The 72,089-nt window shown below is 40.5% G+C and overlaps 2 protein-coding genes across 2 annotated transcripts; one reads left to right on the top strand and one right to left on the bottom strand.

Annotated features, from left to right (window-relative positions):
* Positions 1 to 23,950: 23,950 nt before the first annotated feature.
* On the bottom strand, positions 23,951 to 24,400 carry LOC140354296 (histone H2A, embryonic-like). Its single transcript, XM_072439251.1, has one exon. It carries the CDS (start codon positions 24,398 to 24,400, stop codon positions 23,951 to 23,953), a length of 450 nt encoding a protein of 149 aa, XP_072295352.1.
* Positions 24,401 to 31,141: 6,741 nt separating this feature from the next.
* rgs5a (regulator of G protein signaling 5a) lies at positions 31,142 to 58,102 on the top strand. The gene is made up of 5 exons (XM_072438319.1): positions 31,142 to 31,288; positions 34,103 to 34,216; positions 41,631 to 41,692; positions 56,026 to 56,192; positions 57,885 to 58,102. The coding sequence occupies exons 1-5, from the start codon at positions 31,245 to 31,247 to the stop codon at positions 58,047 to 58,049; spliced, it is 552 nt and encodes a 183-aa protein (XP_072294420.1). The 5' UTR covers positions 31,142 to 31,244; the 3' UTR covers positions 58,050 to 58,102.
* Positions 58,103 to 72,089: the final 13,987 nt, after the last annotated feature.

The following is a 72,089-nucleotide window of genomic DNA, read 5'->3' as shown; positions in this document are numbered from 1 at the left end:
AGCTGGAATAGAAAAGAAAGGCAGGCATTATGTCTCTGCACAGAGGGAGGAAGTAGGAGAGGACCCACAGTTCCACAGGGAGGAAATCACAGGCAAAACAAACAGTCCAACCAACGTGTCTAGTTTCTTCCTTGTGCTGTGGACTCCTTGAGGAAATACATCAGCTAGGATCAAAGCATGTCATGATAACACATTTTAAAGCACTATATATAGCAACAGAAAATATCACAATAAATGATCAAATTGACACTGCTTTTTGCCATGGACACAATAACCTAAAGCAGGATAATGCAAGTAAATTATTTTTGAATAACCATATTGTAAAGAAAACATTAACTGCATAAAACAAATGACAAGATAAACCACACAAGTGGTACTCTGTAATAAGTCATTAAAGTTACTTATTTACAATGGAGTCTTGGCCAGCATTGTCAGATATGGCATGGCTTGGTTCGCTCACAGCCCAGTGTAAAACCAGACGGCTAAAAATGCTCTAAAGCTTGCAGGAAAAACCTGTACAAAAGCAGCGCTTACAATAATTACACAAGGAAGGTCTGGACTCGGTTAAATTGCACCATTGACTCTCTCTGAGCTGAACCGGATCACATTCACAACACACTTTTATCAATCGAACCAAATCCAGAAAAACATATCTCCACCTCGCCTGTAGAGGCGCTGTGTACAATATCAGGCAAAGGAAAGACAGGGAAACAGACCCGGAGACCTTGAGGTCTGCCTAATCTGTGTCACTTAAAGTGGGACTTGAGCCCAGTTCATTTTTGTTTTTTGCGAAACCCAGAACCTGACCCACGTGTCCCCAACCCGCCCCAGATGAGCACAACCTGCCCTACATGTGAACAAACTGCCCCAGTGTGAGCGTGGACATGTGTTTTTATGTCAGGGGGAGGTGAGTGACAAGTGAGTGACAGGTAAGTGACAGGTGAGAGACAGGTGAGTGCGTGGCGGGCTGAATGCCCTGGATCCCTCAGAATGCCCAGGTAAAAGAAAATGTGATTCAAATCTCAGCTGATTTATAAACACAGACCTTGAAAGGTATGACATCATCACATTTACCTGTACTATTTTCCACATTAAAGCCAGCTAAAGCGTTGCTTTCTATGTTTTGTTATAGGTAGCTTTATAAGAATGTTATTTCTGTGATTAATTATTGGAAAAGGTGATACATTTGCTGTGTGATCATAATAGGTTATAATTAAACCAGACTTTGACTTACTCCTGTGACTTTCAAGTCTTTCTATGTGTCATTGAGTGTCTGCGTGATGACGTCACGACACTATATGTTCTCGTATTATTTCCATGATTTTCCATTTAGCCAGTTTCAAATCCTTAACGCTTCAACAAGTTATACCTCATTACGATCGCTTTCACAGTATTACGTGTGCTATTACTTTTGACATTTGAACAACTTGTACTTCGTGCAGAATTGTCAAAATTATTAGTACTTTTTCCCCATTTAAATGAATTTGGGCATTATGAGTGTCTGCGGAATTCTTTAGGCTTTATTCTTTAGACTTTTGTGACGGAGCCAGTCGAGCGAGAAAGAGAGACAGAGGGAGAGAGATAGAGGGAGAGAGAGAGGGGGGAGGAGGGAGAGGGAGAGAAGCAGACACTAGCAATGGCTTCAGCCATTGCAAATTTGGCGGCTGATGGTGCAAAATATAGGGGGGGCTATTTGACATGACATGTTTTTTGCTTAGAGGCGCATACCATTTGTGAGAAAATACGTTTGACACAAAATGTACGCTTTATAAAATATCAGATTGTAAAGAGCAAAACTAATATCTCAGTGATACTGTAACTTATAGTGCATATTAGCAATTACCACATTAAGAGGAAATAAAAACACAAACAATTGTTAACACTTAATGCTTGGATTTAGCCCTATCCAGGTAATAAAACAAAAAAAAAACAATCCTCTTTGGTGTGTGTGTAGTCAAGGTAACGGAGCTTGACACATCAGATGTTTTGGATTGATACGAAATCAGCCACTTTCACTTCAACACGAATATAGTTTTTATTCACAGTCAGCAAACAGTCGAGGAGCTCATTCTGACCTTTTAGATGTACCTTTTGTACAAAGACGTCTGTAGATGCAGTTTTAAGCTGTAAACACTGAAAACAAGCGTGTGGTCTATATATATATATATATATATATAATGAATATATATATATATATATATATATATATATATATATATATATATAATGAATATATATATATATATATATATATAATGAATATATATATATATATATATATATATATATATATATATATATATATATATAATGAATATATAATACAAAAACCAGCCGCCCGCTGCACATGAGTTTGTTTTGAGCCTGAGCCTCTCGTGTGTCTCAGCGTGGCTCACGTCATAGTCACTTCCTGGTTTTGTTCCGCTCTCTGGTACGTTCGCTTTCACAATTCAGACAAACCGCGTCAGAGTTCCATTCAATCGGACCGAGACCGACTTTTCCAACCAGAAATGTTCAGATCAAAGTTTTTACAGCGTGAATCCTGGACGCGTTTGAGCGTCGGACACTTTGTAGCCGATCGGGGCTTGGCAAAAAAAAAAAAAAAAAGTGCGACACATTACGACTTTGATTAGATTTGGAGTAACTTTTAATAATCAACAACATTCAATTCAATGTGCACATTTGAATCATCTCTCATATGTTTGTAGAGGCCTAAACTACAGAGTTAGCTTTAAGACCCAATAAAGGAAGGTTATGTTTTGTTTTTTTTGCTGTAATTATTTAGGTAATTTTATGTGCTAAATGCAAATTGGCCATTCTATTGGAATCATGATCTTGGATTTCATTAGTACATACAATACTGGTCTGCTTTTGTAAAACAACAATGCTAGTTTAGTTTAGTTTAGTCTTTATTTGTCAGGGACCATGTACAAAATCATTAATCTTCAAGAGAAAAGATGATCTGCACCAGATTTAGCTACTGCTACTTTCCATCTGCCGTCCCTGGGCAGGTGAATACATCACAATAATAAAAATACACATTTCAGAGCAAACTTGGACATATTTTTTCAAGGGAAGTGTAGCAGCATTATTAAGGATTTTGAATAGAGTTCTTAGATTTGTATATAAAATAAAATGGTCAAAACTAAGCATTTTGTATTTGCTAAGGATGTTGCAATGGTGATAAGGCTGAGCAAAATAATATGTCTGTTTGCCGTAACCCGACCGACCCGTTTTGAAACTAGCCGACTGAAAAACAAATATCAGCATTTAGTTGAAAAAACGTCTAAATCTTTTATTTTTCTATTATTTCGCCGACTCACCGACCGGTCTGTCCTGAACCGCCGTGGTTAATATTTTTATCACGCTGATAAACGTGACTTTCATCTCGAAGGACTGAGAACGCACCGCGCAACACATGTGCGTCTTCGTATTCAGTCCTCCACATGCATCTGAAACAAAACAGATCGCGCGGAGGAATCATCATATTGTCTTTAACAAGTTGGTTTCCCTGTTGTTGTTGTTGTTGTTGTTGTTGTTGTTGTTGTTGTTGTTGTTGTTGTTGTTGTTGTTGTTGTTGTTGTTGTTGTTGTTGTTGTTGTTGTTGTTGTTGTTGTTGTTGTTGTTGTTGTTGTTGTTGTTGTTGTTTTATGGCAGTTGGCATCCAATTGTTGCATTACCGCCAGACTTTATTCCTCAGACTTTTCGTAGTCCTCAGACTGTCGTAGTCCGTACAAGAACTCCTTCCATTGCCTCTGTCGGCGCCAATGAAGTGTGCATAGGACATGTGTTTCTCTGTCAGGGTGTGAAATTTGATTTACGCAGATGCATTCTGGGATTGAAACACGGCCAGCAGCGTCATCACAACAAACATGGCGGCGCCCGTGTCCCCCGCATGTTCCCCCCGCTCGTCTTAGCTACCAAAATAAAGGATAGCGGCGTACAAAAGGTCGATTGAAATATCTTTAAATCATGAGCTTTAGTCTCTCAATCGGGTTGAGAGAGACGTTTTCCATCATTGACTGTTGAAGCCTGACCCCTGGTGGTCACTCCGACTCAAAAAATGACAAAATCTTGATCTTTTTTTTTGCCTTCAAAGTAAAAAAAATAAGAATTTGCCTACCGACCGACCCAGATGAAAAATGTTGACTCGGGTTACAGCAAACAGAAGTGTTTTTTTTGTCAATTGCCTTTCATGCTTGGTTATAGAGGGATCTGAGAGATTTAAGACAGGATACGAACAGGATAAACAATTAGTCATGTGTGGGATAATCATAGCATTGAAATAAACTGTTTCTCATGTGTCTTAAAGATGAGATATTATATTTGATTGAGTTTCTTAAAAGTTTCTTAAAAGACAAAGTCTGATCCAAATAAACCCCCAGGTATTTTGTCTCTGTGACAATGTTAATCTTTGTTCCATTGACATAGATGTTCGGTATATCTTTAATTTTGCTTGATTTGGTAAAAAACATACAAACTGTCTTATTAATATTGAGCGTTAGGCATGAGCATTAAAGCCAATTACTGATTCTATCCATAGCAGCAGTCAATCTGATGGCCACTTGCTGCATATCCCCTCCATGTGCATAGATGACAGCATCTCTGCGTACATGAGGATATCTACATCTCTGCACACATCCGGGAGGTCATTGATGTAAATACTGAACAGCAAGGGTCCCAAAATTGACCCCTGTGGGACACCTGTTGTGCATGGCTTCAGAGAGGACGTTGAATTATTGGTTCTCACACACTAAACCTCAAGGATACATGGAAATTGGTAAGACAATAAGGTAAATGTCCTGTATAATTGTCCTTAATCTATTGTCTCATGTTTTGTTCTTTTATATTTCTTGCCTGTATTAAATTCAAACGTTGGTGTTGTGGATGGCAGTGGTGAGTGATACACCTGAGCCTCAGAGCCCCATCTTAAGCCGACTGCACAACATCCTGCAGCAGAAGATTGGCGTTGAGAAAGTCAACAAGTCAATAAGTTAAAAGGTTCATGTCATTCTCACTAACTTTAATTTAATGTAACTGGACACCTGAAACCAGCTTGTTCTTTCTTACTGAAAGCAGGAATCTTCTTGATCTGGACTCCAGTTTGGTCCTGAGCATTTTTGGACCAGAACATCAGAACCTTTATATCAGCACCCGACACCTGGTATTGTCCGACTGGGCGTTCCAAGAAGGTGAGACTTGAAATGAAGCTTTCGAACGTATAAATTAGTCATGTGTAATGTGCAGGCCTATTTGAACACACAATGATCAGCCGGAACCCAAATGTATCCCATATTATGACAACCAGCTAGTGCTTTTGGTTTGTTCATCTGTTTCTCAAACCAAGTCTGTTCAACTGTGTCTTTCCCACACAATACAGCAGTGTCAGAGCTGGAAGCGTTTAATCTGTTCATAAACAATGACACTTTTGTCTCCATACGACTGCAGACAGAATTATCATTGGTCATTTGTCTTTCCAACAAAGCCGTGCAAATTTGCCTTACAAATTGAAAACGAGAAAGGCAAACTGATCAGGAATGGGTTAGTCCGTCTTCGTCCTTTACCTTTGGAAGCAGAATGAGTCTTACTATGTGTCAAAGATCGATCTTAACCTCTGCTGTTTGGATGAGGCCGTCTGGTCCAGGCACAACTTTGACCACTTGTCCAATTTTCCACTGACCACGGGGAATTTGCGGATCCGCAAGTAGAACAAAAGCACCTTCCTTGACGTCGTCCACAGGGAATCTCCATTTACTTCTGGTCTGGAGGTTAGGGAGGTAGTTCCAGATGAATGCAGACCAGAAATGGTTGGTATAGTGCAAAGCTAAACTAGTAGGTCATGTATTCTCCTTATGTTTGTGTAAATACCTGTTGAATGAGATGTGTGGTTGTGAGTGTATTTGGGTCAGAATGTGGACTCTGTGAAATGATCTTATTGTTGAATGTGTTTTGTTTGCACAGTATCCTTTTTTCTGTAAATCAGGGACTGCAGATGGAAATGAGCTTCTTAGCTACACTCTACACACATCTTTGTCTTTTAAGAGCTTAATGTTCCTTGTACATTGTCCCTTCAAATAAAGATTAAACTAAACTAAACCTCTGTCTTCGGACCACACCTCTAATACCCATACCCGGACCTCCCTCTCCTTGTGATATACTTTCTTTAGCATTCAGTCTTCTAAGAGGGGGTCCTAAAACCGGCTGGGCAAATTGCCGAGACGGGGCCCCCAGTCTCTCGTCACAGCCATCGGTCTGCAGTTCGAGTCGACATAGATCACCAGCGTCCATCTCACATCAATAAGTGTTTTTAATTTCTTTGTGCTTGCGTGGTCCTTGCTAATTAATTCATTTCACCGTGTAATTTAAATTTTAAAATGTGATTTTGTGTTATAATAAGTAAAAAAAGAAGAAACAGTAAATGGTTAAATTGTCTTGCTTCATTTGGAAATAATAGATGCAAGATCTTATTTAGTGTAACATTTTTTTTTTCTTTCAAATTACTATATTTTTGGGATAATTAATAACAATACTAATACTACTAATACCAATCCTACAGCTGAACTTTACTGAACAACAAAATGAGACAATTTACAACAGGAAAGCAGTGTGGGTCGGCTGAGGCCAGAAGTTCATTCTCTGTTTGAAGCTTTTCAATGATTCTGTCTGGACAAAGGGCCTGTTTCATAAAAGCCACATTCCAGTTTGTTTATTTGATCAAAAGTACTTTACTTTTGTTTCTGTGCACTTTTTGAAGGCTGTTTGAAAGCTCAAACTGTTGTCTCTTCCCGATTGCACTCCCGCATCACAGCAGCAATATTCAAATGAAAGATATCCATTGGAAACTTTTTGTGTATTTTTTTTTGTGGATAAATGTAGGGAGAAAAAAATGTTTTTCGTCAAGTTTTCATATAAAAAAAGAAGAAAAAATTAAAAATTGCAAACATTTCACATATTTGGGACTGGATATAGCCAGGTTTAGATGTACTGCTTCAATTTGTGGACATATTAGATTTATTAAAGATTGACTTGACAGAAGAAATCTTCACATGCTAAATTGCGTGAATCAAAACATCACAAAAAGATAAAACATTCACGCTAGCATTATAAATGGACACAAAAACATGAAAGGGGACACTAAGAATAATACAATTTAAAGAGCTCAATTAAGTACAAAACAACAAACAGTGGACATTTTGTACATCTTATTTAGATCTGGCTGTAAAACGTCATACAATTTCAAACTTTGCCTCATTTTTTGGAGTTAAAACTTTAATAAATCAGGCTTATAATTAGATATCGGCAAATCCTTTAATACAATTCGTCAAAATCTTGTTACGTCAAAGATTGTAGAGTTTGTTGCGTGTAGGTGATACTTTAAGGGCTGATCTTTATGTCTTTGTGGGAGAAATATGCATTTCAGGAAAATCTTTCTATAATATAATATCCACACACAGGCTTGTTTATATAAATGTACAGTGTTTGGATACACGCCCGAAAGTTCTCTTTCCGAGCAGTGTGGGACTTGTCTTTGTGGAGTTTATATGTTCTTCTTATGTTTGGGTGGGTTTCCTCAAAGAACTATACATCCCACAATCAACTCAAATGAGGCACATGCATTCCAAAACCTTCCAGCTAGGAAATCCTGTCCAAGATCCGGAGTCCAGATCAAGAGATTAGTCCCCTGGCACTGCGCTCCCCCACTTCGCCACCAACTGAATGGTTTAATGATGCGTCAAATGCAGATGACAGATAGCTTTATGAATGACAGAATGAATACATGGAATAATGAAAGCCTTTATTGCTCCAAGGGAAATTTGTCTAAAACTCAAAGAAAGAGGAAAGAGGAGCAGCACAGAAACATAACTAAACTGTACAACTGTACAATCTTATCTTGTTTGTTTTGAAGTTTTAGAATTCTCTGTAAAATACTTTCAATTCGACCTTTGTCAACATTAAAAAGACACAATTGTCTCATTTGCAAACGTTGACTTGAACTCTGGCACAATTTCCATGGTTTTCTTGTCCAGCTTCACAGGTCATTGTGTTTTTTTTCTGAAATAAAAACACACTTGGGTTTAAAATCAACAAATTTACTTCTCAGCAGTTATAGCAACAGTCAATTACTTAGTCCTCTGCAGTGCTGTAAAAGACTCACAATAGCAACGTTATCAGCATGTTTATTTTGTGTAACTTTTCTGGTAGAGAGTACCTCACTTGCCTGCTTGTCAAATGAATACTTTTTGGGCTTGTGCTCCTGAATAAAATGTGCGTGTTGTAACATGAGATATTTACACATAAATATAGTACACAATAGTGACACGCCAGTTGTATACATTTTTACTGGCAAACAGCCACCAGGGGGCAATCTAGCAGGAAGTGCAAGTGTTTGACACGCTGTAGAAGAAGTCAGTGGCGGCACTGTTTTCTATAGTTTGTAAATTCTTTACAATAAAAACTCACTTGTGGCAACCAAACCAGCCTGAGATGTTTAAATGATTTTTTTGTAAGTATTTCATAAACATTAGAATAAGTTGAAGACAAATACTGAACTGTCCAAAACAATAGTCACCACAGAAATAAAAGGGTCACACGCTTTCCCACATCCCACGTTCCACACCTGCAGCCCCTCCCAGTACTTAAAGACACCTGTCGCAGCTGTTCAGGGAAGCTGCCATTCGTTTGTGCCTTTAGAGTCTCAGGGCTGTGGTGACAGTGCCTGACCTTGTGTGTTTGAAGCGCTAGTTTGTTGTGCGTCTTCTTTGTTGTCACTTCAATTGGGTTTGAGGGACTAGTTCTTGGTAGGCCTGTGTGACTCGTGCGCTTTTTAGAGACACTTTAATTTGCCATTTTGTGTTCTTAGTTATGTACACTGTAAGAAAAACAGTAAAGAACTGGCAGTATATTTGCCATTATTTAACTGTTAACTTAACAGGGCATTACTGTAGCAAATTTGAAAGCTTTTCTCTGTTCATGAAATCTCATCAGAGATAATGCTCCCCTCAAGGCTCACTTTCCAGAGCCTGATGTAGTTGTCACCTGTGTCACCTGAAACTTCAACGATTTTAGTGTGTGGAATAAAGTGACACCCTGAACATTTTAAAGTTTAAGTGTAGTCAGTATTTATTCTGATGTCTCAAATGACAATGTATAAATCCTTCAAAATACAACTCAAGAAGATTGAGAACTATGATAACATGAATAAAACTTCAGGTGCCATACCACAGAGTATGAGAGGTGGCTGCCCACGAGTCCGAAGGTTCGCTGGTCCGAAAATGTGAGTCTGCGGGGCGAGCTCTCCTCGCCTCCCTTTTGCCCTACTCACTTTAAGACTTTTCTAGTGTTAATGCACTTTTTATTATTAAACTCACGTATTTTCTATAACCGACTTGTTTATGTACATAGCCTGAACTCCTTATCAGAATTATTAATGAATTCATTAACTCCGGGATTAAACTGTTTTCCAGTAGGCATTCTTCAAAAGCTGATTTTCCTTTTTTACTACCAATCCTACGCTAATAGGATCACGCTTATTTCTATACTTATGATCAAATGAGGGCATAAAGAGGAGGATTCGAGATGTTCCCTTGTTATTTTCACATACACAGTACAACTTGCGGTGCCTCCTGTGAGCAGCTGGTACATTAAACGTGACGAGCCCCAGTGCGTGTCTTCATGCTTCGTGCACATTTTACAGACTGACTACATCCTGATGCCGTCTGCACCTTCACTTTAGCCTATGAGGAACTTTCAGACTAGTGAACATTTAAAACCTTCGGACTAGTGAACCTTCAGACTCGTGGGGGTAACTGTATGAGATGAGGGGTGGTTGGAAGGAAATGGTTCCATAGACGTCATGCGTTCCATTCACTATATGATATTGTAGTATTTTGTGTTTATTTTGTGTTTTTTAAATGATTCTGTAAATCATTAAATTTATTAAACCTTGTTTCTTTTTGGCCAAGGCGACAGCAATTACCCTGACCCTCAAAACTGCCTTAGCTGCAGGAAGAAAACTATTAATTTGACTTTGAAAAATTAAAAATGAATTAATTTAAAAACAACAGTAGATAAATGAACAACATATCAATTTGTTAAAAAATATATAACCTTAACAATCTTTCAATTCAAATCAGCCAATGCATACTTAACCGCGCGTAAAGGAAAAATACTTTTGGCATTTTAAACAGAGTTTAAAACTAGTTATCTGCCCATTACACATCAAAGTAAATAGTGCGAGGTTGCATGAAGGGAGGTAACGTGGTGGTTCGAGTAGGCACGTTTATCGTGAGTATCCCGTACACTATGAAAAATGAGAAGAGGCGTTGCTTCATCGGTCTTCCCCGGTGTTTCCCGCATCTCATCCCTGACTTCTAAGTTCAGAGCGCTGCATCTGTTCTACTGTAGAAAAGTGCTGTTCTTACCGGACGACAAGTCCAAAAAGCCTCGTGTTTTCAGTCACAACTCACAGGTCCAAATTCAACAAGTAGCAGTCTAGGTGCCGGGACGAGCGCGCACAAGCGTTTCGGTGTGCGTTAATGGAAAATATTTTCTTTCCACTGTACTGCTATTGAACTACACATACTATGGTGCAATCAGTAGGGTAGATAATGACCAAGTGGGTGCCGAGCAAAGCAACTGGGACAGAAGTGCGCGCTGCAGACGGTGACAGGTGCATTGAGTCTTGGTTCAAAGTTAGTGGAAGGTTTACATTTCTTCTTTTATTTCCTGTGAGGTCAGGACACTGATCTCACCCCTTGTCTTTTTTAATTTCCTGTAGTATTTGGGGATCCTTGTCTTCAGGATGTATAACTTCAAACACGTTTAATATTGAAATGTTACATACCAATTATACAGATGAACAATGGCCATCAGGCATATGGAGTTTGTCTTTGCATGCTAGTGTAGTGGCCAAGTCGTGGATGAATCGGTTAAGTTTTTGTATTTGTTGCAACAACGCTACTCCAGGTTACCTGGAGAAAGTAAAACACTTTCACACACTTCTCACTTACTCAATTCCCTAAAAACTACCACTGGCCTTATTGCCTGCCAGGCTTAAATCGGGGCAAAAGTACTTTGCGCCGTGCACGCAGAGTCCCACAGTCCAGCCGCAACCCGACACCACGAGGGTGCTAAGACACCGTGGACCACCACAGAAAACAAAACAACAGGGGAGGAACAAAACATAAGACGCAACACAGGACAAAACAAAACAAAAAAACGCAGTGTCAAACAAAACAGAGGTGCAAAACAGACAAAACGGCAGAGGAGAAAACGGAAAACACAAAAAGACAAAACAGCAGAGGCGGCGTGCCCAAGCTGCTGCAGACCACTGCTGGACACCTGCAACATTTGGCTTAATTACTGCGTTAAACCAAAACTATAAAATCTGCATTAAGACGCTGCACGTACCATAGATGTTTGAGAGGGTAGCGCACAATCCCCAGCTTAAATGATCATAGAGATGACTTTACGCAACATGCTGCTTTAATGTACCTGTCGTTTGTTACACTAGGACACTTTTTACTATTTGCACTTTAAATTACTTTTCACATTTATTGCACACAGTACTTTAAACATCTATTTGCACTTTAAAAAGACAATTGGATAAAATTGATTTTTAAATATTTATTGAAGTAATGTCTTTTTTTTTATCCCATTTTTAGATCTAGTGCACTGGGACCTTGAATTGAAGTCATCTGTCCTAGAGGGGAAAGAGTTAAGAAAATTAAATTGTTGGGTCAATTGGTCATGTGCAAGATATAGTGCAATATTTGTTAAGGATGTATAGGTGTTTGCGAGTTTGTGGTATTTTTATTGAATTGTGTATGTTTACTCACTTCCTCTGTTATTGTGTCCAGGAGTCAAAGGGTTACTACTAGATCATATAGGGAATTGGGACGGAAGCATGGACGGAAGTTACGAAGCTGTTACAGCTAAGGGAATAATTTTCTCTCTTGGGTCTGGGTTTAACCCTAAACCCTAACCTTAACCCTCACCCTAAGTTTTTGTAGTAATTAGGAGACGATGGGGAAAAATGTCAATGTTTGCTCACCTGTTCATCAGATCTAGCCATTATTTTTACAAGTTGAATAATGACAATGAATGGAAAGGAAAGTTAGGTTTACTTCGTCTGGTTAAAACTAGTTTATGCCATGGCTTTGTATTAGCAAAAGTGTAGCTAACTCATCCCCAAAACAAACTAGACTGTGCAATATATAAGTTTAAAAATGTTAATCTTAAGATTAATTTAACTCCGTGCTGGAGTCGAACCCATGAACTTCTATGCCCCAAGCTTTGTCTTCAACCGCCAGGCCAACACACCTGAGACATTTCTGCTGCGAGTCAGTAAATGTACCTCCCTCACCACCAGGTGTAGCAAAATGGTGAACCGCAAGTGATTTGGGCCGCCATTTTGGACTCTGTAACCTCCGGACCAATAACTTCCGTGTTGCCCGCGCGTCGGTCGCTCGGTGCTGCCCGGCTGCAGAGGGAAAGTGAATCTGTAGAAGACAGAGGGAGAGAGGGAAGAAATTAGATTAAGACATGTGACATTTGATTAAGACATTTATGTCTATTCATACAGTAAGGGTCTATAATTGCTATTCTGCATTTGCACTTTATTGTAAATGTAATAAAGTGAAGTTAAGGAAATGATGTGTAATAAATAGTACCAGCTTTTCAAAGTCGAAGCTGTAATGCAATGGACTTCTGCATAGTTTTTTTTTATAAAATCCAGATGTGAGCGCCTCTCTTCTCAACTGGAGAAGGCGGAGCCAGCTCTGAGCCAGACGCGTAGTGGGCAGTCTTACGCGGCTTCTTTTCATTTCTATTATAACACGCTAATATACACAGGCGAACCATCGGAGCAGTATCGTCGCATTCTATACCTTTGCCTGGCTTTGATTTGTAAAGTAATCCAAATGTGTCCCGTTCATGTTGCTTTTTTCAGCGCATGCTCAGAACAGAAGTAAAGTGTGCGCTGATCTGAATGAGTTGATCTGGCCGCTGTGGCTGACGCTGTCACTTTTACGTCCTGGGATGTGAATAAACGGTGTTTTCATTAGCGCTCTGTAACTTCTATAGCCCAATCCTGTCAATAAAGCATATGTGAGATGACGGACCATTGTTATCATTTTTATTGCTGTCACGGATGTATCGTCTGTATGTAGATTACAGATCAAAGTGGATGGGTAGCCTAGTGTTTCACACTGTGTGCTACTGTAATGTGGATTGACACAGGAACATCGCGGAATCAATTAACCAGGGTCAACTGACAGAAATTTTAATTAAATGTGGTGCACACAATGCAGAATATTCCTGGTCTGTGGTTTTGCACACAGGTCGTGTGGTACCACCTGTCACAGCTATCACATTGGATCTGTAAAGGTTTAGAAAAGATTAAAGGCATTCAGTTTTGCTCCAAACAGAACAAAACATTTCTTATCCATCTTACCCAATCAACTTTGTCCTCATTGGTCTCCTGTCTTGGAGGAATGCCACAAGAATCGCAGAGATCTGTCAAATCATCTGGAAATGCATAGAAACGTATCAAGTCTGATGTTAAGTTGTGGCTTGGAGGGTCATAAAAATGGCCCCACGTAGTTTTATGATTCCCCGCCGGTAAATTAGTGCCTCCTCACATAGGAGTCTTTCTGCAATCTGAAAAGTGAATGCATGTATACTTAAATCTATAAACATATGTATTTTTAATGTAGAGGATTATTCACCTTGCAGATGATGATCCCGCACGAGCTGCCATTCCTTTGCTTTGGGTGAGGCAGGAGTTTGCAGGACCACCTGCCTAGAGCCAGATGACATCTGGGAATTAGACAAGTCCCTGGGTTCCAAACCATTTACTTCTGTATTGCATGCCTTCACAATTCTTTTATGGAGGTGTGCTGACCAAGTGACATCTTGGCATTGTGTCAATTGAGGCTGTGTGGCTCCAAATGGATCGAAAAAGAGGACCCGACGCTCATTTATATACATGACCTGAAAACGAGGATAAAAAGTGACTATACAATTGTGCAAATACAAAGGCTTACAATCAGTGTCCAATGGCTATTGTGACACACAGCCCCCAAGACCACATCATATTGGAGTAGATCGAGTTACAAAATTAAATTACAATGTAAGACTCCTACAACTGTGAATTACCGTATTTTGCGCACGAAAAGGCGCACCGGATTATTAAGCGCACCATCAGCTATCTGTGTACCATGTGTACTGGTCCATACATAAAGAGCACCGGACGATGAAGCGCATAAGGTAACTCATTCAGATCAACAATGTTCAACATCAAAACACACTCTGAAACAAAACAGACACGTTAGCGTATTCACAACAACTCTCAGCCTCGTTAAGTTGCAACACGTAAAATACAACACAATTCACTCACTTTTTCAGTTCATTCCTCGTCATCAAATCCTTCAAATGCGCCGAAGTACATCCCGCACAGCTATGACCAGACGTCCTAATTTACCTGGGACAGCCACGATTGTTTACGTCCCGTGTCCCGGTTTATTGTCTGCTGGGGCGCATAATGGTAAAAGCAGCCAAAGCGCCGATAGTGTTCCGTGCTAAAATCTCTTTGGTCATGTGATCCCGCATCTTGGATCCACGCGGCAGTTCAGTGATGATTCCGGCCTTTTGATTCCCACAGTTGACTGATAATTTATCCCGTACGCGCGTTTCTAATAATATAACAGATCCAATGGTCTCTTGGCAGCAGCCATCTTGGGACAAGTTTCTTTGGGTCCTTCATTTACCTGTAGGTGTCTGCGTTGTGCCTGACTGAAAATGTTGTTTACGTTTTGACAAAGTGTTGCGTGTGCCGCATGCAGGTAGACTACTGTTCCCAGAATGCTTTGCACACATGTTGTCGGGACAACGCGCATTGGCGTCTCGTGTCCCAAATCTTCTTTATACACCGTGTACCACACACAATATCTTCGCGGTCAGTAAGCACAACCAGAAATAAACCATATATTAAGCGCACCGTACTATTTAGCGCACAGACGGCTTTTGAGGACGTTAAAGACTTATGTGCGCTTTATAGTGCGGAAAATATGGTACATACCTTTTTCAATGGCCTGGCAGTTCCCTCCCACACACCTATGAGGTACAGGCTGTCCAGAACCAGTATTTGTGTGTCCCGTTTCCTCACCAGCACAGATAGGTATGCATTTATTATCTGGAAAGGAAACTCTGCTCAGATCAATTGTGAGGACACACTTATAATTCAAAATTGGTGGGTGCCAGGGTCAAGATCCTGTATTTGTCAATCGATGACCACAGACACCTCCCTGGGTTCCTCCCAGCCCATTACTCTTTCATCACTGTCAACGACAACATGTAATTCTCGGGCCCAAATAAAAAGATGCCATGATACTTACATTTTTGGATGACTGCGAGTGCTTGGCTTTGGTACGCCCCCACTGGCCGACGCTGAGGCTGCAACTGGGGCTGAGGCTGCAAATGAGGCTGGGGTGGAGGCTGAGGCTGGGGCAGAGGCTGAGGCTGATTCGATGGAATCCTTCTCCTTGGAATTAAAAAGCGCGTTAGGTGGTCAATGTTGGCCAGACTTTTCCGTTTGCCATCCTGGCTGACCAGATGCACATTTTTACCTTCCACATCTATGATTAGAAAAGCCAAGAGTCACAATAAATCAGAGCAGTTACAGATTTTAAATCCCATCCAAATGATGTGTGCAGTAAGGGACTACTTTAATTACCAGCTATTATAAATGGTCCAAAGAGGTCACACTCCAATTTCCCTCCTTTCCCGCATATTCTTTTGGAGGACCAGATCCCCTTTAAAAAAAAAAAATCCTCTACCCCAGTTTTCTCTCATTTAGCAGAAATTTTCTGCTGGCTTTTTTAATGTTGCATTCCACCTCTGTGTACACCTGGGGTTGTAGCTCCTCCTTCAATATTGCCTCAGTAATATTCTCCTCCGTAATCTGGAAATTAAAGCCTGAATGTAGGCAATGCAATTGATACAGTGACTATGTAATCGGCATCAATTCACAAACCTCATTTGATTCTGGTATTTCGGAGGGGTACCTTGCCTCTCATCCAAACATCAGGTAGAATGGGCTGTGTTTGGTGGTTAGTTGTTTTTTGTCCTGAGGTCAAACATCGTGGGCTGCAGGTACTCGTCCCAAGGGTTCGGATTATCTTGGATGTGGATGGGTAGCCTAGTGTTTCACACTGTGTGCTACTGTAATGTGGATTGACACAGGAACATCGCGTAATCAATTATCCAGGGTCAACAGACAGAAAACACACAACAATCAAGACAGATCAACTGGTTACAGATGTGGGGGCGTGTCCACACGGGAGATGTAGAGGGGGCGTGTCCACACTGCCGCTGGACAGATGTGGAGTGTGTATATGTGTGTATATGCAAGACACAATAAGAAAATTCATTAAATAGATAGATATATTTATATAGAATATAGAGAACAAACATCTACCATTGCAGATAGGGGTAGAAATGCACATTGCACATCATTCCAAAATTATAGAAATTGAAATATACTGTTATGAGAAGAAAAACTACTCATCCACTACTACAACTAAAAAAAAAAATACACAGGTGTATGTGATTCAATTAAGTGATAGCCTATAAAAGGCTGTTATATTAGTTAGTGGGTCTTTCAGGAGCGAGTGTGCAGCTGAAGTGAATATAGAGAAAGATAGTTAAGAAGAGTTAAGAAGAGTTTAGAGATTTTAAGTTGAAAAGAGGACAGTGAATTTCAGTTTGATATAAAGATAAAGATAAAGATAAAGATATTCCTTTATTGTCCCACATGGGGAAATTTTATTGGTGCAACGCAGGTAGATACAGAGGTAGATACAGAAGAACAGATCACTTTTAGGAAGTCTGAAAAACACTTTCAGTAGAAGATCTCCTATAAACAAATAAAAAACTCCCATAGACAAATAAATAAATAAATAAATAAATACCATTGCATGTGATCCCGACAGTAATTGCACATGAATATGTGTCACGACAGCACATAGATTGCACATGAATTTCACAGTAATTGCACATGAATTGCACATGAATTCCAACAGCAATTGCACATATGACAGAATTGCACATCAGTATTAGGTTAGGTCAGTATTGCGACGGGATAACGTGACGATCTCCGGGTAAGACGACTGTTCTCCGCAGTTTCATGTTGTTGTTGTTGTTGTTGTTTTATGGCGGTTGACATCCGAGTGTTGCATTACCGCCAGACTTTATTCCTCAGACTTTGTCGTAGTTGTTGTTGTTGTTGTTGTTGTTTTATGGCGGTTGACATCCGAGTGTTGCATTACCGCCAGACTTTATTCCTTAGACTTTGTCGTAGTCCTAAAAGTTCTTCTTCCAGTGCTTTGGTGTTACAAAGCCCATGAGGTCATGATATGTCTTTGTGACTAGAATAGTTGTTGTTGTTTCAGAGACCGACCGGCTTTATTCCAGGGAGACTCTTCTTCATCTTCCTCTCCCTCTTTGACGTTCGGCGCTTCCACCGTACAGCTTTATTCTTTAGGCTTCATTCTATAGGCTTTAATATTTCCACTGACGTCGCTGCTTGGTAGCCGTGCGTCTACGAGACTGGACGAGGACAGGAGACCACCCCCACCCCCATCTCGTCACTCTGATCACTCTGACTCCCCACAAGCAGACCCCCATCACTCCGACTCCCATTTAGCGCCTTTAGCCTGTTTTCTATATCTGCCCAATCAAGCTCCTTTGTTCCAAGGAATCTCCCTGCAGCTTTAGCAATGATCCTGATCCTTTCAGTTCTGCTTTGAGTCTGAGCAGCACAGTTTACAACATCCACCATAAAGAGTACAAAATCCTCTCTATCCACAACCAGGGTATTCTCATTAATTCTGGAACCTGCACACTTGGGACCTCCACTCTTGAAACCTTCACACTTCTTGGGAGCCACGCTGGCCTCTCTCATTTCGCCCTGGCTGGGAGCAGCGCTGGCTCCTCTCTCTGTATTTACTCTAAACTCGTTACTTGAAACTTTCTTGACTGCATCTGCATAGGATATACCTTGAGAGACCTTTATTTTCTGCACCTCAGCAGCTCTTTTGCTAAACCTGCATCCCCCATAGGCAGAGCTATGTTCTTCCCCACAGTTACAGCACTTCAGTTTTGCTCCCACGTCACACTTCCCATACTCGTGATCTCCTGCACATTTACCACATCTTTGCCTCCCTCTACAGACCGCTGCAATATGCCCAAAGCGCTGGCACTTAAAGCAACGCAGGGGCGGTGGAACATATGGCCTAACGTCATGGCACATGAACCCAATGAACACCTTACTAGGCAGGCACCTCCCTTCAAGTGTTACCATTACCGACAAGCTGTCACATCTTACCCCAGACCGGGTCACCTTCAACCGCCTAGCGTCCACCACCGTAGCTCCAGTCAAATTCTCCTTAACTTCATCCACAGACGTCGCCGTAGGGACACCTACGATAACTCCTCTGACCGTGTTTCTTTCAGCATCAGACACAAGAATGTCCTTTCCACCCAGACGTTTAGTTCCAATCGCCTTCCGTTGCTGAGCCGCGTCCTTGCACACGACCAGCAGCGAGCCATCTCTAAGGACACTCGCACTCTTGATCACTCCCACAGCTACAGTTAGGCTCTTTGACAATGCCACTGAATTCCACTCCTTAAAGGATGCACTATCCTGTGCAAGCTTTATGATCACCTTACAGTCTCTGCTCTCACTCCGGATATCAATTGCTTCAGCCTCATCCTGCTGCTCATTCCCAGAACCCTCGGACGAGCTAAGGGACTTTTTACGTTTCCGGGCACGTGCAGCCAGAAAAGGCTGCTCCTCCACGCCGTCCAGAACGTCTTCGACCACCGATCCACTCTCCTCCGCCATCTCCCGTCTCTCCAGACCGGAGACTCCATGAGTTCCTCCTTTGTGTAAACGCGGTACGGCGCCGGGCGGGGGGCGGGGCCGGAGCCGGGGGGCGGGGCCGGAGCCGGGGGACTCAGAGCCAAGACAAATCGCAACGACACGACGAAAACACTCAATCCAGCCGAATAAAGTCAAAACAAGTTAATTTAAAGCGATTCCAGTGCGTGTCCCGATCGTTCGTGAAGTTCCTCTTTCATATAAACGTGTATATAAACGTTTACCGACGACACGCCGTACTTTAGCGCGGCCGGAGGGCGCGGGGGGGGGGCTGGTGGGCTCGCTCGGAGCTAGCTCACGTCACAACAACACAACGAACGCAACGAAAAACGCTCAAATCCAGCCGAAAAAAGTCAAAAACAGTTGAATTAAAAAACTATTCCAGCGCGTGTCCCTATCGTACAGTAAAATAGAAAAAATATACTAACTATATTTACAAAATATAGGAGATAAAGCACAATAAGTGTGAGAAAGAAGAGAGAGCGTTTACACCGGGCTGCCAGCTGTACCAGCGCCTTATGACGTTTAGATAGATATAGAGTAGTATAGAGTTTAGGTTTAACCGTGAATCAAAAAAATTCAGATGTCATCATATGGGCTACAGTGCGGTGTATTATTTAGCTTTTTGGTTAATGTGCCGACTTGTTATTTGTATATTTCAGGACCCTCAACAAAATGGTGGGCCATGTCATGCTGACCCTTTAAGGGGCGGAGCCTAGAGCACCGGGTAGCGCAGCGAGGGAGAGACAGAAGTGTTTGGTGCGTCGGAGTTCACCATCAAAAAGTTTACAGTTTGAATTAGCAGTTAATTTGCCCCCCCAATCTAGCAGTGTGTGCATTATATAAGACCACACACACCTGCATAATACACCCTCTGGCAAACAAGATGTAAAGAAAGGCCATCTTTAAACTCCCCTCAATAAAACAGCGACTCTTCATTGAGTTCTACACATAAGATAAGATAAGATATTCCTTTATTGTCCACACATGGGGCAATTTCAATGTTTCAACGCAGGTAGATACAGAGGGAAAAAAACAGCGATCCCATTTGTGCAGGAGAAGGTGGCAGCTTTGCCTGCAAAGGGGAGTTTACGCCGGGCTGTGTCGGTTTGAGGGACTTTCTCAAACATCTGCGGATGATGCCGCGAGAGGTGGCTGTGCATGTTGGTCGTGAGTCCATACTTTGGACTTACATGTTGTTGGTGCTTCTCACTTTTGTTTTCCTCATCTGACGTTGCCGTGTCCGTGTACGACTTCTTCTTCCGCCCACAGTCAATCTCGCCCTGTGCGCCCCCTGTCTAACTCCAAAGAAGTGTCTCAACAAAGGAACGGTGAAAAGAGCCAGTTCACTGCTGACGACATCAGAAGAAGCCTCGTTAACCTGAGCCTCTCGTGCTTGAGTCGTGTGAAAAAACCTCTTTTTATAGTATATATATATATTTTTTTTTTACAAATTACAACTACAATTGTGGTAAAGTTTTTTAGGAGTCGCTTTTACACACGTTCTGTGAGTATGTTCCTTCACTACTTTAGTAGATGTTCCCAATTCCACTCATTCCTCCAAAGTAAATACAGACTGTGCCAAGTTTTAGATGAATGTCATACAATTCAAAGTACTCAGAAGTACTTGTTTGGACATTTGTAATATTTTATTTCCTCTTCTGCATTTCAGGACTAAAAAGGAGGGTAAAAAGCCTCAGCGTTTATTAAAAATGAAAACACTATTTTTTTGCAGTCTAAACATTCTACCTTATTTTAGAGTCATATAAGGTCACGTTAACAGCATGATGGCAAGGTCAATTTATTTGTCGAGCACAATTCATAGACATTTGCAATTCAAACGACAAGAACAGTGCATTAAAATCATGAAACAGATAAAGACGTAAAAGAGGAGAATGCAAATAAAACCCTTTTACTTATATGTACAGAGAAAAAAATAGTTTTTAGCTTAAACATTGTCGGAGTAGAAGCCTGTCTCACATCTTCCGGAAGACTGTTCGAGATTTTAGCTGCATAAAACTGAAACGCAGATTCCCCATGTTTAGTCCTGACTCTGGCACCAGCAGGAGGCCGGTCCATGTTTAGTCCTGACTCTGGCACCAGCAGGAGGCCGGTCCATGTTTAGTCCTGACTCTGGCACCAGCAGGAGGCCGGTCCATGTTTAGTCCTGACTCTGGCACCAGCAGGAGGCCGGTCCATGTTTAGTCCTGACTCTGGCACCAGCAGGAGGCCGGTCCATGTTTAGTCCTGATTCTGTCACCAGCAGGAGGCCGGTCCATGTTTAGTCCTGACTCTGGCACCAGCAGGAGGCCGGTCCATGTTTAGTCCTGACTCTGGCACCAGCAGGAGGCCGGTCCATGTTTAGTCCTGACTCTGGCACCAGCAGGAGGCCGGTCCATGTTTAGTCCTGACTCTGGCACCAGCAGGAGGCCGGTCCATGTTTAGTCCTGACTCTGGCACCAGCAGGAGGCCGGTCCATGTTTAGTCCTGACTCTGGGCACCAGCAGGAGGTTCTCAGAGTCCGAGATGGTTCATATGGCACTAACATGACCAAGATGTACTTTGGTGCTAGGCCATGGAGAGACTTGTACACAAGCAGAGCTGCTTTAAAGTCTCTTCTCTGAGCCACAGGAGCCAGTGCAGAGACCTGAGAACAGGACTAATGTGATGGTACTTTCTGGTTCTAGTCAGGACCCGAGCAACGTTCTGGATGAACTGCAGCTGTTTTACAGCTTGTTTGGAGAGGCCAGTGAGGTAAATGGTGTGCTCTCCTTCCGAAACATTCGCCTACCAATTTACTTGGCCGTGATCTACCTCTTTTTTAAACCGGCAACAGGTGCTACCTGCCTCCATCGTCTCACGCACATGCATCATTGTTATGTAAAGGTTTTACACTAGCCTGAACCCTGCTCGTCCCTTCTCTAATCTTCTCAAACGCTGAATGCATACGCTCAGGTTACATTTCTCCTACGCTAACCTAACAATCAAGCACATGTTCCCGCTTGCCGCCTTCGGGTTCCTCCAGTGTCATTTGCTTCTTCAAGCTAATTTCGACCCATCCATTCATTCTACGTTTGGACCTTGTTGAGTGCCTGCGTGATGTCACGCAGGCACTATATGTTCTTGTATTGTGAGTGTTTTTATTATATTTTCCATGATTTTCCATTTAGCCAGTTTCAACTCCTAACGCTTCAACCGATTTCAACATGTTATACCTCATTGTGATCGCTTTCGCAGTAGTCCATCCATCCAGCCATCCATTTTCTACCGCTTGTTCCCTTTCGGGGTCGCGGGTGACTGGAGCCTATCCCAGTGACTTCGGGCCTTTGGCGGGGTACATCCTGGACAGTGGCCAACTTGTCGCAGGGCCTCGCTTTCGCAGTAGTACGTGTGCTATTACTTTTGACATTTGAACAACTTGTACGTTTTGCAGAATCTTCAAAAGTATTAGTACTTTTTCCCCATTTAAATGAATTTGGGCATTATGAGTGTCTGCGGAATTCTTTAGACTTTATTCTTTAGAATTTTGTGACGGAGCCAGTCGAGCGAGAAAGAGAGAGAGAGAGAGAGGGGGAGAGGGAGAAATGGAGGGAGAGGGAGAGAGGAGGGAGGGAGGAATGGAAAATATAATAATAAAAAAATTGTGACATCACTCACAATACAAGAACATATAGTGCCTGCGTGACATCACGCGCAGACACTATATGTTCTTGTATTGGGAGAGAGGGAGGGAGAGAGAGAGAGAGAGAGGGGGGAGATGGGAGAGGGAGAGACGCAGACACTCCAGCCATTGCAGATTTTCTAGTTCCAAACACTCCTTTATTAATTCCGCTTGGACTTCCTTTCCCTTTTTGAACCCGACTGAATCTATTGCCTCACGCCGGGCCTTCAATTCAATGCCGACGATTCCATCTTCCTGATTGAGTTGTTTAATGCTCACTTTCGCCAGACCCTTCTCTGGCATATCATCAGGACACTATTCCATTCAATCTTTTTCATTGGTGCTGCTTCCTCCGCAGCCAAGAGTGGCATTTTATACAGTCCCCGTTTGGCGGCCCTATTACTACTTATGTCACAACAACAGTAGCGCTCTCAACCTTTCTTTACTCATTCCTTTGGGGGTCCCTAACGGGCTGGGTAGATTGCCAAGATGGATCTCCCACCCTGATGGCCATCAGGGATTACCAGCATCCATCTCACATCAATAAATAAGAGTTTTTCACATATCTTGTGGTTGCGTGGTCCTTGCTTATCGCCACCTACTGTAATTGTACGTCTTAAACTTAAGAATTAAGTCTAAAGAAAAAAGTCTCAAGACTTTATTCTTTAGACTTTAAACTAAGTAGATGGAGGTAAATGCACCTTTGCAGTTGTTGTTGTTGTTGTTTTATGGCGGTTGGCATCCAAGTGTTGCATTACCGCCAGACTTTATTCCTCAGACTTTGTCGTAGTCCTCAGACTGTAGTCCTCAGACTCTGTCGTAGTCCGTAAAAGTACTCCTTCCATTGCTTGTCAGCCCCCATTAAAAGCAACTAAAACGACTTTATTCTTTAGAAAGGGCTAAAAAAAATACAATTGTTGCATAGGGTGCTTTATGATGTAATGCATTCCATTCCGCTTGTGCTCTGAACAGAATGGAATGCATGTGACATCATAAAGCACCCATGAACTGAAATAACAGCAAACAAGCACAGAATGGTCGGCGCTAGTTCATATAGGGAATCGGGACATAAGTGATTGAATCAAACATGGCAGCGACCGAGGCTGGTCCCGCTGATAAAGCTCAGGCAATAATTTTCTCTCTTGGGTCCAAATCCGATCTCTTGGGTCCAAATCCGAAGTGTACCCTAACCCTAATCCAGTGTCTGAAGCGTATCTAGGGCCGCCATATAATTATTGTCGTTTAAGATAGTGATTTGGGCCGCCATATTGGATTCTGTAACTTCCATCCCAATAACTTCCGTCCCGATTCCCTATATGAACTAGTGCCATCCAACACAGAACACAGTTCTACAGAGAGTCTTTTGTAGAACTGCCTTTTGTAGAACTGAGTTTGGCTCTGGCTTTGGTCTTAGCAGTTTTCTTGGGCAGGATCATGGCCTGGATGTTGGGAATCACTCCTCCCTGGGCGATTGTCACTCCTCCCAGCAGCTTATTGAGCTCCTCGTCACTGCGGATGACCAGTTGCAGGTGGCGGGGGCTGATCCTGGTCTTCTTGTTGTCCCTGGCGGCGTTGCCAGCCAACTCCAGGATCTCGACGGTCAGGTACTCGAGCACTGCGGCCAGATACACGGGGGCTCCTGTTCCAATGCGATTGGCGTAGTTGCCCTTCTTCAGCAGCCTGTGCACACGACCCACAGGGAAATTCAGCCCGGCTCTGGAGGAGCGGCTCGTGGTCCTAGATCTGGCCTTAACTTTGGCCTTAGCTCTCCTAGAACTTCTTTTCGAGCGTCCAGACATCTTTATTATTTTGTTGTTTCTTCTTCTTTGGTGGTGGTGTTGTTGTTGTTGTTTTATGGGGGTTGGTATCCAAGTGTTACATTCTTATTCCCTGATCTGATTGATCGATGTTGTTGTTGTTGTTGTTTTATGGCGGTTGGCATCCAATTGTTGCATTACCGCCAGACTTTATTCCTCAGACTTTTCGTCCTGATTGATCGATGTTGTTGTTGTTGTTGTTGATTTATGGCGGTTGGCATCCAAGTGTTGCATTACCGCCAGACATTATTCCTCAGACTTTGTCGTATACCGAATCGCTCAGCGGACTAATACTGCTGCATATATAATGTTCTTCAAAGCACAAGACGTGCTTACATTAAAGTTGAATGGAATGCATGTGACATCATACAGCACCCGATCATCTTCTTTTGTGCTTTATGGCGGTTGGCATCCAAGTAACCACGCCAAAGAAGAAGAAAAAGAAGAGTCAGCTCTGGAATAATGTCTAAAGAATGGCGCTAATGTAACACTTGGATACCAACCCCCATAAAACACCAAAGAAGAAGAGGAAGAAGAAGAAGTGTTACATTACCGCCATCCACTGTAGCTGTACGTCTCAGACTTTATATGACACTAAATGTTCTTGTATTAGGACTGTAGGATTTTTGACGCATTTCAACTCCTTAAGACTTTCACTGATTTCAACAAGTTATACCTCTTTACAATCGCTTTCACCGTCTTATTGCTGCTGTTGCTTTTGACATTTGTACATTTTGAACTTTTTTCAGTATTTGCTTATTTGTTCAACTCCTTAACACTTTCACCAATTTCAACAAGCTATACATGAGCAAATGTTATTTGTCAATTAAATCAGACTTTTTATCTTAACACTTATATTATAATTCTCTTGAATATCAGACCTTTACAACATGATACATGTATATTTATAGATGGGTATAACAATTCATCATTATACGTAAATAGACCATTTCAAGAGGAAATATTCCAAAAGTGACTGTTCTCAGTCTTTCACGCTGCTGTCGGCGTGCTCACTCCCGACGACAAAGCCTCATGCCGATGTCACAACGGTGGAGAGGCGCTAGCCCGTATTCAGGAAATAATGCAGAAGCAAGAGACTTTTTTGGTGACGTGCACCAATGAGCACGCTCCACTGGCTTCAATGGGCGACCATCTTGCCCTCTGGGGGCTTGGTCAGGACACCAGCACTCAGCTGATGAAGCGTGATGCGGGATTATAAACAGCCTTTAGAGTACTTATCCATTACCATTCATAATGATTAGTGTTTGAGGAAAAGAGCACACATCAGCACCTCTGCACTTAAGTCTGCCCAAACTCTTTCCACAATCAACTAAACTGTGGCTCACTATTTTCTCCTCACTCATGAGTTTGTAAATAGGTGTGGATAGAGATCAGGCCGATGTGCCGATGTGGGGAGTTCAAGTGGAGGAGGTGCTGCAAAAGCGGGGGCGGAGGGTGTAAATGATTTCACTGTGTGAAGGGTACTTTTATTTCAAACTAAATATTATTCAAGTAGGAGTAAATTATGGCGTAAGAAAACTACTTCCAGTATTTGGGGGGTCCTCGTTTCAACTCCCAAGTGGTGTGTAGGCTTTCTGTGTGTAGTTTGCATGTTCTGCCTGTGTTTGTATAGGTTTCCTCCGGAAGTAACACTAAATTCCTTTTCAGCACTGTAGCTAGGCTAACAAACTGTCACAGTGCAGTAGAGCCCTCAATCCCAGCTACACTTAGCTCTGATGATTTCCTCCTATTTTTTAATAATAAAATAAAAACAATCAGAGATAAATTAGATGAAATTACCCCCGCTATTAGCCCTGAACTAGCCCAAGCTGTAAAACTAATGTCCCATATAAATCCACCTGTAAACTTAGAAAGGTTCACAGCTGTTGATCAAGCAGAGATAACTTCAGCCATTATGTCCTCTAAAAGCTCAACTTGTGTCCTAGACCCCATTCCAAGCAGACTCCTCAAAGACATTCTTCCCCTAATTATAGACCCTATTCTTAATATAATAAATACTTCACTCGAAAGTGGCTATGTTCCACAGTCCTTCAAACATGCAGTCATTAAACCTCTTCTGAAAAAGCCTAATCTAGATCCCGACCTATTGGTAAACTACAGACCTATTTCAAATCTTCCCTTCGTCTCTAAAATCCTTGAAAAAGTTGTAGTAAAACAGCTTTGTCGCCACCTGCAGGACAATAACTTATTTGAAGTTTTCCAGTCAGGGTTCAGAGCCCACCACAGCAGGGTTCAGAGCCCACCACAGCACTGAAACTGCACTAGTTAAAGTCACAAATGATTTGTTATTAGCCGCTGACGATGGACTGGTCTCAGTCCTGGTTCTGTTGGACCTCAGCGCAGCGTTTGACACCATCGACCACAACATTCTACTGCAGAGGTTAGAATGTGATGTAGGTGTTGGAGGAACAGCCCTCAGCTGGTTTAAATCCTATCTATCTGATAGGTTCCAATTTGTTAATGTAAACCAGAGCTCCTCACCAAGCTCTAAAGTAATTTACGGTGTGCCACAGGGTTCGGTACTCGGTCCAATTCTGTTTACTCTTTATATGCTACCATTAGGCAACATTATCAGAAAGCATGACATTAACTTCCACTGCTATGCAGATGACACTCAGCTGTATTTATCAATGAAACCTGATCAGAGCGATCAAGTAGACAGACTTAGTGCTTGTGTGAAGGAGATAAAAACCTGGATGACACTAAACTACCTGCTTCTTAACCCTGAAAAAACCGAGGTCATTGTGCTTGGCCCTAAGCATCTACGAGACGCTCTATCTGAGCAGATAGTCACACTGGACAATGTCAGTGTAGCCTCCAGTTCTACTGTAAGAAACCTTGGAGTCTTATTTGACCAGGAGCTCTCATTTAAAGCTCATATAAATCAAGCTTGTAAAACAGCCTATTTCCATTTGCGCAACATCGCCAAAATCAGAAGAATCCTGCCTAAAAGTGATGCTGAAAAACTTATCCATGCATTTGTAACGACTAGATTAGACTACTGTAACTCCCTGCTTGCAGCGTGTCCTAAAAGCTCCATAAAAAGCTTTCAACTGGTTCAAAATGCAGCAGCAAGATTACTAACAGGAACAAAAAGAAGAGAGCACATTACGCCAGTGCTGAAGTCTCTTCACTGGCTCCCCGTCGAGTCTAGAATCAAATTCAAAATTCTACTCTTGACCTACAAAGCCATAAATGACATGGCCCCATCCTACCTCAAAGATGCTATAGAACCATATCATCCAAACAGAGCTCTTCGCTCTCAGAATGCTGGCCTTCTGGTGGTGCCAAGAGTCTCTAAAAGTACTGTAGGAGGTAGAGCGTTTAGCTACCAAGCTCCTGTGTTATGGAATCAGCTCCCGACCCATGTTAAATATGCTGACACAGTCTCTTCATTTAAGTCCAGGCTTAAAACGTTCCTCTTCGAAATCGCTTATGGTCAGAGTAGTTAGGAACAGAAAGATAAACCCACAGCTTCAGCTACGCTGCCCTAGGAGTAACTGTGCTGGGGGAAGTATGACAGCTTGAGCACTATCCTCTTCTTCTTCTGACTACTTATGCTATCAAACAATATTTATTTTTTGATTCCACTTGCAAACTGTTCACCGCCTTCTTTTCTTTCTCTCACTCCTGAAGACCTGTGGACCCAGATGCCCCTCTCCTGGTGAAGTGGTCCCTGCCCTGTGTGGACGGTCCCTCATCTGCCTGAAGAGTGGCTCCAGTTCGCCTCAGTCGGTCCCTCATCTGCCTGAAGAGTGGGTCCAGCTCGCCTCCGACGGTCCCTCTTCTGCCTGAAGAGTGGGTCCAGCTCGCCTCCGACGGTCCCTCTTCTGCCTGAAGAGTGGGTCCAGCTCGACTCAGACGGTCCCTCTTCTGCCTGAAGAGTGGGTCCAGCTCGACTCAGACGGTCCCTCTTCTGCCTGAAGAGTGGGTCCAGCTCGACTCAGACGGTCCCTCATCTGCCTGAAGAGTGGGTCCAGCTCGACTCAGACGGTCCCTCTTCTGCCTGAAGAGTGGGTCCAGCTCCAGTCTCCTCGTGTCCGTCTGTCCGTCTGTGAGAGTCGGATCTCTCCTTCACTGGAACTCCTCCAGGTTTCTACGCTTTTTTCCCAAAGAGGTTTTTTTGTAGTTTTTCCTGGCCGAGAAGGAGAGTCTAAGGACAGAGGACCCTGGGACATCGTCCCTCGCCACCACAGACATTGTCTGACTTCATCGCCACCACAGACATTGTTGATTCATTTCTCCCTGTGGCCCTCAGAGGCAACTGTTGTGATTTTGGGCCTTACAAAAATAAATTGATTTGATTTGATTTGATACTTTTGTTTCCTCTACCACTAAAAACATGTACAATAGGCTCTAAATAAAGGTCAATAAATAAATGTAACTAAGCACTTCATTCCTCTATATAAAAGCCTTTGCCAGCGCCACACATTCTTTAATTGACTAACTGATGTAGGGTATGTCTTAAGTCGACCAAGAACCTGTTAACTCTGTTCGGCAGGTATGATGGATGGTGGGGTTCCAGATGCAGAAAACTTGCGTCAGGATTAGCCGTGTGCTTAGTGTCACAATTACACAGCAGACGTGCCACTCCGTCTCTGTGTCTCCATGTGCCGCATATTGTGATTTCAATATGCGGCACATATGCGATGGGATTGACTTCTGAATATCACAAATCATCATCATCATCATCCATCATCATCCACCATCATCCTCATCATCCACATCATCATCATCCATCATCATCATCATCATCATCATCCACCATCATCATCATCCACCATCATCATCCATCATCATACATCATCATCATCCACCATCATCATCCATCATCATACATCCATCATCATCATCCATCATCATCATCCACCATCATCATCCATCATCCACCATCATCATCATCCATCATCATCATCCATCATCATCATCATCCATCATCATCATCATCATCATCATCAACCATCATCATCATCCACCATCATCCTCATCATCCACATCATCATCATCCATCATCATCATCATCCACCATCATCATCATCATCCACCATCATCATCCATCATCATACATCATCATCCACCATCATCATCCATCATCATCCATCATCATCATCCATCATCATCCACCATCATCCTCATCATCCACATCATCATCATCATCATCATCCACCATCCTCATCATCCACATCATCATCATCCATCATCATCATCATCATCATCATCATCATCATCCACCATCATCATCCATCATCCACCATCATCATCATCCATCATCATCCACCATCATCCTCATCATCCACATCATCATCATCATCATCATCCACCAACATCATCATCCACCATCATCATCATCCACCATCATCCTCATCATCCACATCATCATCATCATCCACCATCATCATCATCCACCATCATCATCCATCATCATCCATCATCCACCATCATCATCATCATCCACCATCATCATCCATCATCATCATCATCCATCATCATCATCCATCATCATCATCCATCATCATACATCCATCATCATCATCATCATCATCCATCATCATCATCCACCATCATCATTATCATCATCATCCATCATCATACATCCATCATCATCATCATCCATCATCATCATCCATCATCATCATCCATCATCATCCATCATCCACCATCATCATCCATCATCATCATCATCATCATCATCATCGTCATCATCATCCACCATCATCATCATCCACCATCATCATCATCATCATCCACCACCATCATCATCATCATCCACCATCATCATCCATCATCCACAATCATCATCCATCATCATCATCATCATCATCATCATCCACCATCATCATCCATCATCCATCATACATCATCCATCATCGTCATCATCCATCATCATCCATCATCGTCATCATCCATCATCATCCATCATCGTCATCATCCATCATCATCAATCATCATCATCCACCATCATCCATCCATCATCATCATCATCCATCATCGTCATCATCCATCATCATCATCATCATCCATCATCGTCATCATCCATCATCATCATACATCCATCATCATCATCATCATCATCATATTAGAGCCTGGTTTAAAGACATTCTATTACATTTTACATTATTTCTTTATGTAATTGGAGATAATAATGAACATTTAAGTTGTATGTTGTAATGGGCAATAGCTTTTCATTTTATCTGCAGATTTATTACATACGTTACCACAAAATCTACTTTGTGTAAAGTTTAAACACAATTTTCAAGCCGTATGTGTCCTTAAAAACTGCTTACAATTTTCAAGATGTTTTTGTGTTCAAATCTGAACAACACATCTTTATTAACACACAGCAGCACTTTTATTATGGATGTAGGCTACACAGAAAACCGACCGGTACATATTTCTTTGTTTACTGCTCAAAAGCCAGACACTAAAGGTCAACTCTTCTATCTGGACCTTGTCACCGCCAGCACACCAGTTAATTACATTGTTTCTTTACCAGCGTCCAGGCCCTGACTTGACCAAACAAATTAGCGTTTGGTCTCAGATGTGGGACGCCCGGTGTCCGTGCTAAGTGCATCCTGCTGCAGGTCCTGACGCTGATGGAAAAGCTCAAAGCAAACACAGCTCCGGCCCTTTCCTGGTCCCGGGACATTCTCCTCTGATTGGCCCGGGCCTTGGCTCTGTGCCCATTGAACGGCCGTATAAAAAGCTTCCTCCAGCCGCCAACGCGCTCACAAAGCAAACTGAGAACTCAAAGGAAAGACGTCAAGAACTGTACAAGAACTAAAAAAGGAACCGAACCACAGGCAAGATGTGTAAAGGATTAGCCGCGTTACCTCAGACATGCATTGAAAGGTGAGTGCTGCTGCTTGGAGGCAAAAGTTTTTAAAAAGTTCTAGAGTTCTAAATGTAATGTGAACAAAAGTGGGATGGCAAGGTGTTTAGATAAACTTTGGTGAAGCAACTGTGAATGCAAAGCCTTAGAAAAAAGAAGTTTAAGCCATATATTATTTTTATATTTGCTTGAAAAGTTTTTGTGAAAGTACAAACAAAAAAGGTAGAAAGATAAGGCTCTGTCGTTATGTGGGATTGAAAAATGTGATGGAACTTATTTAGATAAAGTTCCAACAATGATTTTTTGTTGAAGGCAAGACAGGTGAAAAGGATAAACTTTTTCTGTAGTTTTTACTTAAATGGAAGAAAACTTTTATTGTTTTTTCATGTTTTAATGTGGCATCTACATTCAAAATTGCATGTAATTTGAAGTATATTATTATTGGATTAAAGGATTCATTTTAGTTGAGTTTTTAAAGGGATTTTAGATCTTTTTTAACATTTGAGGAAACTCCATATTGCTGATTAAATGACAAAGAATCACACTTTCTTATCTAATTACTTGAGTTAATGTCTTATTTACTATGGATATCATAACATTTTCATTTAATAGATAAAAAAGTTTCAGTTACTGCTAATTAAATCAAAGAGTAAAAATAGATGCTTTACAAAAAACATCTTTTGACTGAAACACACACAAATGGATGGAAATTGATTTAGTGAAACAGTAAAACATCTTTCAGTTTGGATTGGACATTTCCTATAATTTCAACACTGTTTTCTAGTACGTCAAAAGCACAAATGGACTCACAATCTGAGGGGAGAAAAAAGAATAAACAAGAATAAATACAATTAGACTGATTGATTACATAAACTACTATTCATCTAGTTTTATTCTATATGTACAAAACATAAAACATTATTATTGTTATTGCATAGGTTATATTATACAGTACCACTTCATAATAACTACACCTTAATTAGTTGTTCAAGTTTTAATCAGGCTAACAAAAGCATAGTTTTTATGTTATGATTAAGTTTCGTCTCTGATTAAGTGATATTTTGATCTGAAAGGATTAGTGCTCCAACGATAAGACAAGGCGTCCTCTCACTCACAGCTACAGAGGAGGATCTGAACGGGACGAGCCGTTTCAAAGGGAGAGGAGAGAGGAGTTTTTCTCTTTTCTAACCTGGGAAATGTTCGAGAGGCTTTGAAGCTGTTGAACTGTGCATACCAGAGCGCTTAGGTCATCCGCGGGGCCGAGCGCCACCTTTTACCCCCGCTTCACAATAAGTGACAAATCACATCTTAGTCACATTTTAAATACAGCTTAGAACGCTTGTGAAATGTTATCTGGACATTTGAATAGCATTGTGTAAAACGCATAAATTAATTAATGCTAAGTCTCGTTGGTTTCAGAGGTGGTGATGTAAAAGTGCATGTAAAATGCTGTCATTGGAACTAACAATCCAAAACTAAAGATTTAATAATAATAATACACAGGAAGCTGAAACGTGCTATTATATTTATGTATGTATTATATGTACTGCATATATATTATATAAATAAACACTAAATACATAATGGCATTTAGTAGGACCGCCTTTAGCTTTGATTGCTGTACACATCCGCTATGATATAGTTTCAATAAGCTTCTGTAATATTAAAAGGTTTATTTCCATCCAGTGTGTCATTATGTTTGACCAGTTGATCTTGTGTTGATGATGAGAGAGTGACCACTGCACAAAGCCTTCTCCAGCTCGTCCCAAACACTCTCACTGGGGTTCAGATCTGTAGCACATCAGTTTCTGCTTCTCCTTTAGATGTTTTCTCTGCTTTATACCAATGATTTGACCCTTCTCAAATGCACTGACATCTTTTCCATGACCACAGGATTTGTCCTTTCTTTTCTCCTTTTTTTTGTTGAAAATGGGTAAACACAGAACAAAAACACAACAAGAGAGCAAGAATACAAATAGATAATAAATAATGGTACAATATGGCAAAACATAAATAAAATTACAACAGAAAAAGGTCCTAAATGTATGTCCCATTTAGTCCAAAGTTGATCAAATTTGTCCATTTCCAAAGTAAGTTTCAATGTCTTTTCTATTTGTCTAATGTCTGTTGCAATGTCAGTTCAGTCCTTGATCGTTGGTGATGTTTGTGTCATCCATATCTTTGTGATGGCGTCTATTTATTGGCAAGAGTTTTTAGGCCCAAGTACATAGCTCTGAAATTTCGTGGGATGCCGATGTCAAAAACAGTCTGCAGTGCATCGTTAATCTCACACCTGACAGTGGTTTGCCTCCTGGTGCCACAGTTTCTCCAACAGTTAGCATTACCTTGTGAATAATTAGCACTTTGTCATGGTGTTATTGATAAAACGTAACTCATTTTCCCAACAAAATCCCCTCCACTGGGATTTACACACACTTTCTCCACACGGTTGTTTCACTCACTGCATCAGTTGGGTTTGAATAATGTTGCAACAGAAATATCATCACCATCAAAAGGCTATGAGAGCTAGGAACATGTAGACCAATGATTTATTCACATTTTTGACTCAGTTTTTAACAAATTAATGTAAAAAACAGTAATGTTGTGAGGTGCATATTTTAAGCAGGGAGAATGGATGGGTTGGAAGAGGGAATTTTAATAAAACATAGAAAAAAAGACAAAACCTACCTTGGAACAGATATGGTGGTACATTATTATAGAGTGTCTGTCCGTCTGATCTTTTCAAGTACAAAACAAAACTCCCCGACATAAGCTGAGCGTAGGTTAAGGTTGCTTCATTGATTCTGACATGACCGTAAATGTGTTTGTTCCAGGGCTAAGGAGATCAAGTCCAAACTGGGCGTGCTGCTGCAGAAGCCGGACAACACCATCGACCTGATCATCCCGTATCCAGAGAAGAGCGAGAAGAAGCCCGAGAAATTGCACAAGTGAGTCGCCCCAAACTACATTCAGTGCATTACATTCTGTAGCTTTTCTGATGGACGGTCAACCACCTGCTGGTCTCCACACTTGTAATCGAGTAAAGATAGATTCTGTATTTTCCGAACTATAAATCGCACTGGAGTATAAGTCACACCGTAAACAAATGCATAATAGATTAGAAAAAACATATATAAGTCGCATTTTTTGGGGACATTTATTTGATAAAATCCAAGTTAAAAAACAGGCATTTCATCTTGAAATGCAATTTAAAATTGTAACAGATGAGAGAACATGGTGAATAGATGTACGTATGCTAACGCTAACACCTTCAGCTCCATGACTAAGTGTCTGGTATGTGGTACAACCAAGCCCCCGGGAACCAAGATGGCCGCCATTGAAACCTATGGAACTGCTCATTGGCGCATGGCTCCAAAAAAAGTGTTTTAGTTCCGCATTACTTCCTGAATACTGTCTCATTTCCTCCACTTTTGTGACGTCATCGCCGTGAGGCTTTGGCGTCGGGAGCAGCTCTATCGTATGACTGAGAGAGAAACAGAACATGTCACAGCTTTAGATTATACAAGCCACATAACATACACTTCATATGTTTTAAATTAATACAAGTCACATAACATACACTTCATATTTTTTAGATTATACAAGCCACATAACATACACTTCATATGTTTTAAATTATACAAGTCACATAACATACACTTCACATGTTTGTCCTGAAGCTGCTTCACAGACACATGTGACACACCCTTTGTCTCTTTTGAAGAACAATTATCATTTAGTAAGTTAGTAAAACTAACAGACCTTTTATAAATTCAAAGTACTGATTCTACACTGTTTACTTTTAGTCGAGGCAGAAGTTATTATTAAAATACCTTTTGCTTTGGAGTCGTCAGGAGTTTACTTGAGATGACTGTGTCTGCAGTGACCTGTAGTGACCTGTAGTGACCTGCAGTGACCTGTAGTGACCTGCAGTGACCTGTAGTGACCTGCAGTGACCTGTAGTGACCTGTAGTGACCTGCAGTGACCTGTAGTGACCTGTAGTGACCTGTAGTGACCTGCAGTGACCTGTAGTGACCTGTAGTGACCTGTAGTGACCTGCAGTGACCTGTAGTGACCTGCAGTGACCTGCAGTGACCTGTAGTGACCTGTAGTGACCTGTAGTGACCTGCAGTGACCTGTAGTGACCTGTAGTGACCTGTAGTGACCTGCAGTGACCTGTAGTGACCTGTAGTGACCTGCAGTGACCTGTAGTGACCTGCAGTGACCTGTAGTGACCTGTAGTGACCTGCAGTGACCTGTAGTGACCTGTAGTGACCTGCAGTGACCTGCAGTGACCTGTAGTGACCTGCAGTGACCTGTAGTGACCTGTAGTGACCTGCAGTGACCTGCAGTGACCTGTAGTAACCTGCAGAGCTCTGGTCAGCACAGACAGAGGCTTAACTCACTGGTCAGGACGCTCAGCTCTGCTCTGGATGGCTGCTTCACTCTGGAGAAGATGAGAAAGATTCTCATTAGAACATTGATATATTCTGCACATTTAACAGAGAAAAGCTGGACTATGTTATTGACAGATTTACATTTCGCTCTGTAACACAAAAGTTCCTCTTTTCACATTAATTTTTAAAGCTAGAACCAAAAGTCGTTACTTATGCATAAGTTTAAACCTTAGAAGTTAGAACATAACTGACATGGAAGTAAATCCATGACATTCCTATACAAAACAAGTGTGTGCTTTGCTGTTTAAACACTTCATTATGAAATATATAATAAAACCTCAAATGTCGTCTCAGCCCCTGTAAGTACAGCACTGTCACTTTAAAACACCTTTACATTTATATATGTAAGATATGACCCATTTCAGCAGGTTATATTTGAATTATTTGTAGTTTTTGATTGCACATTATACAAACGTCACTTTATTTCCCTTCTTTCTCTAGTTTCCCTTGTCTGCTTAACCTTTTGTCTCTTAGAACATTTAGTAGGAGAAATGAGTTATTTATTTGCGAAAGTCATGAGCCATCACGACGTGCAGCTCCAATGCATCTTTTCGTGTAGCTAAACGTTAGCTTGTGTTAGCTCGTGTTAGTTTGTGTTAGCTCGTGTTAACTGTGTAATTGTTGTTTTATACTTCATATGGAACGATGTGTGAAACGTGAGGAATGACAAACAAACACAACTTACGTGTATCGTGGTCTCGTCTCTTTCTTCTGCTTGTGTTTAGTTTCCGTCACATGTTCTTCTGCTTGTGTTTAGTTTCCGTCACATGTTCTTCTGCTTGTGTTTAGTTTCCGTCACATGTTCTTCTGCTTGTGTTTAGTTTCCGTCACATGTTCTTCTGCTTGTGTTTAGTTTCCGTCACATGTTCTTCTGCTTGTGTTTAGTTTCCGTCACGTGTTCTTCTGAGGCTCGTTCATGAGGGTCAAGTGCGCGCTCGGTGCTCGTACACCGTTCACCGGGAGGTTAAAAATGTATTTTTAAAGTATTTTAGAAACAGTCAAAGAGTGAAATTCCTTCTATTTTATTTTTAGACTAAAAACAATTTAGCATGTTTGGTAATTTTAGAGGCCGAACTCCTGAAATGGTCCGACCAAAAGGCTGCATTCTACGGAGTGGCCACTACTCAATTTGGAGCCAGAGGCAGAGGGGGCGTGGCCTATCCAGATATTATAATACATCCATGGTCCCAACTTCAAACTCCAGAGGAAGAGGAAGTGCTGATTCTTCTCCTGCGTCGCTTAGAGCCTAGAGCGCCCTCTTGTGGTTGTAAATGTGACAATCAAAATGTGACGGTTGCCAGTGTGAAAATAACGAATAACATCACATATAAGTCGCTCCGGAGTATAAGTCGCACCCCAGCCAAACTATGAAAAAAGGTGCGACTTGTAGTCCGGAAAATACGGTATGTTTAATGCCATGCAGTGAAACATCAGGAAAGCAATAACGTCTCAAGTGAAGAATAAGTTAAAAGTAAAGACAACTACACTGTGACTCAAGCAATACCGACGTTGTGCTTATGCGGAAAGCTGTGTTTATTTTGGAAGGACGCCGACATGAAAATGGTCTATTTGATATATCTCCAGAGTTATTTTTCAGTGTTTTGAAAGTAAATATTGGTGAGTTTGGTCAGAGCTGTGGCTGGCTTTCACAATCATCCTAAAAATGCCACGATAAGATTGTGAAGTGTTGTTTCAGAGACAGGTGGATGACTTTATATATATAATTTTGTGAAATTTAAAACCACTTAACACAACATATATTATTTATTATTATTATTATTATTGTATTGTACTTTCAAACAGAACTGTCGAATAGTTTGGCATGGGTAAAAGCCTAATTTGTTGTGTCTTGATTGGAAAACAGCTCCATTCTTCTCTGAATATCCTTGTATCTTTCAGTACTAAACATACAACTTCTTTTACCTCAGATTTACAATGCGATTAATTGTGATTCCTCATATTTCAAACGTTTGATCAATAAATCTTTTGACATTCGATCGACAGCACTAATTTACACTTCGACAAACTTTATTGACACACAAGGGACATTAATTGGATACAGTAGCGCAATTTGTACTAAATAGTAGTACAATTCTAAATAAGAAAAAGTAGCAAGAATAGCAGAAGACGTCTTGAGCTAACTTTTGATCATGTTGGCCCAGATAAGGTTTTTTATTCAAATGTATGAGACTGATGAGAACAGTGAGTTCCTCTGATCTCTTTATGCTGATTCTGGAGAAGGTTTTACTTGACCTTGTGTGGCTTTTTAACTTCAAAGTGATCAAAAAGGGACGACAAAAGGTGAACTTGGATTCATCGATGTTGAAAGTTGAGGGTTTCATCCCGGGCGCCTTATGCAAAGTACGTCAAATTTGTAAAATGGCTTTGACTGTCCTGAAAAAAAGACGAATGCATTATTATTATTATTCAGTTATATATGTAAATTAATAAATAACGCCAACGAATCTGGCTACATTAAAAGCAAAGGCAACAGCAGAGAATCAGTTCTACAGTTTGCACCAGAAAATCTATGGACCTGTTTCTATTTATCAAGTTATTTCAGATCAATATTGATGTTTACAATGAACAAAAAGTAAAATAATGAGGAAACATTTTGGAAACCAAGCATAATTTCTTTTTGAATTTGAGATTTAAATCATCGTGAAGTGTACAGATACAGACACAGTGGTGATCAACGGTCTTCAAAGCGCGCTGTGGAATCATTTCAAATCTTCAAATGTGAACACAGAACTAGTTTGCACATGTCCAAATGTATTGCTCACTTACCTTATGCATTCTGAGCATCCTAATTAGTCACTGCGTCTTTCACGACTTTCAGAGGCCACACAGCTGCTTTTACAATGTACCTGTGCTGAGGCGAGACGGTTTACTTTTTAACATTAAAGAAATCGGTCACAACCCCTTAAAGAATTTAAAGGGTTATTAACTACTGTCCATTACGCGGTGGTTTTCAGTCGAAAAAACACTGTCAAACTTAAAATTCTGTGAATGCCACATAGATGATTAACCACAAGTAAGCTTTCAAACTACAGTTTATTTTCCAGTCAGCGGGAAAAATAAAAGGTACATTTGCTCTCAGAGAAACAAGCCTGCATCTTCAAATACTTACATCTTCCAGTTGAAACGTTGATTAAATGCAGTTCTGGAGTAAGTGTGCAGACTTGTCTTTTTTACATGCTGTATTGTGTTGTGTGTAGCCTGGCTCCTATAGTGATGTACGTACCGGTTTTTCTGGACTATAAGTCGCACCTTTTCATAGTTTTGGCCGGGGTGCGACTTATACTTATATTTATACTTATTTACTTATACTTAGACTATAACGACTTATGTGATAATATTTGTTATTTTCACACTTGCAACCGCATTTCATCCTCCAGTGCGACTTATATATGTTTTTTTCTTCTCTATTATGCATTTTTTGGCTGGTGCGACTTATAGTCCGGAAGATACGGTATACATTATTCAACATTTGCTTCCAGAACCATATAAGCCAGTGCTTAGGGACACGAAACCAGAACTAACCTGGAATCAAACCAGGTCTAAATCTGAATCAAACTAGATTTGAAATATAAATTAACTAACCTAAACCAGAACTAAACCTTTCAACAAGATAAAATATATATGTATTTAAATATTTGGCAGATCAGATTGTTTGGAGGACCAGCTTTTAACCCTTCCAAAATCCCACTAGACCTTAAAGTGTCAAGTGTCTAAATGTGTTCAGGGGCAAGCTTCCCAGCCACTGCGATCACTGTGATAGTACTTCAAGAACAAAATGGTCAATTCCTTGGAAAATTATTTTTGGCTCACACTTGATTGCGTCCTCTGAAAAAATAGGTGGAATTTTCTAGAAAATTGGTTTCAGATGGTGCTGAAAGGATGTCTAGTGCGCAGCCATTTTAGCCAAGAGTCATTCACAAACTCTCAAACTTTCAAGAATATATTAGTTTTAAATTATATATAGTTCAAGTCAGAATAAAAAGGCAAACTCCTTGGGGTTGGGTCCTGTTTTAGTCCTGGTTTAGTGAAAGTTTCATTCTGGGTTTAGTCTTAGTTTAGTCCCGTCCGTGCAAGTGTGAACAAAGCCTGTACTAGGTCTAAACCAGATCTAAAACAGGTCCAAACGATGGCTAAAGAAGGTATATACAGGTTTAAACAGGTCTAAACCAGATCTAAATCAGGTCTAAAACTAACATGACTAATCTGTAGTTCTTCGCTGTAGCAATAACTAGTGATAAAACGGTATTATAGGACTAAATAAATGATCTTATATATGAAGTCATGTTGAAAGTTGTTTGAAGCACAACAGACCATATCGTGGTTTCTCACGGTTGAAGGTTCTTTATTACGTAAACTGGTGTAAGCAATTCATTCCTTTTGTTTGGCTTTGTTATCCATGCACTTTTGTCTTCCTGTTTTTGGTGTTTGAAAAAGGCAGCCATGACATATCAGCCTCAACAAATAAACACAACTCTTTGCTTTTCGCTCCCATTTTTCATGAGCTGAACTAAAATATAAAATATATACACAAAAGACCCATTTCTCTAAAATATTGTTCACAAACCTTTCTAAATCTGTTAGAGTGCTCTTCTCCTTTACTGAAATAATCTATCCCACCTCACATGTGTGGAATATCAAGATTTGTGTCAGACAGCATGAATATTGCACAGGTGTGCCTTAGGCTGGCCACAGTAAAAGAATATTCTGAAATGTTCAGTTTTATCACACAGCACAATGCCACAGATCTGCAGGAATGTCCACCAGAGCTGCTGCCTGTGCTTGGAATGTTCATTTCTCTACCATGAGCCGTCCCCAAAGGCATTTCAGGGAATTTGGTCCTACACAACGTAGTGTAACCAAACCAGGCCAGGTCCTCCACATCCAACATGCTCAACTGCAAGAATCACTTTGGTTTACCAAAGAATATCTGCTTAAACTGTCCGGAACCATCTCAGGGAAGCTTATCTGCAGCTGGCGCTCATCATGGGCTTGACCTGAATGCAGTTTGTCGTCGTACCCGACTTGAGTGTGCAAATGCCTTCGCAGACAGCGTGAATGCCACATCTGTGAGGTGGGAGAGATACTGAATCTCAGTGGGACTTTCCTGGTAAAATAAAAAAGGCAAACCAAAATAAATAATGATCTCGGCAAAAGGAGAAGTGCCACTAACCTTTTTTGAAAATCTTTTTTTTGTGTATGTAGAAAATGTTAAATGGGAACAAAAATAAAAGTATTACATTTGTATTTCTGTTCAGTATATTTAGTAGCTTTTTTGTGTGTGTCAAAAACACTCAATCTTGGATATTTATGCAAATTTGAGCCGTTGGACCATCTTATCCTTCTCCATGTCTATGTAACTCCATGAAGCACACTATGTCCTAAAGTTACTGTTTCTAGTTGAACAGTGGGTGATAGAACCTCTCCTTTTCATAAGAATGAATATTTTGAGGTGTTCGGACACTTTATAAACCTATTGGATGCCGACTCTATTGGTTAACCTTCTCTTCTGAGCAATACAAAAATCTTTTGGGTTAATTATTATGGAAATGTTTATCCACCATAATCCTTGGGGCTGAGACCTATGGATAATCACGCTTCACGTTAATTTATTCACTATGGGCTGGATTTAAGCCGCCACTTGAATTGGACCCCTTCTGGTTTAAGTATTTATTTCCATATTGTTATTTACACTCAACAACTTCCCTGTTGAGTATTTGGGTCGTAGCATCGGACGTATTCAGTTTTGCTCATTAAAATGGGTGTATTTCATATTACGTTTGTGCAGGTTGTAGTTTAACAAAGAAAATGTTGTTTAAATGTATTTACTAGACGGTTGCCAGAGGGTTGCTTTTCCACTGAACCATGTTGACATTCTGTTTCCAGGCCGAGCCCGGAGGAGGTGGCTCAGTGGCGTGAGAGTCTGGACCTGGTTCTCAACAACAGCTGTACGTATCACTTCTGCTTGAACAGATCTACTTTATCTGCCTTTCTATTAACATAGATAGAGAGCCATACAAGGCTATCTTTAAATGTTTAGTACAGCATGGCCCTCTTCTGACATTTACTGACCATTTCTGAGACTCAACGGACATAATAACGGTGGACAGGTGGATTTTGGCGTGCTTGGAGTCAGTACAGAAGTTAAGCTTGGCTGGCTTGTTTCCACTTGGTAGGGGGAGATAAATGAGACTTCAACTCACCCCATAACAATTCATTTCCACAACATGATTCTTTTTTTCAAGGAGGGAAATGTACAGTAATTAGTTCAATTATGAGTGATCACAGAGTCTGTATCAGTGATAAATGTGAGTGTAGCTGCAATGTTCTGTTGTTTCTCTGGTTTTCTACATCTGTTTACTCAATTTTCTTCTTTATCCAGATTGCAAAGAGCTGTTTAAAAGTGCACTATGCAACTTGTCGGATTGAGTCAGTGTAATCCTTCATTAAACAAGACGTTTCAACTTTCATCTGAAAGTCATTCTCAAACTGTGGCTCTAGTCTGAGAACTCAGATGTTTATCTTTATCCAACTCCTACGGTGGTCTGTAATCCTGAATCTGCGTGCAGATAAAGCCTCTTGTGCAGTGGTTGTTTAGTCTCACCTGTGTAACTCTCTTTACACATTTCCTCACTGCATTGGATTGACTACACTACATTACTCTGTTTTTGTGTCTGCATCTTGTCCTTAAGGTGAACCGGTTTTGATTCAGTTTGAAATGAACAAAAATGTCATGTTTGCTAAACATCCTTTGTAGTTTTTCAGACACATAAGGTATAGAAACTCCTTCATGTTTGTTTTTTGTCCCTTTTGTCCTGCTTTTTGGCTCTTTTAACTTTGTTTAGCGCCGGGTATCCACTGAGAGCATTCCAGATGTGTTTTTCCTCTTTCCTCTTGCCCTCTGAGCTGGTGGGCACCTCTGTGTTGTAATGTTCTGATCAGCAGGTACGGATCTGTGTTTGTAGGGAGCTTCCCGTCTCCTCCTCTGATAGTGGAACAATCAAGAAAGGCCAAGCAGTTCTCTCCAGGCCAGCGTCTTCTCTGGTAAACCTGATATTTGGGTCGACTCTTAACATGCTCTGAAAAGGCTTCCAGCTCTTGTTTCTTGATTGTCACAAATTCTGGTCTTGTATGATTGAGATAAACGTATCCATCTTGCTTTTATTTCATTACAGGGGTGTTTTTATTGCTCAAAAATACTTGCATTCTTACTTTGAGCTTCGATGCTGCTGCCTTTTCAGAGACCTGGCCATTATCTTGGCCAAAAGGCACCACCTAGTTGTCACTCTCCACAACAGTCAGTGAATTCATTGGTCGAAGAGGTGCGACATGGTGCTGGTGTCTGCACTTCACACAGTGCAGTTATTTTCAGAGCACAATTCGTACACAAGGCAATTCAAAATCATCACTGTAGACCTCTGACCAGCTGGGCCTCGGGCAAAAGTGGCCACCCAGGCTCACCCGGGCTCACCCGTGGCACGCCATATGAGATTAGAGTATGTGACTTCTTAGTGTGTAGTGTACTGGACAAGTGAATCATATTGTAAATATAAAAACAGCACTACCTATAATACCTTGCTATGTTCTGATCAGTATATACAAAACGCAGCACCCCCAAATCCTAGAGTAAAAAATAAACTTTAGAAACTAGAGGATGAAGTTATTGTAGATATTGACAGTTAATACTATTTGGCAAATGTGAACATAATACAACTACTGTGTATCTGTGCAGTTTATTTGCTGTCCCAATCAAATGAATGTGATAGAATGCAAGCACAAGTACCAGGATGAGCAGCTGTTTTAAACACATCACTCCTGGAAGGGTCTATACTATACATTGCACAAGCGTTTTGAGCTCTGGAGAGTGAGATGGAGTAAACATGCTACTGCGTATAACCCTGTATATATTAACAGCACTTGAAACATAGATAGCAGTCTGACTGAGCAAGAAAAGCATTTCACCCTGGAGAGACTCAGACACAGGACACAGAAGAGAATGATAGCGAGCTTTATTACGGAGGTTATTTGGCGCTCAGACACCGGTGGAAGACAGTGATCATGGGCACTCCATGATCTATTTGTATTAGATGTGTCCCCCCGGAGCCTGGAGACTGGTGGTGGTAGATGTGAAGAGGAGGCAGAGGAGGAGCTGGGGAGGTGGTGGGTCGCAGTACGGTTTGAAGCGGCCGAGCCATCTGCCTGAGGCTTAAATGCAACCGCCTGGTGCTGATTGGGAGCGGGGAGGAGTCACTTGAGAGCGTTGATTGGGGATGAGGAGCAGGTGCGGGCGCCATGGTACAGACGTCCCCTGTCCTTCCACCCTCCTTCTTGGCCGGGAAAAATTGCATAACCTCTTTGGGATAAGCGCAGAAACCTGGAAGAGTCCATGGTGAAGTGAGGGATCTGACTCTCACAGACGGACAGGCGGACGCCGCTTGAGTGCGATGATGGAGCTGGGGAGAGGGGTCCTTCCATGGAGGCCGACGCAGATTTAAGTTAGGTCTTCCAGGTGAATTTACGCAGGCTTCTTTTGCCTTCCACACTGGAGACTACTGACTCGCACACGTCATTTTTTTGGTTCACTTTTGTGTACAAATGTTAGCTACAAATATTGATGAACACCCCAAGTCTGCTTGCCCCTCCATAAAAGCTGAGAGAGTTGTAGTTTATAAAAGGCTCAAACGCAGTCACAGCCAAAACTATAATGATGCCAGAGGAAACCACAGAGAAGGAGTGAGAAAAGGCCCAGAATCCTTTTAAATTAGAAAAGGTGTCAGCGCTTGTTAGCGGTTTGTGAGAACTCTCTGTGCATCGTCTTGTGAGAGTATAGCAGCTTTCAAGGGGTTTTGTAGAACTCAATCATTAGGTCTGGACTCTGGTCTGGTTTAGGTCCGTTTATCATCCATTTTCTACCGCTTGTTCACTTTCGGGGTCGCAGGTGACTGGAGCCTATCCCAGTGACTTCGGGCCTTAGGCGGGGTACACCTGGACAGTGGCCAACTCGTCGCAGGGTTAACACAGAGACAGACATTACAGACAGTTCACTCTCACGTTCATTCACTAGGGCCAATTTAGAGTCACCAATTTTGCCTAAGTCTAGTATTTGAACAGGAGCACATCCCAGCCTCTTGTTTCCATGGAGACGGCTGTATCCTTAGCTATTGTATATGTTCTGTGTTTAATCCCTGTCACATAAAAGAAAACCAAACTGAAATTGACCTTTTTCAGGTTGATCAAGCAGTTTTGATAAAGGCAGACAGAAATGATTAAAAAAAAAAAAGTATCTTGTGAGCTTTGGCTCATGCTCCAAACTAAAGTATGAGCAAATACATCTGTTAAATTCATCATGAACATAATGTTCTTGTTTTAAATTATTGATGTATAGAATCTAAAACATTCTTAAAGATTTACATTATTTTTCTGTAACAATTTTTATTCCAATACTATTCACATTTGCTTTTTTGAAAATGTGAAACGTATTCCCTGGTAATAGTCTCATTGCTGCTTTAAATTTATTTTTTTATAAAGGGTAAAAGGGATTATTCTGTTTATATTATATCAAGTTCAAATAGCTTGAATTAAGTCATATTTATCTTGAACAGAGTTCATTTTGACTAGTCTTGAAATAATGTATCTTATGATCCCAGAGGCAAAAATCCAAAAGCAGTCCGGATAAGGGAAATAAGAATTTATTTGGACTTATATTAAGTCCAAAATCCAAAGGTAGGCACAAACGCTCCAAAAGTCAAAAAACACAAAAAATATTCAAATTTCCAAAAAGGCAGGGCAGGGCAGGGCAGGGCAGGGCAGGGCAGGGCAGGGCAGGGCAGGAGTACAAGCAGGACAAACATCAAATGACAAACAGCCACAGAATAAAGGGGAAGTTAAATACACACAGAGAAGCAGGTGATTGGTGGGAAACAAGTGGCAGGAGAAACTAATTGAGGTAATGAGAAGACTGACAGCAGGTGTGGTGGGAGGTGACTGAGAAATCCAGGAAGTAACAGACAGCAGGTGAGGGGCGGAGACAAGCCCCCGGGAGCCAAGATGGCCGCCATTGAAGCTTATGGAGCTGCTCATTGGCGCATGGTTCCTAAAAAGTTTTTTAGTTCCGCATTACTTCCTGAATACTGGTATATCTCCTCCCATTTTTGTGACCACATCGCCGTGAGGCTTTGGCGTCGGGAGCGCGCACGTCACAGCAGCGTGAAAGACTGAAGAGTCAACACGGACTTTTGGAATGATTCGGCTTGAAATAGTCTGTTTACGTAACGTATAATGATGAATTGTTATATCCATCTATAAATATACATGTATCATGTTGTAAAGCTCTGATATTTAAGAGAATTATAAAGAAGTGTTAAGATAAAACGTCTGGTTTAATGACAATGAATTACATTTAGAGGTCGAATAACGTCATCATTTTCTGTAGTATTTGGTTTGGGTATTAAATAACTTTTCAGTTATTTATTTACATAATGTAATTTGGCCAATATGCATTTTTTTTAATCAGATGAGAAGAAATATAAAATATAATTATCAATTCTGTTACATAATGGAGTTAAACAGTATTTAATTATATTCACTTTCCTTGTGTGTCGTTTTTATATCATGTCAATCTTTAATAAATACAAAACACATTTGTTTATGAATGTATTTAATAAGAATAATGAACATGAATGAACTTGTTGAATAAATGTGAATCTGTTTATAACTACAAATGATAAATTGATTTTAGCCACAGTTTGAGTTGAGTTTTAAAGCTACAATGTGGGACTCACTTATTAAGGAGTTTTGGAGTCTGTGTAATGTTCATTATTATTATGATCATTATCATTAGAATCAGAAAAGTTTTATTGCCATTGTCAAAGAACAGAATTCACAAACAGTGGAACTTGCTTTGGTGATTCAGTGCAACATAAAAATATTAACAATGATAAAACAACCTGTATAAGTCAAATCGAACATACTGAATAAGGTAAGATAATCCTTTATTGTCCACACATGAGGACATTTTGTTGTTGCAACACAGTAGATACAGAGGAAAAGGACAGATCACTTATAGGAAGTTTAAAAAACACTCTTAATAGATCGATCTTAATAGAAGAACTCTTATAAACAAAAACTCCTATAGACAGAACCTCTCATACCTTAATAAGGAATGGAGGGGGAAATAGAGATAAAGATAAAATAAAAACAGCTACCGTAAGACAAAATAATACTAATAATAATGGTAAAATAAACACTCTTTTTACATCAGTTATATGCACATGAATGTGACATTATTGTGTTAAATACTGAATATCTCAGTATTTAACAAGACTTTGTTTCCATGGCTACGCAGTCTTCTGTACTTCAGTAACTCCTCCGTTCAGCTCCATCGTATGACTGAGACAAACAGAACATGTCACAGCTTTAGATTATACAAGTCACATAACATACACTTCATATGTTTAGATTTATAAAAGTCATAGAACATACACTTCACATGTTTGTCCTGAAGCTGCTTCACAGACACATGTGACACAGCAGTGGCTCTTTTGAAGAACAATTATCATTTAGTTTTTTTTGGTCATAACCAAACAGACATTTTATAAATTCAAAGTACTGATTCGAGGCACAAGTTATTATCAAAATACCTTTTGCTTTGGAGTCGTCAGGAGTTTACTTGAGATCACTCTGTGTCTGCAGTGACCTGTAGTGACCTGTAGTGACCTGCAGTGACCTGTAGAGCTCTGGTCAGCACAGACAGACTAAACTCACTGGTCAGCACTGAAGATGAGAAAGATACTCATTAGAACATTGATATATTCTGCACATTTAACGGAGTTAAATGGAATGTTATTGACAGATTTACATTTCGCTCTGTAACACAAAAGTTCCTCTTTTCACATAAATTTTTAAAGCTAGAACCAAAAGTCATTTACTTATGCATAAGTTTAAACCTTAGAAGTTAGAACATAACTGACATGTTTGCTAAATCTCTACATATTCAATGGAAGTAAATCCATGACATTCCTATAGAAAACAAGCGTGTGCTTTGCTGTTTAAACACTTCATTATTAAATTGTAATAAAACCTCAAATGTCGTCTCAGCCCCTGTAAGTACAGCACTGTCACTTTAAAACACCTTTACATTTATATATGTAAGATATGACCCATTTCAGCAGGTTATATTTGAATTATTTGTAGTTTTTGATTGCACATTATACAAACGTCACTTTATTTCCCTTCTTTCTCTAGTTTCCCTTGTCTGCTTAACCTTTTGTCTCTTAGAACATTTAGTAGGAGAAATGAGTTATTTATTTGCGAAAGTCATGAGCCATCACGACGTGCAGCTCCAATGCATCTTTTCGTGTAGCTAAACGTTAGCTTGTGTTAGCTCGTGTTAGTTTGTGTTAGCTCGTGTTAACTGTGTAATTGTTGTTTTACACTTCATATGGAACGATGTGTGAAACGTGAGGAATGACAAACAAACACAACTTACGTGTATCGTGGTCTCGTCTCTTTCTTCTGCTTGTGTTTAGTTTCCGTCACATGTTCTTCTGCTTGTGTTTAGTTTCCGTCACGTGTTCTTCTGCTTGTGTTTAGTTTCCGTCACGTGTTCTTCTGAGGCTCATTCATGAGGGTTACGTGCGCGCTCGGTGCTCGTACACCGTTCACCGGGAGGTTAAAAATGTATTTTTAAAGTATTTTATAAACGGTTAAAGAGTGAAATTCCTTCTATTTTATTTTTAGACTAAAAACAATTTAGCATGTTTGGTAATTTTAGAGGCCAAACTCTTGAAATGGTCCGACCAAAAGGCTGCATTCTACGGAGTGGCCACTACTCAATTTGGAGCCAGAGGCAGAGGGGGCGTGGCCTATCCAGATATTATAATACATCCATGGCGGAGACGCAGAAACAACCATGGGAGCACATGACAAACACAAGGGGCACATGGGAAATAGAGTCTCTGCAGCGCGGATACTAACAGTCTCCAGTGGAACAAGCCTTTTTTTTAAAACGTTTTTACTTAAATTTTCCCCTTAGTTGGAAAAGGAAAATTAGGGATGCAACAATATCTGATAAACATGACATACATACATGTACACCACGTCAAAGTGCTCACTATTCACAAGGAAATGCTAACTGCTGGAGGAACTGAGGTCTCCAGGAGGCAAACCACTGCCATGTGTTTTGGGACTGTCCTGTTGCTCAGAAATAGGAGATCAATAAAGTCTTACAGATGGTTTTAATCATCTCATTCGATATCAGAACTATATTTGGGCCTCAAAACTCTTACCATAGACACAATAAATGGATACCTTTTGGAGCGTACTTTTGGCAGCAGGGGAAAGGGCCATCACAAAGAAATGGAGACAATCTGCACCCAGCAGATGTCACACACACACTTAATTTGGAGAGTGACAAATGTATTATACTTTGGACTAGATGGGACCTTTTTGTGTCGTAATTCCCCAAATCTTGTAGATAAAAGTTCTAATTGCAAAACATATACATTGATAATCTCAGTGAAACCAAAATTTAATAGACAAGAATAATTGACTCTACATCTTCATTTCCCATGCAGCTAAAATGTCACATTGACCTTAAAGAAAACAAGAGATTGGTGCATTTATCGCCTGTTTTCCGTCACTTGTTCCCTGTGCGTGCTGTGGCGGTGTTTAGAGTGAACTGATAGTTTGTCATTGAAGCAGAGCAAGGAGCATCTAAACATGATCCAAAGAGATGTGAGCGCACGGACATGACAGCGGCCGAGGGAACAGCCTCGCGGGTGGCTTTTCTCAAATACTTCAAACTAACAGAGAAGCACGGACGAGGGCTGTAATCAGGGAAAGCTTTATAGATACCTTTGGGAGTTGTTGAAGGGAGTTAATGATGATGATTTTCTATTGAGAAAAAAAAAATTACGTCATAAGACCCTGTGCGCAATTTCTCTTCTTCTCAGTTCAGAAACAGTTGAATTTAAACCAGTAGCCATGACCGCCACTTGTTTCAAGCTCTCACAAACCATTCCACAAATCTTGATTGTTAAAATGCATGCATTTATTCATTATTAAAATGTTACTTCTTCCCTTTTCTGTTCTGCAAACAACAAATCCCTGCAAAATCTGACAAAAAAGGCCAAACATTTTGTTGCAGGTAAATTTTCTATGAGTCCATAGACAAGTACCACTAGTGAATGTATTTGTTAGCAACACTAATATGTGTTTTTGGTGCATGGACAGCTTCAGAAAGATGTTTTCAGGTGGCACATTCACAGCCAAAGTGCTCTCATCCCAAAACATATCTTAGGTGCGTTCACACTTGTGCTGGTTTGACCTCCTTCAATTAAGTCCTGCTGTGGACTTCGTTTGGTCCTGTGTTAGTCCAGGTTTAGGGTGTTTTCGTACTACCACTATTGAAGTTGACTTTCAAATCCCAGAGCAGTACGCTTGGGTGTACTCTGGAGCAAAGCAAGTGTGAAAGCAGCCGTCCCGTGCAGTCCATATGGCCCATATTGGATTAAATGGGCCATAGCTGTTTACCGATGCCCGCTCTTGTGAGCTCTAGGAAGCTAAGCAGGATAGGGCCTAGTTAGTACTGGGATGGGAGACCGCTGGAACAGTGGGGTGACTAGTGCAAACTGCCTAGTATGAATCTGCTGTGGGCAGGAATGGTGGGTGGTAGTGGGAGTGGACAATGGTGCAGACTGTCCGCCTTGCTTCTGGGCTGTGGCAGTGGAGTGAAAAACCCGATAATTAATTAAAGCGCTAGCATTTAATATATTTGAGCAGAAGCAGCATGGTACATTTAACCACCAACCAAGAAAAGATCACCGTGTGTAGCACCAGGGAAGTGTGTACGTGTTAAAAGACACAACATAGGCCAAAAAATGATTGGGGGACAGGTTGAAAAAATGCTCACCTCCCACATGTCCCCGCTGCACATAAATGTCAGAATATAGTGCATTCTACATTAGGTTAATTTCTCCATAAATATCTCATAGCTATAGACGCAGGGAGGGTTGAAAATATATGCGTGTGTGTGTGTGTGTGTGTGTGAGTGTGTGTGTGTGTGTGTGAGTGTGTGTGAGTGTGTGTGAGTGTGTGTGAGTGTGTGTGTGTGAGTGTGTGTGAGTGTGTGTGAGTGTGTGTGTGTGAGTGTGTGTGAGTGTGTGTGTGTGTGTGTGTGAGTGTGTGTGAGTGTGTGTGTGTGTGTGTGAGTGTGAGTGTGTGTGTGTGTGTGAGTGTGTGTGTGTGTGAGTGTGTGTGTGTGAGTGTGTGTGAGTGTGTGAGTGTGCGTGAGTGTGCGTGAGTGTGCGTGAGTGTGTGTGTGTGAGTGTGTGCGTGAGTGTGCGTGAGTGTGCGTGAGTGTGCGTGAGTGTGCGTGTGTGTGTGTGGGGCTCATGGTGTGACGTTTGGGGTGAATAGTGACCGGTGCCTGAGAACAAGATTGACCCAAAAGAGTGAAGTAAAATAGAACAAAATCTACTGAGGCTGCTCCACAGAGAGCTGTAACTGTCTTCATTTCAGCCCCAATTTCTATGTAGTGTGTGTGTGACATCAAACTCTTGCTTCTGTGATAAATAAAACATTTTATAATCAGATGCAAACGGGTCAGTAGAGATTTATAAATAGTTTCCTTTTATGTGCTACGTTATTGAAAACATTCGACAATTTGACTTTTATTGGGTGCTTTTAGTGCTCTTTCTATCTGTTTCCATGACTCGTTCCAGTTCATTCTCACATGACTCATGGTTACGTTCACTCTGCGGGTCAAATACGATTGTTTTGCCCATAAATTATCTGTATCCGATTATTTCAGGGCAGTGTGAACAGTGCAATTCAGATTTTTTCCCGACCCAGGCCACTTGTGGAAATAAATACGATATGTATCCTACTTTTAGAATGCAACTTCAGTCTGAACGCTCAGGTCCCCAGATCCGACCTGAACCTCACCAATGGGCGACATTTTTGTGATAAACGTCACAATTTTGAGTCAAAGTGCCAGAAAACAACAGAGAAAGCAGAGAGAAATGGCCGAGGAAGGAGCCAAAAACAGTCAGTGGAAGAAGGAAGAAGTTTGTGAACTAATCAAAATACGAGGAGACAAATTCATTCAGGCAACAATAGAGGTTCCGTTCCATAATCGGGCAGGATTTAAGGAGATCGCGAAGGAGTTGGTCGAATTGTTGGCCGATTTAAACAAAAAAATGGAATTGGGCCTCATACCCTGCAGTGTGAACATAGCCTCAGACACTGTTCCTCTCATGTTTCCTTCACATGATATAAATGTGAACTCTCTGTTGTGCAGTAGTAACCATAACAACCACAAAATGTAATCATAGTCCAATAACATCCAATAACGTGCTCTGGATGGGACTTAATGATATTCTTTATAGAGGAAATGGCTGGAAAGAATTCTGTTGGAAGAATGTATCCTGTTTTTTTCTTAACACCATATCAAAGTGTTTATTGTTCACAGAAAAATGCAACATGTTTGAGAAATTGTGGTTGGCAGAAGGTAAACCATCATTATCATGTGTTCTGGGATTGTCCTGTTGCTCAAAATTATTGGACAGAAGTTAACAAGGTATTGTTAATTGACATTACATCATCATCCCACTTATTTTCAGAAGTCTGTATTTAGGCCTCAAAACTCCTGCTATGGACGATAGAAATGGATACCTTTGGAATATACTCCTAGGGAAAAGCCATAAAAAAATGGATGACACAAAATAATTGACAAAATTCACAAAAGGACTTAATTTAACCGACTCTGGACTAAATGGGACGTTTATTTTAGACTTTGTGTGCCGTGGTTTTCTTTTATTTGGAGGTCCACTTCATTTATTTAGATTAAAGGTTTTATTTATTTTTGTTGAATTGACTCTCTCTGATTATCTTCCTTTTTTCTTGTAGTTAAATGTTTTTAAATTTTGAAAATTTAAAAAAAGGAAATTGCTCCTGAAATGAGGCCACCAAACAAGCACAAAGCTGGGGTGATATTTTTAGACAAAAAAGAAATAAGGATTTTCTTCCCCTGCACAATCTTGCCAATCATTTGTCTTAAAGTCATTTTAACTGACAACAATCTCATCTTTGGAGTAAAATAAAAGCACCAATTTATAAAGCCATTGCGGAAATCTCATTTAGTTTATTTATACAAACAGAAAAGACACTGAACTTTGAACTCTCATGTGAATAGGCCCAGTAATTACAGGGATACAGATCTACTGGGAGCATTTCAAACACAGCCAGCCCCTTGGCAAGGCTGCTTTAAATCATATTTTGTATTATTTATTTTCTTTTGTTTGTTTTGTTTGTTCCGCGGCACAAAATAACATGTCAGTTTCGGCCGCGCGCCGCGGCTCTGTAGACACTCCCTTTCTTTTAATGTAATGTTAAACAATTAGTTTTAACTAAAATGATTCAATTCAATGCATATTGTACACCTAGGAAACATGAACAAATCTGCATTTCTGTCAGACTCGATAACATGCCGTCAAATTAATGTTATGATGATATCACACTGTGAGATATTACAGTTACATCCCTAAACATCAGCTCCGCCCACTATTGCTCTGGACTGGAGCTTTTTGTCTTTTGAGAGCTAGAGCATTGTCATTTTAAGAACCTGCAGCTCATCCGTGGTTTACTTTGTAAGAGCCAATGGAAGTGTTAAGTTGGTGTTAGCATACAGCATTTGAAGAGGTCCAGCTCGACTCAGACGGTCCCTCTTCTGCCTGAAGAGTGGGTCCAGCTCGCCTCAGTCGGTCCGTCATCTGCCTGAAGAGTGGGTCCAGCTCGCCTCAGTCGGTCCGTCATCTGCCTGAAGAGTGGGTCCAGCTCGCCTCAGTCGGTCCCTCATCTGCCTGAAGAGTGGGTCCAGCTCGCCTCCGACGGTCCCTCTTCTGCCTGAAGAGTGGGTCCAGCTCGACTCAGACGGTCCCTCTTCTGCCTGAAGTCTCCTCGTGTCCGTCTGTCCGTCTGTGAGAGTCGGATCTCTCCTTCACTGGAACTCCTCCAGGTTTCTACGCTTTTTTCCCAAAGAGGTTTTTTTGTAGTTTTTCCTGGCCGAGAAGGAGAGTCTAAGGACAGAGGACCCTGGGACATCGTCCCTCGCCACCACAGACATTGTCTGACTTCATCGCCACCACAGACATTGTTGATTCATTTCTCCCTGTGGCCCTCAGAGGCAACTGTTGTTGTGATTTTGGGCCTTACAAAAATAAATTGATTTGATTTTGATTTGATACAGCCTTGACGTGTAATAAAGACATGACTTGAAGGCGCTATGTGGTCCGCAGCCAAAGAAAGCAGAACGAAGCGATGCGAGGGAAAGGTCTCCCAAAACAGTTGCGCTCCCTCACCAGAAAAGCTTATTGCTGTCACCTTTAAACTCTCTGCTCCAAACTTTATCAAAGCACATATCCCCAGCCTGATCTCACATAATTGCCGTCTGTGTTTACCATTTGGGCAGGCTTACGTGGCGCAGGAGAACACAGGGCCTTGATTGCGGCTCCATTTTGTCCTCTCCAGTCGTTTAGATGTCAGATAATGCTCCCGTCTGCCGTCCGACCATATCGCCCTCAGCACTCGCCCAATCATAATGCACAGTCCGTGGCCTTTGTGTTCAGTCACAATGGGTATCAAACTAGCACCCGACTTACACAAACTCGACGCACCCAAGGAGGAAACGACTTGACACAGTAGCTCCAAAATACAATAGAGAAACTAGTTCAAAAGATATGCATCGGGCAAAGCAATAACAGTAAGAGTGAGTAAAAGTAATGTACTTTAATGCTGTATTCAGTTTTGAACTAATCTAGACAAGAGTATTAAAAATGCTAGCTTTCGGGAAGCATTCTTGACAATAACTTTATTAAACCCCAAAGGCTGATAATGTCCTTCTTCATCAATCATTAACTCGGGTCAGAAATGGAACAGCTTTATGAAAAAGGAAATTATACATCTATGGGTGAATGATAATGTGTAATAAAAGTGGGCCGTGTCGGTGTAATGCCTCATTCATCTGGGAGTGTTCGTCTGGACACGTTTTCAACTCTCAGCCAAGAGTCTTTCTCAATCTGCACCTTTGTAGATGGATCGTCAAAAAAGAAAGGCCTCCAAACATGATGACATTTCTTTTCTGAACCCGTGGAAACAAATCTAATCTTCTCTAGTTTTAGATGAAGCAACACCGTGGGCAGGACTGCATCCTTCCACTTCAAAAGGATCAAACGTAGGGCCAGAAATGTTGAAAAAAACAATGCATTTCTGACCCCCGACAGGCAGAGCTAAACCCCTCATCTTTAACCTCAAAAAGAAACAATAGCAGATTTAATGCTATTGTGATTCCAATTGTACAAGTCACTGAAATATCCCAAAAATGGTTGTATTTTGAAAGCAGCAGTCCATTTCTGTTGAGCAAATTCTGTTAATCTAACTTTCATTTTGTGTTTAGACAAACTAGTAGAAAAAGCTTGTAGTCATCTGGACTCAGTTTGAAAAATTAGACGTTTCGACTCTCATCCAAGAGTCATTGTCAATAACAGAATTTAGGTCGAGAACTCCGATATTAATACTGTTCTGTGGTAAGACCCGCCCATTGGGAGGAGCCTTCCTGAAGTAGAAAGAGTTGTTTGTTTCAACAGAAACTCCCCCCTTGTATCTACCGAGCCTATTCAGAATCTTAATGGGCTATTAGAAACCTCTTTGTCTTTGTGAGACCCTGGCTCAACCACCCTGAGTACCTGATTAGCATCTGAATGTCCTCTACCTTTCCAGGGGTTCAGTAACCCATTATAAATAACAGGAAGATTAAACCTTAGCCCTCCATTGGAGGCCATATGGAGGGCTAAGGAAGGCTCCTCCCAATGGGCGGGTCTTACCACAGAACAGTATTAATATCGGAGTTCTCGACCTAAATTCTGTTATTGACAATGATTCTTGGATGAGAGTCGAAACGTATAATTTTTCAAACTGAGTCCAGATGACTACAACTGAAGCTTTTTCTACTATGGAACACGCCTGGACGAATGAGGGATTACACCGACATGTTTAGACAAACGTTTGGCTCATAAAGGAAATTACTAGCTCATTTGCACAATACAATAACACTCAAAATACATGAATACGACACTAAATAAAGATAGAGCTGCGTAATGCTTTGCCTGGAATGTTCCACAATAACCTTTTGCTTTTTCACACACATTTTTTTGTCATCACACGGTTGTCATAATATTTTCCCCTTTTCCTTCATTAATTGGACCATCTGTGCGTTTCTCTTTAGATGGCCTGTCCGCGTTCCGTAGCTTCCTGCAGTCGGAGTTCAGCGATGAGAACATCGAGTTTTGGACGGCCTGTGAGGACTTCAAGAAGACCAAGAACCCAGTCAAGATGGCCACCAAAGCCAAGAAGATTTACGAGGACTTCATCCAGTCTGAGGGGCCCAGAGAGGTGAGGTCGTCTTCTTCTTCTTCTGTCTTTCAGTAATAGAACACTCTGAATTCAGGTCATCAAATCTGCAAAGGCCCTTACCGAAAGAGATTGGGACATTTTTGACAAACAAAATAATCTGTCTTTATACTAAAATTGGCCAAAGTACGTCCTTTGGCGCCGCAATGTATGTTTCGGTTCATTTGGGATGCTTCACTTTTGGCTTATGCCCAAACCACAATGCTGCTCTGTGATTGGTCCGGTCACCTCGACTCCTCGTGGTTCAGGCCCAATCACAATCGGACACAGAAGCAAGAGCCGTTTTGCTGGCAAGGTCAGTTCACTTCTAGTTTCAGATGTGCTTTTCCCAGCCATTTCCCCCAGACTTGTTGGGTTGATTTATGAGGGCTTTATTTAACTACTATGATCATAAAGCAAGTTTATTTCAACATTTCAAGAAAAAAAGTGCTGAAAATCTTGCAAAACTAGCAAAAGTACTGCTACAATGTTAACAATTGACTGTTGCCAAGTTTATGCTTCAGTAAAAGTATAAAGTATGCATGAAAAACAAATCTAGTACATTAATACCAAAGTCCAGCAATTAATGTTGAAGTTGTTCTAAGATACAAAAAAGTAAAAAAAAACATTCAACAGTTTCAGCATGATAGAAAAATTTGTACCGTTCCCATAGCAAATAACCTTTTAAGACAAACTATGCAATCGTTTGAATGGTGAGAAGTTAAAATGTTGCCGGTAACAGGACGCTGAAAAGGTCGCCCACCTTCATATTTCACTCGTGCGGATGGCCATTTATAGCGTGATGCAGACGCCGATCCTTTGTTAGTGGAGCAGACAGGCCTGAGTCCAACACTGAACAGAGTCGGAACGGATTCAATTTGTCTTGTTTTTCCTCTGACATTCTATATATGTTTCAGCTAACAAACACCCTGCATTTCTTTACGTTTCTAAATGATGAACGAGCTCTATGGAGGTGCTGTTTTGAGTTGTTTTGCCAAGTCATGTCAAGGTTCATTCAAGCTGTGTGCCTAAACAAACAAAATATAATGTATTGCCAATTGGTCAATATGTTAAAATGTTATACTATTTGTTCTTTTCACATGTGGATTGTGTAAATTACCAGTAGGTTGATCTTAGACAGAAGATAAGATTACGATACATATTAAAATTACTAAAATGTGTTTCTGGCCTTTGACTCGACCTTCAGTGCCGCAGTGATCTTTACTGATCCAGGGTCGTGCTCAGGAGTGCATAGCTGGAGATGCCTCCTTCGGATCGCACGCAGAGGAACTGTGACCACGTGTTTATGGAGTACTAATGAGGTCTCATGGGAGTCTCATGGGAGAACTAAGCTGCTCATTATAATTCCTTGGCATTCTTGCGTCCTCTGAACCACAGTTGCGTGAGGCCTATTGTGCATGTTTTGGGATTGATGGGGGAAACCAGAATTCTCAGAGAAAACATGCAAGCAGGTGTATGGAGAAGGTTCCCTGGTGCTAGAACGGGTCAAATGCAGAGAAATATAAAAAAGTCGAACAAGGATTCCCTCGTACCATAACCTTTCTTAATCAAATACATGTACGGGACTTTCAACTTGTGCACTTTATTCTGAAGGCCTTCTATTTACTCAAACAACCAAACCTGAATCTTCTCATGGGCACACAATTTGATCATGTGTTTTTCTCGATTCCCCAGGTGAACATCGATCACTTCACGAGGGACGTGACTCTGAGAAACCTGGTGGACCTCTCCTCCGCGACCTTTGACCTGGCTCAGAAGAGGATCTACGCCCTGATGGAGAAAGATTCCTTTGGGCGCTTCCTCCGTTCCGACAACTACCTAAACCTGCTGGTCAACTAAACAGTGACACGCAACTACGCATGCTCTAGGAGGCGCTGTGGGGGAGCGGTGAGAGGGCGGGGCTAGGGCTGTACCGTTTGTGTGAGAGTTTTGTTCAGAAATGTCCAAAAATAAATTCCACCGTTGGAAATCTTGTGGCTCATTTGACTACAATAGGTTGTGTTCATAGTGTTGAATTCTGTCACAGTGCTGGTGTCCAAACTGCGTTCCAAATTATTATGCAAATTATGTTTTTTCCCAGATTTTGCCAAATAGTCAATATAAATGACAATTTTCAAGTCATCAAACTTTAGTTCAAGTACAATTCGAATGTTTTTTTTTTAAAATGTTCCAAATTATTACATAACAGAGTGTCATACCATGTAATTGTTGTAAAGAACTGATAATTTGTTAAATTTGAAGCATTAGCAGGTCATATTTACTGAAATCAAAAAAGCTATTTCAATCAAAACATCTGAACAGGTCAAGTTCAATTTTAACATCTTAACCTCATATTTGATAGATCTTTCACGTGAGGATGCTCCAAAGGGTCTCAATAGGGTTGAGGTCAGGGGAAGATGGTGGCCACACCGTGCGTTTCTCTTCTTTTATGTCCATAGCAGCCAGTGATTCAGAGGTATTCTTTGCGGCATGGAGATGATTTTGTTACAGAAAGCACGGTTCTTCTTTTTGTACCATTGAAGAAAGTGGTCAGTCAGAAACTCCACATACTTTACAGAGGTCATTTTTACAACTTCACGGACCCTCCTTGCTGACGTCCATCCATCCAGGGTTGCACGGCACTCATAAGTGAAAAAGACTGTTTGAAAAAGAGTCTTCATGTATCTCTGGAGCCACAGGAGCCGTTTCTGCTTGTGAGCATTGGTTAAGGGCCGAATAGGTTTATGCATAACTACAAGCCTCTGGAGGATCCTACAGCTTGATGTTCGTAGCACTCCAGAGGCAGCTTCAAATACCTGTTTGCTTCTTTGTAGTGGCATTTTAGCAGCTTCTCTCTTAATCCAATGTATTTGTCTGGCAGAGACATTCCTCATTGTGCCTTTATCTGCATGAATCTGAGTGTGTCCTGAACCAGATACAAATCTCTTAATAGTACAAAGATCACGCTAAAGATTTTGTGAAATATCGAAGGTTTTCATACCTTGTCCACGGCATTCAACTTTTACACACTTTTTGGTACAAGAGAGATCCTTTTTCTTTCCCATAAAATATATTTTAAAATGGTAGTCTGCTTAATAATGTGGAACGCCCTTCTTAAGTAGTTTTTCTTTTAATTGGACTTATCTGGCAAACTAGACTGACCCAAAGAGCCCGGAGACACAAGACCTTACACGAGTTTCACTGGAAAACAAACACAAAATTACCTTATTGACACTTTAACACAATTTGCATAATAATTTGGAACGTGGTGTATATGAATAAATCTGGAAGATTTTTCTGATTTTAAAATACATTAATCTTATGCTTTGAAGTTCACCTTTGTTCCTGAACACGATCTAGTTTGTTTAGTTATATGTATAAATAAAATAGCTTTTTTTTAATGATTTGATTTGATTTGATACAGCTCATTTAAAACAATATTTCAGTTCAGTGCAGTTGGTTTTATGTGTGATAGAGGAAAACTAGCTGAGCACTGATCAATCAAAAAGATCGATACATCATATTATGGTGTCATATGAACACAACCTATTGACACGGCTGAAAGCTGAAGGTCAAGCTACATAATATAGCATAATACAGCCACTTTAAAATGTTGGCAAAGTCCACACTTATAAACTTATATGCTTATATGCTGATGAACTATCCGTTCCTGCAAATGTTCTGGCAGTTTGACTAATGACTTAAAGAGTTAATCAAAGACAATTTGTGTTTGAAATTTGGATTAATGATAACATTTTAAAATCCATTTGCTATCCACAAACTAAATTCAACACAAAAATTACGACATACATATTAAAATGTTTAATTGTTTTTGTATTTATAGCATTTTTTTTCAAACATGAATTGTCACAACATTTGCTAAAGGCCATTTCCTCCCATTCACAATACAGACCATTTTAAATAAACAAAAGAAAATTTGATTTACTGACAAACTGGTCTATAATGAATTGAGAGACTGAACTATTAGTGATTATAAAAATATAAATAATATAAAATATTGATTTTTGTTGATTTTCCATGTGACCAGGGCTTTTCAAGTAGAATTAGATTCAAATTTAATAATTCTCTATTTTTGCTAACATTTGGCAGATTCCAGGCCCCATGTCCATTGTAATTCCAAACTCTTAAGTAATATTTTTCAATCCTTTGAGACAAGAGAAAAGGAAAAGCGAAACACATTTTGACGAGAGAAAGAACGTACACAAACTGCTTCCATAAAAAGGACAAAAATCGCCTTACATTGGCTAGTTTTCAAAATAACATGTTATCCACAATCATGGATTTACTTAATACAGTATATGGGGGGAAAACTGCTGGATAGACAAAACCTCAACAATGCTTTTTCTTTTGGAACTTTTTGAAACTTTCTTGCCATTTCATTTGAACATTTTCTGATCACAGCATCTTAAAATGTTTTTGTTTTTTACTTAAAAATCTGAGGTTACCAATCAAAAAATGTCATTCCCTTGTTATTTGTATTTGCTGTATTTCATATTTGTTTATTCTGTGTTATATTTGCTTCCTCCAAATCCAAATGTCACTCTAATATTGTTGTGCCGGGGCAAAGCAAGAGCTAAAATCCTTTCAAGATGAAATATTATCCAGGTTTTGGAATTAAAACTCTTCCTTTGGTGGTTTAGAGATCAGATTAAAAACATATGAGTTTGTTATGGCTGGACATTTGACCTCAAAGTTGACCGACGTCAGACGGACAGCTGTTTTGAAGTTTCACTCCAGCAACGACATTTTCATAACTATAGCTCAGTATATTTGCATGTTAAGTAGTTTAGTTTAGTTATTTGCCATTTGCAGTTAAAAACCGCATTGGATAGTCACACATTAAAGATGCATTGTGTAACATTTGTGGAGGCCTCCTTGTCTCCGTGGAGTAGTTGTTGCTGCTTTGCCTGGAATGTTAAAAATTCACAGAAAAAAAAATACAAAATTCATAATTTTCCCCAAATAATAATTTCTTATTTTTAGAAATGTTTCTTTTAGTCTTCTTTCAACAAATAAATATATGTGATCAAATGAGATTAAAAAAAAGTTCAGCAAATGAGTTCCTTTTTTATTTTATTTTTTAATCAGCTTTTGTAAAATGTCTTACATCTTACTTTCAGAAAGCAAGTGCATCTCAAAAAAGTTGAAATTTTGAATAACTTTTTTTTTTTCTTAAATCAAATTTTGATTAGAAATTTTCAAATCTTGTTTTAAATCCTCTGTTAAAACATTAAGTAATTTACAATTTTGAGGTATTTCAACATTCGGGGAACCATAGGGAAAAACAAAAACGGAACATTTATCATTATGGTACATTTTAAATATTAATCATGGTTTCATTTGTAATATATTGTAATAACTTGAAGTGCAAGGCTTGTATGGGTGTAACATAACTTAATAGTCGTAAAAATGGCAACAATGCTTAGGCTACTAGTTTTAAGGCAGGTCTCAAAGGGTTTTCATTTCAGGCAATGAAACTGGAGATGGACCTGTCCTCAACCACCAAAAAGTTACATAGTGCACCTTGAAAATCATTTTCTTTTTGGCATTTAGACTCTAGTTTCTTTGCGTTTTCTGAAAGCCAACCTTGAGAAACGACACAGTGGTTGCAGCTGCATTACCACTTCCGTAAGTAGCTAAGTTGGGAAATCTAAGTTGGAGGCGATCTCAGCAAGGACGTGATATTTTGTTTTTGGATTTTTGAAAGGTCTTTTTCCCATGTGACAGAAGACTAAAGGTCAACATTGTGTTTCAGAACATGGGAGAAAGAGGGGGCGGACAGGCAGCAGCCGCAGACAATGCAAAAACAAGACCAAGGCTATTAACGCTATAAACTCTTCTACAATGGTGTATTTCAGTCACTCACTACTTATGTTAATCATTAAGTATTGTGTTAAACATGTTGTGCAATGTTTTGTATAAAGTGGACAACCCAGTCTCGGAATATAATTACTTTAATCCAGTTGAGATGATTTTTAGTTTGACGATTTTCATCGTCAAAATTGACAAAAAAAATGCTTAAAAATAAAACTAAGACAAATTGGCAAATGCACCATGTCCAAATAATACTAATACTCATTTTTGAACAACGTTGTAAAGATTATAGAAAGCAATCATCAAAAATATTGAATCAAAATATATAAATTGGACATCTTTTTCTTAAATAAATCTCTGAGACTGGGTTGGTTTCTGTTAAGATGGCTGTAGCTACGACAAGTATTATTACGTTTCTCATTTACTTTAAGCTTGTATCATATCCACTTAAAGATATATTTATGTTTTATCACTGTGGGAAGGCTGTTGTGGCACAGACCGATCACTCTGGAGTCACAGCAAAAAAGCCCCTACATACGTTTGTACCGTGGAGATTTTTCATGTATTCGCTTTGGAGTGCTCTATAAAACTTATATATGCATACTAATGTTGGATACGTATTTATTTTGTGTGTAAATAGTGAGTTGAGCATGGTTTTAGCCCTCTAAGTTATTTTTTGGGGGCGGGCGGTTGGGATTGTGTTGTAAACAGAGAAACTCATGGATCTCCTGTTACGTTGTTATTTTCTATTAAAAATCAAATGTGTTTAAACATGGGCTTTATGCATTTAAGCAGGATGTCATTTAAGCAGCAAAGAGCCAGAGGAATCGCTCAATTCAGGGCAACTTTTCTGAGTAAAAGGTGAAAGGGTAAAGGTTTTTGTTGTAATTTCTAGATAAGAAAAACTAAAGAAAAGTCTAACAATAAATTAGAGTGTATATACGATATCTCACATTTATGTAATCAAACTTCAGAAATAGATTTGTGTGTTGTCACTGGCAGTGTCTCGCTAACAGCTAAAGAACAAAACTGGCAAGTTCTGATTGCAGATTTAATTAAATGAGGGTGTTTTTTGTTCCACAGAGCTCTCATACGCATGCAAAACATAATAAACAAATGTACCAGGAAGCCAAAATGATGTTGGCTTTTACAACTTTTATAATACAGAGGCGCATTCAAACTTACATAAGACATAATCAGCCAGGGGCCAAACACGTAGCGATGGAAATGGTTTGGAAGTGTTTGGACAAAAAAATGACTGAAAATGACCATGATTTGTGCAGAAAATGCATCAACTCTACACAGAGTGCTCAGTGTTTGTACTGCGGCCGGATTCTGAAGGTTTACTCTAAGGAAAATAACCGAATAACGTCTTTTTAAAGGAGACATTTTACGATTTTTTAGAAAGTACTTAGTATTGAAGTTATGACACAAATTGGGAAATTTTAGAAACCCATATGTATCACTCGGATAATCGCAATTAAGTACAGGGATGTGGGCGGGGATAGGGGGTAGGTGAAAACAGGACTTTTCGGAACACAGGAACAGGATTACTCAAACATGCTTTTTGGTCAAGTTTGAGTGAAATAATTATACTATAGATTGCACCAATTATATATTGGATATTCCTGGTAATTATTCTTGGTAAGTGCAATAATGTAACAGAAAGAAAAGAAGCTTTGTGGTGGATGGACACAAATGAGTGCCACCAATAGCATTTCCATTTGAACTGCCAACCTATTGGGACTATATGTTGAACCATTCCTGTTTCCATACATTACATTTCAACAGTATCTTGATGCTTAAAACTACCAAATAATAATTAAAAAAATATAAAACTTTTCCGGGTGATTTTGAAAGTTCTATCTGTATCCCATTTGAGTTATCTGTGTGAATTGAAAGCACGTGAAGAGCGTCATTTGCAGTTGGTTGACGTCCAGCGGAAACAGATGCTGACACTGGCTGTTGCCAACACAAACAACACGGCCCAGAATAAACCAGGGTTCATGTTGTCCCAGAGGAGGAGGAGGACAGGGCTCTTCTCACTTGTTCAATCACAACTCCATCAGTCTGAATGTTCTGGTTCTGTACCTAATCTCACTCTTTTGAAATAAACAGAACTAGTTAATTTACAAAAAAAAACAATGATATAACAGATATATTGTAAAAGCATCTATTTGGGTAAAAATGAGACCACAGCGCTTTCTTTCTCTAAAAAGCAGGGGAAGTGTGCCGTTAGCATGCTAATGTTTGTTAGCTTTACCTGTGACTGCATTCTTTACTGGGTCATGTGGGGTTTTAAGGTCAAATCTGTTCCAATGGTCAGCTGGAAAAAGATGTGTGGGTGGCACGGCAAGTTGATTGTTGATCTAACGAGCTCACGCCACATGCCGTCCAGCTGCAGTGCACTGACCCCAGTCTTTCTGTAGCATTTAAGGCGCGAGAGGTCAGACCACACGCCATGCAGTGCGGTGGCGCCGATGTGGGTGCTACAGCGCTCCGGATCCTTTCTCTTAGATTGAACATTCGCCGGCCTGAACCCATCTATTCACTGTACTACTTTTACTAGCTCCACACATGTACATTACATCATAACTGCTGATATGGGGTCATAAAGTGTGTTGCACCACATCAGAACTGTTAATCGAGACCACGAAGCATATGAGGCATAAATCTAAATAAAACTTCTGTGCTTAGCCTTTGTCTAAAGAAAAATCAAGAAGAAAAAGAACTGAAGTGGACACAATCCAAAACCGTGAGTAAATAGTACTTTGTTTACCAGTACCAGTAGTTATCACATGAACTTGTGGTGTTACCACTCGGCAGTCAGGCCCTGGCTACGTTCACACTGCAGGTCGGGACAGTGAGAACAGCACACATCCGACCCAGGCCACTTTCGTATGTGGAAATAAATCCAATATCCGACTTGAATCTCAGGTCCTGTTCATCCGAGCTATAGGCCATCCACTCGGCGACATTTCGGGGATAAATGTCACGTTCTGAGTCAAGTGCCAGAAAACAACAGAGAAAGTGGAGAGAAATGGCAGGCAAGGACCCAAAAACTGTCAGTGGAAAGAGTTTGTGAACTAATCAATTCACAAATAAACAAATAAAATCAGCTAAAAACAGAGGGTTTGTACCACAATCGGACCGTATTTGAGGAGATTGAGACGGAGTTGGCCGAGCGAGGGATTAAGGACGTCAATAAAAGGAGCGGAGGCGGTAACCTGCCCTTTATATTCCATAAACACGGTGCACTACCTGTGATGTTGCATTCTTTTGTGCACATGCAGGACACATCAAGCTGCATTCCGTTCACACCAGACACAAACAGCAGTCATGTTGTTGGGCTTGATTCCCTGCAGTGTGAACGAAGCCCCTGAGACAGCAGTAGCACCGCAGTGTCCCGCTCCTCGTGTGAGTGGCACCGGACCGCTCCAGAACAACAACCACAGCTGGACCGCGTGCTGTCTGAGCTGAGGGTTAAACATCAGAATAAGGCGTTGATGTTTTTGACGTTCCTTATGTGTTTTCCATCCAAGACTTTGCAGGTGACGGGTGATGGCTGACCGCATCACAGCCGGCTACGACACATCGGACCCCAGCTTCTCAAGATGTGCCAGCCACCAAAGCCACACAGCGCCACTAAAACAATACACGCATTAAGCAATGGACTAAAGTGGTTAGTATTGTCAACAAGAGTGAATAGCTACCTGGCGCAGCGAGGACAGGGCGTACACAGGAGGGACAGGGCGTGCATGAGCCGCAAAGAGAGAGAGACGAAAAAGACGAGGCGCTTTTATATGCCTTTGGCGCTACCTACTGGATGGCGAATTTTGGCACCACCCCATACTGCCACACCGGTAAAGAAAGTGGAAGCGCTGAAGGAGTTGTACAAACTATAGACATAAGTTGTAGCCTTGGGTAACGGTCCATCTCCCTCCTTGTTTGCGAGTGGGCAGCATTGGACAAATGGCCTTTAGGTCAGGGGTGTACAAACCTTTTCCACAGAGGGCCACATTTTGAAACTTATACGGAACAATGGGCCACAAAAACCCGGCAATGTTGAATTTGTCGAATGGAAAGTGAATTATTAGAAATTTGGCCTTTGACATAGTTTTGATGAGCCTCCACACATTTACATTAATATTAGGTTTGTATAACTTCAAAATGCTTGAATTTTTCAAATTTCAAAATTTACAGCAAAAAGTTCCACTATTTGTTGTTTAGACCAACTTAGCAGGAAGCCGGAGGGCCAACAAAAATTGGTCGGAGGGCCGCATTTGGCCCACGGGCCACAGTTTGGACATGCCTGCTTTAGGTATTCATAGGTAGGTGAAAAGGCTTGCCCCAAAGCACAGTATATATATATATCAGGGAGCAGGGAATGAACCGCCAACTCTTCCAACGGAGTGAATGTTCCTCGAGGGCCACATCTACACGTCAATACATTTACTCGGATGCTGTATTTATGGGTTTATGAGTCTATGTCAAGGAATGAAATCAATATAAATGTAGACAGAAGCTGCCTAGAGGTCCCTTGAGTCCAATGAAATCCACTATACAGTACTTTGGAGTTTGAAAATGTGTGAAATGTCAACTACAGTGGGATTTCTAGTCATTCGGTTTGTTTATTTGTTTGATGTGACATTTTAATGTGAGAAAGCTTTTTCCCAGACATTAAGAGATCTGTCAAACCAGGCCTGGCCCTAAAGCACTTTTTTGATTCTATCTGACAAACAAGGCAACATCAAAAGCATAATCACAGTTATCTTTTTGTTTTTTTATGATGAAACATTTCAAAATGTCATCTTGAAGCCAGTCACCTCTGTTTTGTTGATCTTCTACAGACAGCAGCATGTGACGCGTCTGTTCTCAGGGTCTGAGAGAGTTTAGTGTAAACACCACATTACTCTGACTAAAGGAGGAGATGGTGCTGTCTCTTACCATGGGACACACAAACCGCAGACTACAGTGGTCAGTTCAGTGTCCAGCGCAATACTGAATCATCAGCTGTTTTGCATCAACACCGTGAATAAGAACATTAAAACTGCCTAAAAGCTTATGGTATGGACAACATATTTTCGATTCAAAACTATTTCCATAGTTCTATTTTCTTTTTGTTATAATGGTGTTCTAATGTTCAGGCGCGTTCAGGTGCAGCTCCCTCCTGTCACCAGAATCAGGATCTGTTTTAACACGTTTGATGAAGGGCTGCGTCCAACACATGGCGGTGAGCATTTGATAGAAAAATAAGAAGAGAGCATATGAGTTGTGTGGACCAATTTTCCTACAACTTTCACACACCTTTTGTTCCAATATGCTCGCTTTTTATTGCCATTGTCAGTGAACACAATTCACAAACATGGAACATGGTGAAACAATGAATAATAATGGGGTGTAATCCCTGATTCGTCCAGGAGTGATCCATCGCAGAAAAGAGTTCAGTGGTAGTCATGGACACCGTTTTAAAAAATAGTAAGTGTGAGTGCAACACTTCAGTCTGATTGGGGAATGTGGGGAACAGCTGAGCAAGCAAAGAAAACAATGTTGATCTTTTTTCAGCTTTTGTGCGTTCATTGCCAGTGCCATCTGTCTTTTTTAGTTTGTTGGGGAGCTTTGCATTTGGCTTCTGACAAAACTGAAATACTTAAAGTGATTGGTCACAGGTCGGCTGGATTTGAGATCAAACAACCACCATAATGGATGATTGTGAGCTTCTGAACTCTGCACATGGTTACCATGGACGTAATGTATTTCATCATTTTGTATCCTGCTATTTTGTGATATTATTCAATTGTATCATTAAATTATGTGATAGTTTCATGTAGAACTGTAATACTCTGATCTTTATTTCAGGAACGGCACTTGTGCAAGTTACTGAAATAAAGATCAGAGTTGCTATAACAGTTTTACTTAAAGGAATAATAGAGAATTTTTCGCCGATTTGAGAACTCAAACCGAAGTGCGCATGTGCACTCACCCTCATGCAGAAGAACACAACAGCCTCACTGCTACAGGTGCGTTTGTTTATTAGCGCGACGGATCGCATCGCATCTCTCGTCTTCATAGATTTTCGTTTCTTCTGAGCCAGCTCAAACTATCTTTCTCTGTCTTAATTTTGTCCTGTACACTGAGGGAACTATATTATGATAGATCCATGCGCTTAGACACACACCGACATATCAACCACGCATGCACAGCCAGGGAAACAACCAACGAGGATGCACCTAAACGAGGCTGCAGGTGAGCAGTAGGTGCATCCTATGATTGACATGTGAATGAACTACTCGGCTGTCCACGCCACGAGGAAATGAGACTCAAAACTACTCAAAGATACATTTTCAGAATTAATTTTAACTTCATTCAAATCAAGATTTACATTTCCTCATCTATCTCACGTGTGATTGGCCTCAACAAACCATTTTGAAGCATGAGCATCTTGCACACGTTTCTGCCACTAAAGTAGTTTAGCCTAAACACTTTTAGAAGGACAGAGACTTGATGGATTTGTTTTGTGATGTAAGTGAACTTCCTGTGCAGTCCCCAGACATACATCTGAACTCTCGATGCCTCGGACTGTGACCGTGTTCAAGACCTGAGCATTGGAGAGGAAATAACATCCAGTTCAAGAAGTGTGAGGCGCTTTAGTGACTCCTAGTGGTCGGAGGGGGGCAGTGATTATTTTTTACATAATGATATTAAGAACTTTTCACTATAATTTTCTAATACTTTTTGTACATTACAATATGAATCAGTGTTTGTGAGTGTAAAATACTAGAGGAATAGAAATGTGATGTATCTGCTCTTTAAAGTGAATAAATCATGCATTGTTGTACGCTTTGGTCACATTGGGTTAAGCGCTTGGAAAACACGCTTTAAAAACCACACCTCCATTTGAAACACAGTGATTAGCTGTTGGAGCGCCCTCAACCGTCACTAGTTGAAATTAAAAATGAAATATAAATAAATGCATGAAGGCTTTATGCCACGTGACAGAAAACGCCTGTAACTACCTGTTACATAACTAACTGAGGAAAGTTGAAATGGAGGCACCCCATGCGTGCTCAAAGAAGACAACCTCGTAAACAAAGGGAATGAAGCAAAATACAACTCCGGGTATGTTTTCAAAGAGATGGTTAAAAGCTCAGAAAGTTCGTATTTGCATGTTCTGTGTCCTTTAAAGGTCCCATAACATGCAAAATCGACTTTTCAGAGCTTTTAACCTTCTTACATTGCTATTTGTGCTTCATATTATGTACCCAGAGTGTTTTTTTGATTGATTCCCGTAGTGTTTAGCTTTCCTCGAATCTCCAAACTGACAGGCGGTGGGGCAAGACCGCGTCATAAGGGCAAGCACGCGCTCTGAGACTACATCACGGGTTGGGCGGGGGAGCCAGATGGCTCTTCGCAAGGGTGGGGGCGAATATCAAACCAAGCCGTTTGCATTTCCAGGTTGGTGAGTGGGTCCAAGGTCTGGGTGATATTTCTTAACTATTATGTTATGGGTGTTGCACAACACTTATTATTATTATCAATTATACACTTAGGATAGACCACGAAACGTGAAAAAAAGCATGTTATGGCACCTTTAAGTTGTATTTCAAGGTGCTTTTCCATCCGGTCTCTGTCCGGACATCAGTTGGGCCCCTTTTCTTCTGTCCATTGTAGTGTTGTGGTTGTTTTGTTCTTGTTTTTTTTTAAGTTAAAACTGATTGGATCTGAGGCTGCACAAAGGTACCGGTATATACGGGGTGGGCTGTGCTGCCTTGCAATTGTGTTCTCATCAAACTGTCACTCACCGTTCCCTATTGCTTCAGCTGCTAAAACCCGCACCTGCAGAGCATAATAGAGTTTGCAACAACAGGCCATCGATCATCCATTGACGAAATCCGTAGTGTCGTCTTTTAATTATACGTTTATGATGACAAAAAATAGGTTGTCTTTTTACCTTGACATGTTTTGTTGAGCATCTGTCACTTACACGTCACAGAGGTCGGATGACAGATGCTCACCGAAACATGTCAAGGTCAAAAAAACCAAAAGTAAAGGCCATCGATCACATGTGAGGACAGACAAGGATTTAAACACTTTGTCAGATGTTGGCCTGTCACCAAAAGTCATTCTAGATACTTTTCCCTGAGTATTACTTCGCCATACTGAGCCTTGTAAACATGTTTGAACTATATTCCAGGAGATTAAGGGTTAATTAAGAAAAATCTGATTTTTTTTTTTTTTTACTAACTGTGGAACGCAGAGAAACATGTCTGTATGACTGTCACTCAAACAAATCCCAAATGAGTTAATGGTTTTGACTTTTATAGAAATATGAGGCATGACTTGATTGGGCAGTGCTTTATTTGGATGCGGACCAAATACAAAATTATAGCCTGTAAGTTGTTTAAGAATTGCACATTTAATTTTAGTGATGGGAAAATGAATTGACGCAAACTACTATCCTCATGAGGACTTGTGGTTTTGTCTGCAGAAATGTCATATTGAATGTAAAAATATGAATGAAATTGTCAACACATAATTTCACCCACACAAATAGCACTTACATGGACAAAAACGATTCTGTTGCTTAGTTGCGGTGGAATCTGGTGGGACAAATTTGAAAGCAGAGTTCAATGTTGATGCTATTGATCACTTAGCAACCCTGCCAGCCATGAAAGATTTGAGAGATTCCGGAGCCAGTCTACTGCATTGTATTTTCTCCTATTGCCGTTAGCATTAGCCCTAAAAAGCAAAGAAAAATGTGAATAATCAAGAGTTTGGGCCGGTAACAACTCATCTATCACAAATCCCTGTTGAGTGTGTAAACATTTAGGTTTTTTAGTTTTGGTGATCATTACCGTAGCATGTAGCATTTGAGCAAAAGGCTAACTAACGTTAAAGGGGAAATATTATGCTAAATCAACTTTTTGTTGATTTAGTGTTTCTTCATCATCAGTTGTATTTTGATGGTTGCTGGATGTTTGAGTAATCATGAATGGTTCTGCAAGAGAGGCTCTTGTTTTCACCTACCCCCTATAGAGGCGGGGCTAATCCGTTCTGCAGTTTTGAACAGGAAGTCTACGGACGCAACATAACGTAAAATGATCTACTTATTGTGTTGTAGTTCAACACTAACTATGTGTAAAAAACATCATATGTGTCCTTTAAGTCCTAAACACTCTCATTTACATGTTACTGGTGACGAGACCAGATAAATGCCTTAAATGAAAATGAAATAACCATTTTAAATACTTTGATATGGGGATTGGCTTCACCATTGATTTGTAGGATGTAATACTTCAAGTAGCAGTTCCAAGTGTAAGAGGTTGAGCAACAGTAGAGAGAGAAATCTATGAATGTCTCAAATTGAAAGTGGCTGAAAGTGTCAAGGCCTCACACTTCTGACCCAACGTGTAGGGAAGCTTGATAAGTGACTGTAAGCACAAACATTTTAAGATTTGTGTTATCAATAGCAATGGTACTGACAGCCCCAACAATCATTATATGGAAGTTAAAAAGATTTGAAATGATCCGGCTCATGTTCTATTTTATGAACTGCTGCCTCCCGGGAGGCGCTCCAGGGCCAGCAGATGTAAGAGGAATTGGTTTAAACACTCCTTCATTCCTACGTCAATATCCATCCTCAATAAACATACAAATCTGGCCCGGTCCCTGACCCCTGCACTTCCCTCCCAAGCTTCATCTGCTGGTTCTGTTGTAGTTTGAGATCTAAGACCGATGTCCAAGATCTCGGCTCCTGGTGCACATGTCACTTACTGTTTTTTTCTTCATGATTATGTTGATTGTATCCATTTTGATTTACTGTTTGTGTTATTCCTATTGTATTGAATTATTTTGTATTGAATTATTTTAATATGACTTTTTCTTGAAGGGACAATAAAGTTGAACCTAAGTTAACTTATCAAAATGATTCCTTAACGTTTCTCTTATTAATTCCTCCATAACGTAAACAATAATATGCTTCTTATTTACAATATATAGTTTTGTCGGTGTAATCCCTCATTCGTCCAGGCGTGTTCCATAGTAGAAAAAGCTTCAGTTGTAGTC

The sequence above is a fragment of the Eucyclogobius newberryi genome, unplaced genomic scaffold (assembly GCF_026437365.1).
Source record: "Eucyclogobius newberryi isolate DKJ021-1_F unplaced genomic scaffold, fEucNew1.0.hap1 SCAF_9, whole genome shotgun sequence".
In the NCBI taxonomy this organism is placed as follows: domain Eukaryota; kingdom Metazoa; phylum Chordata; class Actinopteri; order Gobiiformes; family Gobiidae; genus Eucyclogobius; species Eucyclogobius newberryi.
Note: the sequence above shows the minus strand (reverse complement) of the source record. Positions and strands in the feature narration are given on the sequence as shown.

Excerpts from the sequence above, each read along its gene's own strand:
- LOC140354296 (XM_072439251.1), bottom strand. The coding sequence starts at position 24,400 with ATGTCTGGACGCTCGAAAAGAAGTTCTAGGAGAGCTAAGGCCAAAGTT.
- rgs5a (XM_072438319.1), top strand. The coding sequence starts at position 31,245 with ATGTGTAAAGGATTAGCCGCGTTACCTCAGACATGCATTGAAAG. Across the intron at positions 41,693-56,025 it reads CCTGGTTCTCAACAACAGCT|ATGGCCTGTCCGCGTTCCGT; the intron begins GTACGTATCACT and ends GTTTCTCTTTAG. Across the intron at positions 56,193-57,884 it reads AGTCTGAGGGGCCCAGAGAG|GTGAACATCGATCACTTCAC; the intron begins GTGAGGTCGTCT and ends TCGATTCCCCAG.